We start from the raw sequence: 70,749 nt of genomic DNA on the forward strand, positions 1-70,749 counted from the left end.
AGTTACTCTGAGTGCAGGTTTTTCCGCTTCTAGCTTCCTCCGGTTCCTCCTGAAAATCCCCTCATCGCTGAAGATCTGAGCTGCAGGACGTGCGCGAGGGCCAAAACTACAGCACCGCTGCTACAGCTCATCTAGATGCACAGCAGGACGTCACTGGTGAAAGACTCTGCATGTTGTGTCTCATCACTGATATATACAAAGTGGAGAAATAAACAAATAAAATAAATATCAGTAGTATTAAAAAAAGAAATCAGCTGAAATTACAGTTATCTGCAAAATATTAAAATATTTAAAGCAATAATATCAGATGGTTAGACAGGATAAGCATGAACTTACCATTTAATTAATACAGAAATAAAATCACATTCAAATTGATTACTTTCACTCATGCGTGGGACTTGGTTTAGTGTGACGTGAGTCAGCGGTTCAAAAGCAAATGCACTGTGGACATTTGTCAATGAAAGTAAAAAAAAGGCTAAAAAAACATTTATTCTTTTTGTTACTTTACTAAATGTCAAAAATAACTAAAATAATTAGACAGTGTCAAAAGGAGAAGATCAGCCACAGTCTCATCGTTTGTACATGAACGACTGTGTGGAGCAACGGGTTCACGTGTCCTTATTTCCATGAAAGGCCACTGCGTGCACTCACAGCACAATCTAGACTATCTGCACAGACTGTGCTGAGGATCTGTAAAGCCACATTAACACATAAGAGAGGCTCTGGAGCACCAGTCTTTTCTAATGACTCGATAATCCGACCCAAATGCTGCCTGCTTGCTAATCTCTCCATCAGATTACCAAACTGGGGACGAGCACTGTCTCCGTGTCTCAGCCTGTCTCCCTGCCTGTCTGTCTCCCGGCCTTTATTCTTCTATATACGCTGGCTTCTTATTATTTCCCAGAATGATGAAAAAAAGAAGCCAAGCGTCTCCACTTGCTGCCCTGCGCCGGTCGTCCTCCCACGCAGGACGGGACGGGACGGGACGGGATGGGTGTCCGGCGTGGACACAGACACGCATACAGCAGCGTATGCGTGAAATTCAATGCATGAAATTTATGCTAAATTCCGGCGCTTTCTCGACGACATGGATTTAAAACCAGCGTCCTCGGCATCAAACAGCGAAGCGACGTGTATATTTAAGATATTTAACTTCCGCGTCCGTGCTTTCACTCACACCGTCGTCCTCTCTCCAGGCCTGCAAATGGACGCTGAAGCTGCCTCCACCTTAAAGCTTTAACGTTACGCTGCTTTTCATTGGAACAAATCTAAACTATTTGTTGCACTCGCACCACGTCTGAATCTATATTTACTATAAAACAGGGCTGCTGTGTTCTGCCTGCGAGGCCCTGCAACATGTCTCTTTGATTTTACAGAGCTCACTGGTGTGTGTGCGTGCGTGTTTGTGTGTGTGTGCGTGTGTGCATGCGTGTGTGTGTGTGTGTGTTTGGACTGAGTCGTGCCTCTGCCTTATAGGCTGTAGCTTAAACCGCTGTTGACAGTCTGCAAAACATTTTGACATTTAGCTTTTCACAGAACAACACTTGACGCAGCTAACGCTACGCGAACGTGTCCCTGCTTCATCCCTGTGCAGCTGCCACTTTACTCCCATTCAGTGGCGGCGTCGAGGCGGTTGAAATTCTCCAGGAGAAACAGCAAGTGAAATTCGGGGACATTTTATCCCATCACGGCGCGTGGATCCGCCCGATGCTGAAATAGATATTGTGGCGTATTAGCGAAATGAAGATCAAAGGGTGTGGAGCACAAATGTGTCAAACATGCAAACATTTCACCTACATGGATTTTGGTGATGTCTCACAAATATCACACAACCAGCGGTGGTTGAACTAGTTTGAGTTTTATGGCCATTAAAATATAACATTTTTAAAAGTCATCGCTTGCATAAATGTTTTGTTGAGAGTGGCTGTAAATACTAAATGTAGTGTTCCTTTATAACAATTGCTACATGTAGCACTGCAACATAGGTCTGAACGGTCTGGGAATAATGAACAATGACAGTCAATATGAGCTCAAATACATGATGATCAAAAATATATAGTCGCTCAGAATGCATCCGCTCCGTGGCTGCAGCAGTTGTAGATGCTGACACATTTCAAAATAATGAGAGGGGTTAGGAGCGCGGATATATCGGGATGAGCTGAGGGGCGAAGCCAGGCGTGAGACGGAAAAGAGCAGCGGCGGGTTGGAGGGAGAAAGACGAGCGCTGGAGACGGAGGAAGGAGCGGAGGTTGAGGTGGGCCTCGGTCGATTCAGGGCTGTTAGTGGCGGAGCGTGCGTTCGGGGGGGGGGGGCGTCCATTTCCTGGGATCAGCTGATGGCCGCGGATGATGGAGCGGAGAGGGGTCAAAGGTCAGAGCCTTGCATTGTCAGCGTGGCCCTGCGCTCCCGTGGGGTTCCCTCCCTCCCTCCCTCCCTCCCTCCCTCCCTGCTCTGCGCCTCCTCCTGCGCATTTACATGCATTCATCAACACGGCGAGGCTCGACGGGCGAGAGGACCCTCGGCGCGCGCCGCCGCCTGGAGACCCCCTCACTGCAGCCCACGCGCTCATAGCAAAGCCACGTTTCTGAGCGGAACTGGGAAAAGTGTGTGTGCGTGTGTGTGTGTGTGTGTGTGCGTGTGTGTGTGTGCAGGACTAGACAGGGCCTCCCCCCCTCCCCCAGAATTAGGCCTCCCCTCCTCACCCCCTTGTCCACCCTCCCATTCCCAGCACACCCCCCCTGCACACCTCCCCCACTTTGCCTGTGTAATCCCTGCCAGCTGGCCCCGTTGGCTAATCCCTCTGCACTGATCAGCTGGGCCACGCATCCAGTGCGGGACAGGACAGGGACAGGGGCAGATAGGGGCGGGACGCTGTGTGTGTGTGTGTCTGCATATGTGTGTGTGTGTGTGTGTGTGTGTGAGGTGGGGGGTGGTGTCGACCAGAAAGCATAAATTGAAGCCTGTGCCTTCGCCTCGGCGCAGTGTGTCTGTGTGTGAGCCAGTTGCCTGTTCCTCCTCGTCCGTCCATCCCTTATCTCTCTCCTTCTCCTTCTCCCTTGGATCCTTATACATATATACCTTCCCGGCTTATATATGTATATCTTACATGGCTTGGGCTTTTTCCTCATCCTTTTTTTGTCTTGCTTTTTGGTTTTGTCTTGAGCAGATCCAAATGGAATTTCCTGATGGTGGTGACTGGGTAGAATTTAGCTGAGTTTTTCATTTTTTTTCTTCCTCCCCCCCCGACTGCATGCGTGACACCTGCCTGCCTCCCGTCCCTTCTGCCCCCCTGTCAGCCATCCCACCACCCCCCCGTGTGCCTGCTCCCCCGATCTTCCCGACCCACAAGGACCTTCACAGGATGGAGCTGCACAGTCACAGCTACAACTACAGCAACAACAAAAACAAAACCAGGACCAAGGACCCGAAGAAGGAAATACTCTGCAGCTCCTCTGCTGTTTTTTTTTTTTTGCCTTGTCGTTAGAAAGGATACATTTGATCTGATGTGATCAAACCTTATTCTTCGTATGCTACAGTAGTATTCTGCAGGCACATACAGACGAATGAAGCAGTGGTCGAGACTTCTAGAAAAATATCGATTTTTAACGGTAACAGTTGCAGCTTTTCTGGATCTGAAAGTCTTGCGTAACAGCAGAAAACGCTAAATTCTTCCTATTTCTTTGTTTCCTTGTACATCAGCATTTAACCTGATTATTAATCCGTGCATGTCGTTGCTGCACATATGCAGAGAGTGGAGACTTGTTATTTAGATTCTGTTTCCCAGGCTGTACATGGCTATAGTTGCATGCGCAGAGAGCACACACACACACACACACACACACACGCACACACACACGCACACACACACGCACACACACAGCACAGTGGAGAAGAGATGGAGAGTAGGCGGGAAGAGGGAGGGTAGGGGGGAGATAACGACACAGCTTTACCAACTGTAATGAAGAACTGCTTGGTCTCGTTAAACCGTACCAAGGTCTTAAGCAGCGAGAGCAGCGGCGATGCTGAGGCTGGATGAGGCGCGAGCGGCGCATCGCTGCGTGCGTCCCCGTAAATATCTAGTCGTCATCCTTTGTTTTGCTCTGAGGGGAAGATGGTCTGCAGGAATGGTAGCGATCAGGTAGCTGGGCTGCTTCTGTCTGGTGCAACAAAGGTAGCGTTGCTCGCTCGCTCGCTCGCTCTATCTCACTCCCTGTTTCTCTGTACTCTCCTCTCTCTGTGGTGCTTTTTTTTTAATGATGTGCTGTTTATGTACGTGTATACACTGAATGGTTTATTAGTGTGAATGATGCTTTGACGACCACCAGATGTTTTTTTTTCTTTCCCTCCTCCCACATTTTATTGCTGGAAATCCATTGTTGCACATCCACAAACGCATGCATGCTATACAATCTGCACAACTGGTGCAGCCCCAGTTACCGTGGTTTAAATCACACGTTTTTTTTTTTAATTTTCCTGCATTGTCTCTATAGAAGCTCCTTTATTAAAAACGGAGAATGCACGCTGGTTGAAGGATTAGCATGCGATGCACTTTGACGTGTGAAAGGACCGCATAGCTGCCTCTGAGACCACAAGGGAGGAGAGATCACAGGTGAGGAAGCAGGAACGAGAAAGTCAAACAGGAATGGACGACAAAAAAAAAAAACTTCTGACAACGACAAAGTCACAGCTATTAGCAAATAGAGTGCATGTAAAAATCAGCAGGAGAACAGGACGTGGGAAGCACCCAAGGATGTTTGGGAAGTTTGGGTTTGCGCTCTTTGTGTTCACAGTGGACCTTGATTTAATTTCAATACAATTAAGGCACGCGGTGAATGCCAAGAGAGAAGCCACAGTCTTCGCCCACCTGAGAGAAGCCCACAGAAGTGCCCCCGACAACTGCACCGGCGGAGCCTCGCGACCATCCCATCAGATTAGCGAGCGGCCGCATTAACGGCAGCAGAGCATCCGGAGAGGAATCAGGCAGGAGTTGCAGAGCGAGCGAGCGCGTACACAAGCAGCTAACGCAAAGATAACGCAGGGAGGTGCGCTTGAATCCCAGCGCGGCGCTTAACGAATGTACTGGTCTCCATAATGTCAGGACAGACAGAGCCGGAGGCAGCCTACCGGTGCTGGTGCTGTGGCCAAATGGACAGAGGGATCACACCGGGGGGATTTGCCCTGTGGTGACAGAGGGCCACTTCAAAGGTCTGTGTGATCACGCATGAGCGTGCGCTCTCCCCCGTCTGAAGGGAGGAGGAACATGCAGGGCGAGAATGCAGCAGGAAAATGATGCTGTTGTAGGAGACTAGTGCTTTTATTTAGGTCCGTCATAAAAGACCCCCCCCCCCAACCTGATTTATTTAACTCCACCGGCTCAGTCATCACCTTGAATTACCCATCTGCATTCCATTTAAAACAGCCCTTCCGTCTGCGAGTTGTTTCACAATCACTCCTTTTTCATTTTTCTGTTGTGCACAAATCTCAATAAAGAAGCAATTTCATGCACCAAATTTGTATTCGTGCGGCTGAGTATTTCTTTTTCGAGTAGTAAGACCCCCCCCCCCCAAAAAAAATGAAGACGCCGAGTAATTTAAATAATGAGCCACGTTTCTACCGCCATAATCACAGCGCTGCATCCAGTGATTCCAGCTGTAAATCGCTGTAGGGGATGGAGATGTGAGTTGACCTACATCGCAGACGATGGAGGCGGAAAATACAGAACGAAAAACAATGCCAAAGATTTCCAGCTTCTACTTCCGGCTGTAGCTTCAATTTCATCAAACCCAAAATAGGACATGTATGAATAAAATCACCGTATTGTAAATAAAGGCGTTTCCGGATATTGAGATTAAAATCATAAAAACATGATCAAAGTGCGTTTAATACCCTGCATCTGTGCTGGGCCGGGGTGTCTGTTTGTATATACTTGCTAGGTAGGATTTCATTAGAATCAGAGCGTGCAGAGGGAAAGTGTGCCACATATGTTGAGACAGAGGTCGTCAACTGTTTTGAGGTCCCTGATGTCTGTCTGCGCATTATGCAGGGGGACACTGAGAGGAATGACGCTCACTATGTCAACGGTGCACGACGCGTCACAATGGAGCAGGTGACTGCTCGCAGACCCCCCTCACATTATTCAAACATTCATCACAGTGACAAATTTCTATTTCTAAACAGCCCACATATTTTAGCTGCTGCTGCTGCGGTTTAAATTATAGAGACAAACTGATGGCAGGTGTGAGTTGACAGGCCATTAAAACTGTGTGCGTGCATGTTAAAGATTATAAAATACAGGTTAACATCTAATAAAAGACGTATACTGTGTCACATATGAGGAAAAATTACAAAACATTATTTACAATGAATGTTCCTAAAACTGGCATCTAATCAATCTCCAAGTAAATGTTCGCATTTCCTCATAAAATAAATCAGCCCTGAACTATTTTCCTGTAATGCAGATTTAAAAAAAAAAGATGAATTCGGTTTATTTTTATTTCCAGATTAGCCTGACAAGCTTTAAAAAACACACACACACAGAAAGGGAGAGAAAATCTAATTTAGGCATGTAAATAGAGGTCGGGTCGGCGACATGGTGAAGCGTCACTAATGGAAGAAAGCGATTGATGCTTTATGATAATGAGGAGAAAATAAAGCAGAGCCATGACCTTGCAGTGAATATGGAGTCAGACATAACGCATTTTAACGTGTGCCGTTGTTTCTCTGAATTATTTATTATTATCCCTTAAAACCGTGTTTGAATTACGGGACAGTAAAGTCGGCAAACGGAAACTGTGCGGTCATTAATGTCCACGCGCGTCCTGGGGTGTGCGCGCGCGGTTTGTGTACATGAAACGCACTGTATTAGAGCCGTCATTGGGATGAATCTGTCATTTAGGGCAACTTTTGTCTCCTCGGTGCGTTTAGCTCGATGCGATCTGGAGATGCGCGCGCTGACCTCCTCTTCCTCGCCTTCAACCCCCCCACCCCCCACCCACAACCTCCTCCTCCTCTTTCTCCCCACGGTCCAATTTCCCTTTCTTCTCCTCCATCGCCTCGTTGGCTGGATCTGCCTGTCTTTTACGGCCGCTCATTTGCATCCCACGAAGGTCTAAAGAGCGTCCCCAGAGACGCACCGATAAGGGTCACGGGAGAGGCCCTCGAGGCAGCGTGGATGCCACGCACCCACAGCGCGGAGCCGACACGTGCCGGCGACCCCCCGCCCCCCCCTCTCCCCCTTTTGAACAGCCGACTCTCCCAAAGAGCCATCAAAGGCCGTGCGCTCGGCCGCTGTCGCCTGCGTCGTTGCTGCAGCGTGTGCGTCAGAAGTTGGCGAACGTGTGAAAGCAGCGGCAGGTTAACAGCAAATGCTAAACACCGAGGTATACAACTTTGACTGAAAACTGTGCGTGACTTGAATTCAGCCAATTCCATCATCGGTCCACAGGAACCAATAAACATTAAAAAAAAAAACCATAGCACTAGGCTTTCTGTCGTTCAATACTTACAGTAAACGTGAACCAGTGCTCAGCGTGGTTCAGTTAACTCCGACTGACGGACCCTGCTCTCAGTTTGGCACATGGGCCGTTTTAAATGAGGCTGTGTCGCCCTCTGGCGGCCGCTACGCGCAGCACAACTGAGAAAATGGCGGATTGTTCGGCCAACGGTGGCTAATATATAATTAATAGAACTGCTTAGCCTTCAAATATAAAACTAGGACTAACAAGCACACATTATAAGGACTGTTAGGCGCCGTTTAGAAACCAGCTCTAATGCAACGTTCTACAGAAACAAATTAAAATCCAGTATAACATCAGAGTAAACCAGACCTTACACACAACTAGACAAAACAAACCGGCCAATCATGATGAAAAAAAGCATAAATGGACTTTGTGGATTCTCTTTATTATTCCGCAAATGAAGCCAGTAGTTCTGAGACCTTGCAGCTTTTTTTTAAGTCACCAACAATGACATTCTGAAAGTGGTGGAAGCTAAATTGTGATATAGTATGTATGGTTGATGGAGCATTCAGATGTGGGAAGATGGGACTGAGGCAGACAGTGTGCGTTTGCGAAGCAGAGAGGTAGGAAATGCAGGTAGACTGAGGTCAGGACAGGAAGTGGACTGGTTGAGCATGGTCAGCAGAAAGACATGGAGACCAACGTGGGGGGGAAAGTGCTGCATTACAAAAACAAAATTTCATTACAGTCAAACAAGGGGAATGCACACCAGTTCTGCTCAATATACCACATTTATTACGTTTGAACTGATTAATAGAGAGAGTGGGGGCAAGGCCACTCGCACTGTGTTTAGAAGAAAACGGAGGAAGCAAAAAAAAAACAAACAAAAGAAAGCAGCCAATAGCAACGATGAGTCGACTTGTTCAAGAGGAAAATAAGGTAAATAAAGTCCAATGCAGAATGTTAACAGAGGGCCCCATTTTAGACTAAAATTAGACAGCAAGGCTCATCAACTTAGGATTCCTTCTGCTTACAAACGTACCCCCCCCTTTCCCTACCTCTCCAGAGCCTACCTTCCCCACATACTCCATCCACCACACAAACACAAATCAGAGGGCCATTCTTTAACATCTGCAGTCCTCCAAACACAAAGACGTGGCGCATGTACAAAACAGATTCTGGAGTGAGAGTAGCAGACACCGGACGAGGAGGAAACTCCACTGGGTCCTGTTTGAAAATGTGAGCATCCTCCGAAGTAAGGGGGGGTGGGGGTGGTTAGGGGCTGTGCGTACAAATAAAGAGACAAACCGCCCGTTCCTGACTCTGGGACACTAATAAGCCAACGCTACACATTCCTATTAGATGTGCTTGTGTGACCATTACAGACTTGCTCTTGGACCATAAAAACAGAGGATGAACCTTTCATTTTAAAAAGAACAAAGGACAAAGCAGCATACAAGGGAAAAGCATATGTAGTGGAATGGGGTGGGGCAAAAAATGTTTCACCTAAGGATGCTATTTATTTAGTTGCAGTCCTATGAATAATCGTTTCCTTTTCTTTTTACTACAAGTTCGAAGTAAGTCTTTAAAGTCAAAAGAAATCAAGAAAGTCTTCATTTAGTTTTGTCCTTTGTTAATTCTTCACCCCTATTAGATTTTCTTAGAGATCTGGATGTAATGATGCAATAGGGTGGACAGGGCTTTGGGGCGAGGGGCATTGCAGTCTTTTGACCAAAGCACCGACTGTTACTTGACTCTTCCTTGGCGGTCCTACAACACAAAGACAATGCAAATTATACACAACGGTGTTACACAAAAGGCCTTGTTAAACAGTTAACCCACATACTTCTACTTCTCTATTAAAACCGAATGTGCACATCCGTCCTAGCTTTCGCTTTAGCGGCATATCAGGGCGAATGTTGGCACACATTTACGTGGTGGAAAATCTGTACATTTATTAGTGCTAGTTTTTCATATTCCAAATTATAAAACATAAAGGTTTTTATTTTCAAATAAACTAAGCAGTCTCCATCAGGTATCACAACATGCAAGTGCAGCAAACGGTGACAGATGAAGCAGGTTACCTGAAGCCTGTAATGACTCCTGTTGCTTGGGGTGCTGGGATATGGCTCGCTGCCTTGGACCTCCACCTGTCACACACAGGGGTGAAAACTGAGCAAAACTGCAGTAACGCCAGACCCAACAGACAAGTCAGCGAGCTGTTAAGTGAACAGTCCAGATTTTCTGCAGGTATTGACTAAATCAGAATCTAAAGTTTAATAGCTGCCAACTGCAACTAGCCACGTGTCTGACCTGTAGAACAGGTGTCAGCTTTGGTATCACATTACTTCCAAAGACACATTTAACAGTTTTAGAAAATTGCATTAGATGCTAGATTTCCATTGAAGTTCAGCATTCACGATTAAAAAAAACTGGGGCAGTTGAACGCTACAAAAATAAATGCAGGTGTCTTTTACTGTAAGTGTCAGAAAACAGCAGATAGAGTCTGTATGAATCATACAAACTATACCAGTTTTAAACCAAGTCAGATTGACTGATGTATTGCTATAACCTATTATCTAAGTGAATCCTGTTAACAGTGTCCTTCCACTTGCCTTCGATTACCGTGAACATTGACTAAACATAAAAACCTTTGGTTAAAAACCCAGCAGATAAAAATGTTTGTCGTCATGGACAAAATCGGTGTTTGGCATCTAACAACAAGCAGGCAAGTACCAACATCAAGCAGCATCAGATTCAAATGAAGATAGTTTATTTTGTGCCTTTAGGTTGACACAATAGGCTAAACAGGCTTCATGTTATAGCAATATGTATTACTAGACAAGAGGTTTCAGAGGGAGAGTCACATGGCTGTAGAAGGCTGCACTGTAAAGGCAAGGGACAGAGACTGGTGTGTAGTAAACCAAACAGTTCAAATCAAAGGTATGTCTTTATGTAATAACCTCATAATAAGCACTTAATGGCTCATTCTTCTGTTTTTTAGTTTAAGTAGAACATGGAGGTGAAAACTGAAAACACCACAGTGAACAACTGAAGGATAAAGCATCACAACTTCCAGCTGTACAATCACATAAATTTCTTATTCCAGCTGCAAAAAGTAAAATTGACACAGCCACACGGATTTCATACATTACAGTTCTTTTAAGCACAGATTAACACACAGCCATCATTCATCTGTTGCCACTTTATTCAACAGTAGCTGTTGTTACCTTTTTCACACACTCTTCCTCCTCCTGACGCTTCTCGTAGTGAGAAAAGTCATCAAAGATGGAAGTGGTGTGTTTATATCCAGCGATGATCTTTAGCACCTGCCTGGCCTTGTCCAGCGGTACCTCCTGTGTGTCCCGAGAGTTGGTCACTGGTTTATTTTCGTTGTTCTCCAGTCGAATGTGCCTCAGCTGACTGTTGGGAACGTCCTTAACAAAGATCCAGCGCACGTCAAACCGACCCTTCCACTTGTCCTGTGACCACACACCAGCAGATGTGTTGTAGTCCACGGGTGAGCGCATCTCCGCCACACCACAGAAGTGACCACTCCCATTGACACTGAACAGAAGGTAAAGCGGCCCCTTGGCGCCCAACGAACGGTAAGCTGCATCAAGCCTCTTGTTTCCATGCTCCGTGCTGCACCAAATGTTATACTTGATGGAGCGGTGAATATCATCCTCTGAGTAACTCTTGATGATAAACACCCGGCCCTGCTTAGGATTCCAGTCAAAGTCCTTGGGGTTGTAATTGTTGACCATACGCAACTTCTCCAAGACGGGGTGAGGCTCAGAGGGAACCCCGGGAACCACACTCACGCCAGAGGAGGTGGGTGGTGACTGGCCTGAACCACTTCCACCACTATCCCCAAATCCATTTGCCCTGTTCCGTGGAGGGACCCAACGAGTGGGCTGAGAAGGTTGCTGCTGTTGGCTTGGGGGAGGAGGAGGACCCTGGGACATGGGAGGCTGAAGCATTGGAGCCATACCTGGCTGCCCACTTGGTGGAAGCTGCTGATGTCCCATTTGAACAACAGGCGGTGCGAGCTGTCCGTTGCTGAGGGGCATTTGTGGGTTCCCCGCTGCAGTAGCTCCCAGCTGTGGGGACGCCTGGGTAGGTGGCTGCCCATTGCTGGGAATAGGAGGCACCTGCTGAGGGGTGGCAGCTTTAGGCATGGTACCCTTGTTGTCCCAAGTGCCAATGTCCATGTTGTGTTTAATGGGCGGAGGAGGCAAATTGGCACCAGCCATGCCACCCTTGGTTTTGAGCTTGGGTTGAGGCTTGGCTGGCTTGCTGGCAATGTCTGCCCAAGAGGCAGGTTTGGCAGGGGCGATTGAGACAGGAGGCATGCTAGGAGGTCCTACAGATGACACAGGGCCAAGAGCACCCCCACCAGGCAAGCCAGATCCAATAACCTTAGGAGCCATGTCCCCATTACCACCAGGAGCAGCACCACCAATCTTAAGCCCTGCCATGCCCTGGTCAAGGCTGTTCATACCAGGTGCTTTGTTAAGAGGCTCATTGGCTGCAGGTGCAAAAGGGGACTGTCCATCCATCATGGCACCCCCAAGAGAGCTGGGGGCATAAGCATAACTGCTGCTGTAGCCAGAGCTCTGCGGCGTCCCCGACTGTCCCTGAGAGCTGCTATTTCCCCATGCAGAGAAGTCGATGCCGCTGGGAAAGAAGTTGAAACCGTGCTGGCCCAGGAACGGGTTGCTCCCCAAAGGGCCTGGCTGTCCAAACATAGCATCCGGGAGATAATGGGGCTCTCCATTGCTCAGCTGTCCATAGGAGGCCAGGTAAGGCATAGGAGGGTCCCCACCTGTAGACCAGGCTGCCTCATTGAGGGAATAGGAAAATCCTATGGAGGGGCTGTAGTAGCTGGGCATGTACGAGTCCGACATGGCCGTATAGGCATTGCTCTATACAGGGGAGAAAACAAATGTTAGTGTCAAATTGTAAACAAAAACAGGCTCTTACATTTTTGTTTGGATACTGCATTCTTGTAGATGCCAAAAGTCAAAGCAAAATGAAAGATGAGCAAAGTTGTAAAAGCATCTTATACTGAAACTATTTCTTTAGTACATGCCTTCCTTCTTAAATGCAATCTGTGAATGCACAACACTGAGTTCGTAGTTTCTAAATTATTTAGAGAAAAAGAATGGTGTACTTTTTGAGTATAGGAAAATACAGGCTCCATTCTTTTCTTCTAAAGCCCACTTCACAGGCAGCGTTAGTACACTAGAGGAACACCATTTACCATAAGTTAAGAAACAAATGCAGCATCAAATCCCTGAACTTCTCTCGTGGGCACATGCACAGCTACCTCAGCCAATGGAACAGATGCCTTATTTACCAAAAACACATCTCTTCAGAATAAGCAGTCCAAATTCAAAGTTTAGACCCACATTTTACATTGTAAAAGAAAGACCCCTTCCATATGAAGTGCTTTTTACAGACACACGCTACAAACTTGATTCAAGGATTGCCAAATTGAGAGTGGCTTTCTCAATATGTAACATATTTTGGTTACATAAACTACATCTCAGCCTCATCACCCAGCTCAAACTGCACCATCCATAACAGGTTCATTAACTGAATACATAAAAGCACAATGAATTTATAAATAATTTCTTCTAATTTCTTTTGTCATGGCCTTTTATCAAATTAATTCATTTATGATTAGAATAAAATATAAACTATGTTTTTTGCTGAGAGGCAGCACATGTGGGCAAACAAATACAATCTTACCTGTCTAGCCTGAGTGTTCAGGTAAGGCTCAAACTCATCGTCATTCAAAGTATCCTTTTGGGTCACAGCTCCGTTTTGCACTGAAAGGAAAGTTAACAGACAATATGGCCAGTGAGAGACTAAATACTTCAGTAGTGAGTAGTAATCTGGTAATTTCACATCCGCTTCATCACCACTTGTGACATAACAAAACACACCCCTGCAATTATGCATGAATGTACAAGAGAAGGCTCCAAGCTAAGCTAAGAGATATCACATAATACAACGGCTTTCTAATCTTCTCATTACACAGCGTTAACAGTGACGGGGACCATGCCCAGTGAATCATTACAGCCATTTGCCAGTAGACAGGAGAAACAGTAGACTCAATTGAAAATGCCGGGAACCAGAGTTTGTTTTCCTCATTGAAGTCGTCTTTAGAATACGTAGCGTCCCTCTGTTCGGTGATAAACGTTTGTTTAACGTGTCCTGAAACGCCCCCGAAGTTAAAACAAAGCAAAGTAATCCACGTTACTCAACAATACGGTCTGAACAGCATGGCGACCAACGTGAAAGGGCCCTTCGGGCACATGAAAAGCATGACGGAAGACGCGGTTAACTTAGCAACCGACTGCAGCTAGCACGCTAGCCGTGCGGCTAGCTGCGTGCGGTGCGCAGCGTCTCCATGTTAACGAGCGCCAAGAGTCCCTTTCAACATGACGGACCTGGCTAACATTAGCCCAGTGGCCAGCATGCTAGCAAGGCACCTGTGGCTCAGCCCTGGGAACGGTTTCATAGCGACGTTAATTTGTGAGCAGCAGTGTATTCTCACACTTGTCAGTGCTCTGAGGGGCCTTCCTGGTACTTTCAGGAAAGAGACGCTAGTGTGCATCATGTTGCCATTTAACGCTAGCTAGTCAGGAGGGGGCTAATGCTAACAGAGGGAAGCTTTCTAGAGCCATTTCAGAGATGTTGGGCAAACTCGCTCAGGTGTAAGTTGGCAGATGAGGAAGGTATCAAACGGCGTCGATTCGTTTCGTCACTCCACGGCGAATTAACCTTTAAAATTATGTGTAACCAACACAAGCAGGCCTGTTTGACAACGGGCTAGGAGACAAGCTATCACATCCGCGCACGCAAGATTTTCAAAGCGCCCCGCACGCAAGAAGAACCGCATTCGCTCAAGCCGAGTCGGTGACGACAACGTGAGGGCAGCGATCGCTCTTACCTTTATTAGCTTGGCCTTTCGGTCTCTGGATTGGGTCCAGGTGATTCATGAAGGTTTGATTTACGAGGAGAGAGGAAGGGGAAAAATAGATGAAGCGATATTTCAGCACTCAGTTCCTTTAGCAGGTGGTCAGGCCTACTGCACTATTGAGCCACAGCCGCTGCCTCTGAGCTAAGCTAACCTCGCTAGCCGCCGCGATGCTGACAAATTTGGCCCTCGTAAATGTTCACAAAATCCCCCTGTTTACCTGTTCAAGAAAGCTGCTGGCTGACATGCTTTCCCCCCGGAGCCTGTGTAACTGTATTATCCCCTAAATAAAGGCGGCAGGGTGTAGAATCCGTCTATCTATGGACAGGTTTCAGCCAAGCGCCCCTATCGTTCTACAGAGCCTGGTTTCTACACAATGGCGGGCTGCAGTTTGCTTGACAGACTCCTCAACATGGCTGGGCGGCCCTCGACGACGCGTGATGGCCTTTATGAACTGCTGACACGCGCCCCCTAGTGGCGCGGAGTGGCCAGGTCCAGTTATTGATAACAAAAAATACAGTAAGAACGAAACAGAAGTTAAATTAATGTAGTTTACGATATAATAAATTTAATCATACAAATACAACAAGTCATTTGGTCCTTTCTAAGACTAAATTACAATTACAGCTTAAAATGAATTGTGAATGATGATACATCATATATAATTATTCCTTATGTTTTCACATAAATAGATAGATAGATAGATAGATAGATAGATAGATAGATAGATAGATAGATAGATAGATAGATAGATAGATAGATAGATAGATAGATAGATAGATAGATAGATAGATAGATAGATAGATAGATAGATAGATACAGAAACAGCAAAGAAATTGTGCAGGATTGCAAGGAAAAAGGAGCAAAAAAATATATAAACAACATATGTACATATTTACAGCTCAAAAATAGTGACCAACAACAGTGGTTGATTTGAGCCTGTCAGACCTCTCTACACTGTACAATCTAACAGTGGTGGGGATGAAGGACCTGCGGTAGCGCTCCTTCCTACACTGTGGGTGGATCAGACTGCCACTGAAGGAGCTGCTCAGAGCTCCCACAGTCTGGTGCAGTGGGTGAGAGGAATTGTCCACGATGGATGTCAGCTTTGACAACATCCTACTCTCACCCACCTCCTTCACAGAGTCCAGTGAACATCCCAGGACAGGGTATGAAAGAAATACAAAAGTATAAATATTGTGTAGCAGATATTGGACAGACAAGCTATAATATAGTCCTTAGATATATGTAAGTTTTCACCACTTTTTGGTTCCTAAATATCTTGGATTTGAACCCTTGTGGGTATTTATGCCATTTCATGCCCCTGCCACAAGGTGGACTCCTTGTCACTGCCATGAATTTTTGTTTTAAGAACGGCAGTAAGATCAAGAACTTGTATGTGCTGCACTCATATATTACCATTTAGAATAGTCCTCTAAGTTTTTTATAGTATCTCAACTTAAAACTCTAGTACTCAAACTACAACATTTTGAATCACCTACTTTTGCTATGACGTGATCGAACATTTGTAGCTATTATACTAATACTTTTAGCTGAATGTTACTGGTATTTATTCCTACAAAGCAACTTCTCGAATATAGCTTACTTAACTGCACCCAGTTTATAAAACGCATGCAAACCGCAAACCAGTAGCAGTAACAAGACATTTGACTTGGGAAACAGGCCTAGTACAGTAGCATGGCATGCGTGTATCATATTCTGCCTTTCAACTCATAATCATTTTTGGGTGCTTGACTTTTTTCCCAGGGGCATGTCGACTGTTGCAGACTGGACAGGTGGCATAGCATGGAGAAGACCTGGCTGTTGACCAGCCAATAAAAATAGCTGCGGTCTCCATGATGTCACCGGTAAGTAAATCATAGCGCCTGGTTGTGGAGTGGGAAATGAAATGAGGAACACGTAAGGGCTCCTCCTGATGTTGATCGTTTTATACACATTATACTCATATAAGGAGGAGGAAGGAGGGTGTAAAACATGTATAGGACTGGCTCCTCATGCCAGCCACCAATGACATCTTCAGCCAGTTGCTAGAAGGGGTGAACCAACTAAAGCTGGGGTCTGAGCTCACCTCATACCTGGCATTCTGAAGCCACAACACCATGCTGCCGACGTGGAACCTGATCAGTAGTAAATCTTCCCCGTTTGACCATGTGACATACCAAATTTGTGATTGTGCCCTCTGTCCACCCTCCACATCCCATAATGCCCTTCTAACTGCAGCCCGCGTTGGCGTACCGCGGCAGGAATGTCGGGCAAGAGGGTGTCGATCCCTCATACCCAGATTAATGGTTCTGTGAGCATCTTTCATGTTTGCGCGTGTGCCTTTTGCCTCATGTGCGTGCATGAATCCGGGATTGTGTGTGCATAACTCCGGTGACCCAGCGGCACTGTGGCGGCAGGGCATTCTCCGTAATAGGATGTCAGGAATGTAGCACTTGTCAGCCTCTCAGAGGATGCTGTTAATTCACATTCTGTCCATTTCAGAGGGTTAGCCTTTAATAAACAGCGTGTATTCGTCTAGGTAGACGCTCTCTTTGTGCGTCGCCGTGCTGCACGATTTGAAGAATGCAAATTGCTTCATTATAAAGATATTGAGCTTCTGATGACTGAGTGCAGTTTCTGTTTCTTTCGTTCATTTCAAACAGGGTAGAAAAGAGGACATGGCTTGAAAAGGAGTCAATCCTGTGGCAAAGTTGTGCAAACATGAGTCGGGCCAGGTTCTTTGTCCAGACCAAGGTGTCCCAGGGGCACACGGTCCTGTGTCCAGCTTCTGCTCTATCCTTTGCACCTGGCTCCTCTTAGGATGGAGGCCAGAGGAGAGGCTGACCAGCATGGGTCTAGCGCCGGTGCTGCCTCTCACCAGAGGCTGCATGGGTAATGAAGTAAACCATGTAAAACAAGGCATTTACAAAATCTGATGGGACGGGGCAGAGGGCACAGCAGAACTGAGGGAGGGAAACTGGGCTTCTTTGATTGGGTGCAGAGGGAGCCGGACTCTATAAACCATGTATATCTTTGGTCATTAAAATGTCTGGGCTGACAGGCAGATGGTGCTGGTGCATTGAGCGGTGCATTGATAATCTCCTCTTTCAGCATCTGCTCTGGCTGAATCACGTTGTTGTCACGAGGTTGAACTGACAGGACGGGGTTTTGGCTTTTTGCCTCTTAGCAGAGAGACGGTGATGTTGCACTGACTGAAGCATGATGTCCACCACATGCTTACTACAGGTTCTTACACTCCAGCCATTTCAGGAAAGGCTGTCCAGTTCCCAACAGCTGCAGAAATTAACAAGCTTTGAGCTGTTTCCAGGCAATGACCCCCTTTAAGAGCCTTGAAGTCAGTAGGTCAGTGCCAGTAGAGGCTTCGAACTTAAACTGCAACCGCAATTTCTTTATCAGAGAGAAGCGGAAACCAAGGTAGCCTCAAAACCAGTGAAGCTGTTTAGGAGGAAATGCAGGAAAAGGCTTTGGAACAAAGACGACATTAACTTGCCTAAACCTGCCCAGATTTAAGCTGGGGCTGAAGCAGGATAGAGGTCAAGCTGAGTGATGATGTCACTGCCTCTGACTCTGATGTGATGAGAGAGATATAGTTTCTGAATATATTTCAGCGGATATTTGAGAAATGACATTTTGCACAGTTAACATATATAACATATAACATATATATGTAAGATATATTTTACAGTGTATTACCATTAGTACCATTATAAAAACTAATAAAGCAAGTTTTTTCTGATTTCTTCTGTAATAAATTCATTTGAAACTCAAACAATTTCTATCCCTGCTGTGGGAAATGTGTAGATCCTTTCAAATAAGTGTGATCCTTAAAATGCTGTATTTATAGTGGAATGAGTTCCACACTTGGGTCTTTGGATTGCTGGGCTCCTGGTGGTCTGTGCGCACAATAAGGGAGTTGTTTCGGGAAGAAAATAGCTGCACACTTGTGTGTCCTATCACGCAGGATTTATTGCCAACATTTGCGTGGCGGGACCAACGAGCGGGACCTGCGCACACGCGAGTCTTTGTGTGGGTGCGCGTGTGTGTTTCTCATGACGCCTGACGACTTTGAACAGCTGAGATGTGTGTGTAGGAGCGGACAACGAGGCAGCTGGACGTCTCTGTCTTTGGACGTATACACACACACTCACACACACACACACACACACACACACACACACACACACACACACACACACACACACACACACACACACACACACACACATACGCAGGCGTATGAACAACAGCGGAATCCCGAAGACCGACCCTCCTGGGACCGAGTCAGACTGAGACCTTAATAAAGGTCGTGTTGTTTCAGGAGTAGCTTATACGGTTTCGGGTTCGCTCCACAGAAGCCAACACCATCAGTTTGCTGATCACATATTCCTGATTTGCACTTATAAACACACTCCTTCATATATTTCTTGCATTATGACTTCAAATTAGTTATGTAGTTAAATAAAAAAAAGTTGGTCATTATTAGTTCAATGTAAATGAGTATTTGTCGCACTGAATAAAAACTATTAATGGTGGTGTTGAATAGTGGTCTAAATAAAACCAAGTTGCCATTACTACAGCAACTGGCCCTGCAACATCTCAACCAATGGGAGACTTTGCCCGGCCGGACCTCTTTTAAGATGGGAGGGGCCTAGATGGGCTACAGGGTCACAAGGAGTGATGTAACCTATGTTTATTTTCAGCATATACGCGTAAATGTAGACACACGGACACCTCCACACACACACTCGTACAGACACACACAAACACACACACACACACACAAAGCAACTTTAGACGGTTTCGCACATGATGTTCTGTACATGCAGAGATTTCAACATGCACGGCTGATTTAGATTTGGCCTCCTCCAAGTTTGGTCACTCGATCGCACACACACACACACACACACACACACACACACACACACACACACACACACACACACACACACACACACACACACACACACACACACACACACACACACTCATGATGATGGGGGGGGTGCACAGGGTGATTAAATTGAGAAAAAAGGTGTGCGTGTCACTAGGGAAGACACGTGGGGGGAGCGATAGAGTCAGACAGAGAAATGTAGTCATGGCCATTAATACTAATAGTGGCCTCTCTTCCCTTCCGTCAGCTGCAGCTGTTGATCACGCTGGTGTAACACTGAGCTTTCTAGCATTGCATCACTCTTTTCATCCCTGACTCCACTGCTGCCCTGCATAAATAGATACAGTAGCCCAAATTGTATAAGTCACGCTGAAAAGGTCACGGGCTGAGGGAGACGCGAGCCTTAAACTCCAATTCGTCCAGTTTGGAGCCGTGCAGTTCGCTGGAAGCGTCCGGACGCTTCGCGGCGTCGAAGGATCGCTCTGCAGCGCCGGGCCATAAATCTGGCTTATTGGGGGAGGGGGGGTGCGCAAAAGCGAGAACTAACGTGTTACATGTCGGCTTCATCCGCTGCTATTTACAAGCATGTTGGGTCCATTAGCATGCAAAAAGGCCTGCCCCGAGCCACGCGTGCTATGTGTGATGTATGCATAGCGAGATGCTGCTCGTGTTCTCCGTCTGGAGGACGCAGCTTCCCCAGGAGCTCGTCCAGTAGCATACATCAGAGACATTCCACCTCATCTGACACTCGTCCATGGAATTCAGCAAATTTTCCACACTATTCTCCGAGGCATTCTGAAGTGCCTGTCAAAAAGAGTGGCATGCCCAAACACCAGGCACCTGTAAAGCACCCAAACAGGAGGCGGAGACGTTTTACTGAGAACGTGGTCCAGCACTCGTTCTTTAGGTTTAATGTGGCCAGTGTTAATGTTTAGACTGTATGAGTCTCCATGATGGATTCATGCTCGGACTGTGTGTGTGTGTGTGTGTGTGTGTGTGTGTGTGTGTGTGTGTGTGTGTGTGTGTGTGTGTGAGAACCTCGTTTTGTTTACACTGCTGATTGCTGATCATTTGTCATAGATTTGTCCCGGGGCTCTTTCTCCTCCATGTTGGCATGGCCAGTGTATGCAGCCTATAGCTGACACCTATGTGTCGTTCTGGGAAAACACTAAATGCTTCAGATGACTTGAAGGTTTACTTGGCAACCGATGGCTGTTTTAAGACCATGAAAACACTTTCAGCTCTGACTGAGACCAAAGTTTTGAAGCATCTAAGTCACATTTATATGGTTAAGAGCTTAGTAACTTCAAGTGAATCTCTTTGACCATCAGTTGAACTTTCTATTCATAAAAAGTGTGTTTCCCTTACTTTTTTAAATTTAGAAATTCACACATTTGCCGCCACGGACTTTGATGTGACTTCCATGTTTTATTTTTAACATCAAAGCTAATTTATTCACGCTGCCGCTCGCCGTTGGATGCGCGTTGTGCGGCGGTGGGAGCGTCGACGCTGGTTATGCGGGGGGCGCGGGGGGCTGGCGTGCGTGGGAGGGGTCGACACGGGGATGTGCAGGACAGGACACCCTCGTGCCTGCTCCATAAACCTCACCACATTTTGCTGCCGCAGCTGTTGCGGCGCACGCAGGGAGAGGCGCGCTCTCGCTCCGGTGACTGCGTCCAGTGTGGCACCGGGGCTTTTTCCCCGCTGATTGGCGCAAACCGAGCGCGTTTTTTTTTTCGAGCGGCTGGAGACGGAATGCTGTCGATCGCGGCACGGTCGGTCTGAGCAGAAGAGTGAGGACACCGCTCATTTACCATGAGCTGTTTGGATGTTATGTACCCAGCCTATGGACATTACGCACCGTACGCACCGACGACTCCTGCTTTCATCAATAGCTTACAGGTAGGAAATGTTTCCGGGACACCTTTAATTATCTTGAGGATAAATTGTTAAACCTAATAACTATTAGTCTAGTTTAGCTCCTGTAGTGTGTGCGTAAAATAGAAAAAAATCATCATGGAACTATTATCGTGTTGAATGCTGGTGATGGAATTAGTTGTTTAAACCATTAGTCCTTTGAAAATATATATTAGCAGTTCTGCAAGTTGTGAGTCTAATCAAACGCAGAAGTGCGGCAGTCTCAGCTCCCATGCAAACGCACACCACGCTAACAGGAGCAAACACAAAGACCAGCATGATGGAAATGTCTTGTGCCGAACTCAAGAGCTGATCCCTGCAGCACCTGTCTTCACCCCCCCCCCCCCTAATAACCCCACTCTGACAGGCTCCCACAGGTCTGAGCAGCGCTTCTCACTGCCGGGATTTTATGGACGCTCCCAGGGGCCCCGAGGGGATGTCTGGGGGCCCAGGCACCGCGGGGTCAGCTTCCTCCTCGTCTTCATCCAGCTCTTCGTCCTCCTCCTACACGCCCGCGGCTTCGAGGGCCGAGGAGGGCCCCAAGGAGAAGCAGGAGGCCCCAGAGGCAGAGTATCTGACCTCACGCTGCGTCCTCTTCACCTACTATCAGGGAGATATCAGCAGCATGGTGGACGAGCACTTTTCCAGGGCGCTCAGCTCCTATATGGATGGAGAGGGCAAACGGCGGGCACCAGACCAACAGGGCACAGGTACGCTCCACCATCCAGATAAAACACCATAACAATAAGAGCTACTGACAGCATGCAAACCTACAGGTTGCATGTAGATCTTTTGACATTTTATATTTTATTCTAGTCGAAAAATTGAGCAATTAATGTAAATTGAGTCTGGGTTAAATTGACTCGCGTAAGAAATAAAGTTCTCATCACTTCTATTTCTTTGCGCTGGAGCACAGGTGCTGCAGCGTTCTGTGTGGCGCCTAGCGCTTGCAGCGTCAGCAGGTGATGTGATCAGGTGACGGGACAGAAGGGCCGCCGGTCGTAGCTTTTGTCCCTACAGAGGTCAGCGCTTCGGGGGTTAGAGGTCACAAGGGTCAGGAGCTCTCGGAAGTCAAAGGGGAGTTGTTTCTAGTGGGGATAAAGGTTCGAGGAGAGAGGTTTGAGCATTCGAAGGTTTAGTCTGGAACAAAACCGATGCCTGTGCAGGAAATCAGCATTTTATCCGGCACCAGCGGGTTCTGCTAAACCACCATAGCCTCCAGAAGTGCCTGGATCTCCATGTAGGGCCTCCGACCCGGACCCCGTGCCTCTCCGCTGTCGCTAATAGACTCTTTCCTAGTTCAGTCAGACGTCTTCATTTTGGCACTAACATACACTTCCTGCCTCACAACAGATGCTATGTTTATACATCGCCGTAAGCACACAGCCGCGCCGCCGTATCCCCTTCAAACGTCTCGGCGGCTGCCATTCTTACTCTGGCCCCAGCGCCTGCCCCACAATGGCCGCCGCGCCGCCGCTCAGATTTATATACGCCGCCGACTATGCGACAGGGGCAGAGGGAAACACTAGCCGCCACGGTGCCGCAAGGTGTCTTTTTTCAGAGGAATAGCTAAATATAAAAATATACTGCTAAAACATATAATGGCTCGCTGACATTCTGTCAAGGGCAAAGGAGGGGGGGGGGCAGAGAAAACAACAGGTGGGGGTGCAGGAGACAGAGGAGAAGGGTGGTGGGTGCTAGCATAGGGTCAGAGTTGCGTGTGTGTGTGTGTGTGTGTGCGTGTGTGTGTGTGTGCGTGTGTGTGTGTGTGTGTGTACGCATGCGGTGCTGTGAGACTTTTAGATGTATCGGCCTGACATGAGAGTGAGAGATATCACCACAGCGGGTGATTTAGAGCACTAGGACCACTGGACTCCCTCCAGGTCAGAGCGTCTGCCTTATTTAGAAGTGAAGGATGCACTGCAGCGACGCCTCTCTTTCTACCTTTCTCTCCGTCACCTCTCTCTCGCTCGCTCACTCTCGCTCTCCCTCTGTCTGCAAGAACGTTGTTGTGTTTATTTTCGTGTCTTGTCGGGGCCCGGGCCGTGTGACGCTATGACCCAATGGGGAAGATATCTGGGCTGAGGGCGTAGCAGTCATGTGAGTGGCACCGACGTTTCAGCGGCGCTCGCTCCTCTTACACAGCTCAAACCTTTTCCATTTGTCTGTAAATCAACGGCTTCGCAACTGTACGTGCCCAGGCCTTAATGGGATCGCTGCTCACCCGGCCTCTCCCTCCCCCCCCCCGACAGAGACCCCTTCGCCCAGCAGCCGGCGAAGCTTCCCTCCATCCTTCTGGGACAGTAACTACTCCTCACCTCAAAGTCGCTCCCACTGCGACACAGGAACACCCTCCTATTCCATGGACCCATACGGATCGGGGCTCCACCCAGGTCTGCCTCATCCACATGCGCATCCTCACCCACACACTCATCCTCACTCCCACCCTCACCCTCCAGACAGCTGGGGCTATCCTCAGGCTCAAGCCTACGGGCCTCCGAGGCCTCTTCACGAACTTTATTCCCCCTCAGCTCTGGAGCCTCACTACGGGCCCCTGCTGATGCCCTCAGTGAGGCCACCTCACCTCCCCGCTTTGCCGAGCCACTATGACGTGAGCAAACTGGAGCCCGCCGCGTCGTGGCCCGGCCTGCTTCCACCCGGAGACGTCACGCAGACGCTGGCACTCAACATGGATGCGGGTAAGTTATTGTGAAAGCACGTAAAACCAAGGCAGTGCAGGCCGTGGGCGCCCCCCGGGGTTTTAAGAAGCACCGTAGAACACGGGAGCACATCCACATAGACTTTTAACCCCTACGATAATATATAGATCTGCAACACATGCACAGGTGTCTGCACCTGTGGGGCTGAATGCTCCAGACCCCTCCACTGACACTCACACGTATGCTGAAACGCACACGCATGCACACAATAACTAGTCATTACCGACGGCCCCTGCCCCTTAAAACAGGATGCTTGGCAAAAGTAGGCTCCATGACAACCTGTGTTCTGTTGTTCCCTGTTGTCCTCCTCATTGTTTCCTTGTCCCTTTTTTCCTCAGGCCTCCAGCAGCACAAGAAAGGCAAGGAGCTGTACTGGTTCTAACGAGCCCTTTAGTCACATTGACCAGCCATTACCAGATCCAATTAGTCCCTGGACCTGCTCCGCTATTGAAGCAGCATGTCCCTTTATTCCCCACACACACTCCATCCCCATTTACCCCCACCCCCTTCTCGCCGCTGCCGGCCTCCGCTGCCAGTACACAGCCTCGCTCCAGGTTGACGCGTGTGCACCATGGAGATAAAGCAGAGAGCGAGCGGGCGAGCGAGCAAGAGAGAGAGAGAGAGAGAGAGAGAGAGCGAGGCAGTGCATCACCGTCCGCCGCCTGTGCCGCTGCTCCCCTTCCTCTCCCGACGCAGACTTTGGCAGCGCGCGGGCTCCGGTGACCCGTTTGGACCGAGCAGCGCCGGGCATCGCAGCGGACGTTTTTCGCAGGCAGACAGAGGGATGAACCGAGGGGCGGGGGGATGAGCGCGGGTGGAAAGGGATTCCCTCCAACGTCCCTGCTTATCTCCGTCTCGTGCTCCTTGTTGATACAGCGGTCGTCATCATCCACTTATCTGCGTGTGGCGAATGCAACATGCGGCGGTGATTTGGAGCAGCGTTGACGGCAGTTTATGCGTTTTGATTGTTATTACGCTCTGTCAAATAAAGTGTTTCTATTTATTAGTGTTTATCTGCGTTTCTGCAATGTTTGGTTAGGCCAGTGTTGAACTGAAATTATTGTGGTTCACTTTTATTTGTGTTTTAATAAAAGAAAGGGGAGATGAAGATGATCATATTATACGCTGGTATTATGTGATTAACTCCATCTCTGAAGGAACATTTCATAGAGAATAAAGATTAAAAGCTGTTTCAGTCAGTTTCAGTTGTTTAACGCTGAACAGTCACATCGTGTTTCTAGATGTTTTGAATTTAGACTTTCAAAATATTTTTGAGATGTTTTTCTTGTGTGTCTTTTCTCATTTTTGTGTACAAGAAGATTGTGATGTCAATAAATATTTTTATGGTAAATGGTAAATTGTCCTTTTAAAACTTTTCTAATATACCACAATTACTAACAGTATGTGAGATGCTAATTTAAAGAGAAATGTAGAAATAGTTAAAAGAAATAAACCTATTACCACATAATAAGTACTACTATTAGTTTCAGGAACTGAATCTTTAATTATTTTAATTTATTTCACACTGAGGACAAACCAAACCCAATAACAACAATTTCCTGTACAATTATTTTTCTGAATTTTACAGACTCGATTGTCTGTATATTTCTATATATGTGAATCCAAGAGTCCGTAACAAAAGCAGATGTTGTCTAGAGGACACTGTGCAACCCATCTTATTCAAAGGCCTTCACTTTAATTCTTGCCCACATTCACACTTTGTCACTTATAAAGTGGGAACGAGTGCTGAATGCCAGCAATGTGTAACCACAGAAGACAGAGTCATCCCAGCTATGCGCCAAATGTTCCTCTGTTATTGATCCGATAAACAGATTATGCGTCGAGGAATCCCGGCCGGTCTCACTTTAGCGGCTGTTATGTGTGACCTCCTCGCTACGGAGCAGCCAACTACATTATTGGCTTTAGCCGCGGAAACCTGTAGAGTAATGAAATTAGAAGAGTTTACTGGCGAGGGTTTCCCGGTGCCAAGCATCTCGCTGCCTTTTCTCACAATGCTGCTGGACCTTCACAGTGGATCCTTCAGGATCTGCTCCATTGTTAGAGTGCATCCACAGCTATTGTCACATTATATCACTCACAGTCCACATCTATAAACTCCATATACCATTAATAAGAGCCTTAGTCATCCTGTAATATTAATTTAATTGGCTCAAACATTAGAATCAACGTAATATATATAAGTATGACTCCAGTACCTCAATAATAATCGTTAGCATTCGCTTCAAAACAAAAACAGATAAATTATATTGTATTGAATTGTAATAAATGTACAGTTGTACCTAATAAAGTGGCCAGTGAGTGTAGACGCCAAGCCTGAGGAAATGCCGCCCTCTCCTGGCGGTTTCAGGCATCAACCCTTATTAAACGTAACATGACCGCAAAAGATGTTAAGGTGTGAGTCCAGGAAGGAGCTGCTAAGGTTTCTTTTTAGAGTTTGCTCTAAAATCTTCTATATATTTCTGTAAAATGATGCGGAGAATTCAACGCGATTCCAAGTTGCTGTGTAGGTGATTAGATGTCAACATCAAAAAGTCCCCGACATGACTCTGTTCTGACCCAAGAGTCCTGACTGTAGCTATGACTGACTCACTGCTTACAATAAGGCTGAGCTGGTCCAAGGTTAATTTTAAAGGCTGTGTGCCATGTGACTGGTCGTTTCTGCAAGTCATATGGCAAAAAACGCTGATTCACCTTCACACGTCATCTGTCTGATCATACATTGGTGATTGAGCTAATAACAACAATATTACAAAATTTTCTATTGTATTCTTACAAAATTCCCTCAACATCTGAACTTACCGTATATCATTCACCAATTCAGACAGCACTTTTCCCATAAACAATGACTGTTTTATTCCTCTTCACATGACACACATTACAAAACTGTGTGTTGTTTGTCACACGTTTCAAATGTGGCATTACCAGAATCATAAACAATAAACAAGCGAGATGCAGAAGTGGTGGAGGAAATTACAGGAAACCTTTTTTTTACCTCTGCATTTCAATGGTTTCTGTTTTACTTTGCAGAATGAAATACTTTATCCCAACACACATGTAATCTGCATGTTCTCCATTTGTAAGAACAGGCTTTACTTCGAACACTGGCTTGATGCAGTGGACACAAACCGTGAGCTTTAAACTTGTTATACTTGTACTGTGCTGACTCATAACTCATAATATATAATATAAATCCTGTATGAAAGGAATTTTACAGTGTAACGGGACAACGTACTTCACCTAAATGGGCTAAAATGCACAGAACAATCCATCCCAGCAGTGAGTTAAGGAAGTAAACCTTGTGTACAAACAAGTGTGAAGCGTTTTGCTGAGCTTTCAGTTTCTCCTCATTCCATTTTATGGTCTGATGTATCATCTTCACACGAAAGCCTTGTGACAGTCAGACATCATTCCTAAAATCAGTTAGTCGTGTTTAACAGGTAGTTCATGTGTGAAGAAAATAAAAGGCTTGAAACGCAAATTTAAATAGAACATCCTGAAACTTACAGACAAGTTAAAAACAGGATGTGCGTGTGGAAACAGAAAGGAAATCATGAATGAGAGTCAGTGGAAACCATGATGAATCACAAATTAAATGATATCAAACAAACTGTTTACTGTATTTCACAAATTACTACTTTTGTCACTTAATACCTGAGAAAATCATTAAATTGAATGCACACTTTTCTCACAAGTCAACACACGATAGAAGAAAGTGACGGGATGGTCGGGGAAGGATGCTGGCAAAATAAAACCCGATCAGGTAAACACTGCACGTGGGCGTTTAAGACGTGCCTCCTACACTTCCCAGAAACCCCCACACCTCCACCTGCTGCTGTTCCAGAGCTCACGCGGCCGTTAGAAGCGTGAACTTCAAACCTTTAGTTCTGTTCTTCGAGGCACCTCCATTGTTAAGTGCCTGGAACTAGGACAGTGAAACTAAATGCGGAACTAAGAGACACGTCCTCTTTACGGCCGCATGATTCCTGACCCACAGACATTAACAGGTCACTCCCAACCATCTATATGACTAATCATAACGATTTTTATGGTTTTGCTTTTGTAGAAAAAGGAGTTTCTCAGCAGGATTGCATCATGAGAACTTCTCAATGTTTAACTTACTCTATTTTAGTGCTTGCCTGTGTGTTTCTCTGTGGGTTTACGAGCTGCTGACAGACACCTGACTGGACAAACTGCAACTCATAAGTGGAGTGAGCTACTGTATATAAGGACGGCTGTCTGGCACAGCGCAGCATTGCCTGCGGGTGGTTTTACCTCACACATCACTGCACACGTCTGACGAGGAGGCAGGTGAGCAAGGCACCACAAGAAAGGACACACACACACACACACACACACACACACACACACACACACACACACACACACACACACACACACACACACACACACACACACACACACACACACACACACACACACTTGAGCATAGGTCTGAGGGAAGAGATGAGACAGAGATTCAGAAGAAGCCGGGAAATTAAAGCTCGTAGGACGATGTGGCGTCTGACATCATGACAGAAGACGCTGGTGGAAACGAAGTGAAAGCGCTCAGTCTGAACCCGCGCGTGGTTCCCTTCAAGTCACAGAGTGTCTCTTGCTTCCTCTGCTTGTCTGTCAGTCGGGATGAAACTGCTGCTGATCGCCGCTGCCGCTCTGGCCGTTGCCAGCTGTGCAAGCATCTCTCTGGAAGACCTGGAGTTCCACGCCTGGAAGCTCAAATACGGTGAGACAGAAGTCTGATCAGGTTTCTTTTTTTTGCCAAATACAGGGTGACTTTCATCCATTTGGACACCTTTTACTCTTTAAACTGATTGTTTTCCACTGTTCTCTTGGTGACCTTTCTTTAAACCTTAGGAAAGTCCTACAACTCTCCGTTGGAGGAAGCCAACCGCAGGCAAATCTGGATCACCAACCGACGCCTGGTCCTGGTGCACAACATCATGGCTGATCAGGGCATCAAGTCCTACCGCCTTGGCATGACCTTCTTTGCTGACTTGGTAGGCACAAACCTAAAAACACCTGCGACCAACTTGGCTTACAGTGACTTACACCTTGGTTGAGAACCCTGTGAAGTCATCTTGAGTTTTGACCCCGTCTTCACAGGAAAACGAGGAGTACAAGCGTCTGATTTCCCAGGGCTGCCTGGGCTCCTTCAACGCCTCTCTGCCTCGCAGTGGCTCCGCCTTCCTCCGGCTGCCTGCAGGCAACGACCTGCCCGCCAGCGTGGACTGGAGGCAGAAGGGCTACGTCACCGGCGTCAAGGACCAGAAGCAGTGCGGCTCCTGCTGGGCCTTCAGCGCGGTACGAACCCGCTCGCGCCTTCCGCCTCCGCGCAGGTACCTTTGCAACAAGCGCCTTCCGATGTGAAACCTGCCGATGCTCATTTCAGACGGGCTCGCTGGAGGGTCAGACCTTCAGGAAGACGGGGGAGCTGGTGTCCCTGAGCGAGCAGCAGCTGGTGGACTGCTCTGGGGAGTACGGCAACATGGGCTGCATGGGAGGCCTGATGGACCAGGCCTTCCAGTACATCAAGGCCACCGGGGGAATCGACACAGAAGAATCCTACCCTTATGAAGCCGAGGTGCGTTGGCCTCCCGCTGTGACAAAAATGGGCAATACTGCCATCTTGTGGGCGACAGACAGACAAACAAGTGAAAAGCTGACCCCTCCCCAACCCTTTGTCTCAATCAGGATGGAAAGTGCAGGTACAACGCCGCCAATGTCGGCGCTAAGTGCACCGGCTACGTTGATGTAACTGTAGGTGACGAGGACGCGCTCAAGGAGGCTGTGGCCACCGTCGGGCCCGTGTCCGTAGGCATCGACGCTTCCCAGCCCTCCTTCCAGCTCTATCAATCAGGTAACGCACGCAGACACAAGGAAACATCCTCATGATAAAGTGTTTTGTTGAATTTGTTGAACCGAGGCGTGCGTTTGCAGGTGTGTACAATGAGCTAGACTGCAGCAGCACAGAGCTGGACCACGGCGTCCTGGCTGTGGGCTACGGCACCAGCAACGGACAGGACTACTGGCTGGTCAAGAACAGGTGACCCCCCCTCGGCGCCGCTCACGCTCATTAACATGTTCTCCTGCGAAGGCGGAATCCATTGACATTTAGAGAACATTTTACAAAAAATGTAGTAATGTCACAGTCAGCGGTTTACATGGTGTGATTCATAGACGCTAAAGTAACTCGAAGGAAGTCACCATGACTAAGTTTGACTGTGTTTCGCATACTTCACTAGATATTGTTTATAATATATATGTTTCTGCAGCTGGGGTCTACAATGGGGAGAAGAGGGGTACATCATGATGTCCAGGAACAAGCACAACCAGTGTGGCATCGCTACAGCAGCCAGCTACCCACTGGTCTGAACAGGTGAGGAGGAACCCACAATCCATCTGATTTTACGAGCAACACATTTAAAAGCTATCAAAGCACGGCGACGCTGCACCTGGATGTGTGTGTGTGTGTGTGTGTGTGTGTGTGTGTGTGTGTGAGCTCGGTCTGTTCTTATTGCCCATTAACCGGTTGTTGTTTATGTTTATTGGATTCGCAGGGTCCGGCTCCTTCCTCAGCGCCACCGAGAACAGCCACTCGTAAATTACTTTAATTCCATGAGGAAACCGAGTTATGAAACAAAACGTTCCACCGATGCTGGAATTCTCGGGCCTCTGCGTTCCCTGGGGCACTTTTAATAGAATCACATTTTATGGAGATTGTAAATAAATGTAAAGGAATAAAAGGTTTTACACTGAAATATAAAAGGCCATTTATGCATTTGTGATTTAGCTGCTTTGTGCTGTCTGTCATAAAAGTAATGGGGCTGTGCTGATGTTCCGTGCTTTAAAAATACTGCTTAACATAAACACAATACTAATTATGCTTAGAAGACACAAAGCAACACATTATCTATACATACATAAAATATGGAAAAAGTGTTTTGACCATATCTGAAACTGGCAACGTGCTGTGTTGTTTGGTTTAGGGAAGTTTGGAAAGAAATGTCCATATGGCAAACAAAGTAAAGAAAAGTAGTGAAAAGTAATACTAGGAAAATACTACATTTTGAGGTAAAAGGTTAAAAGTAACAGGGAAAAGTCAACAGACTGCTACAGGAAATGAACCTTTCCTCCATGACTATACATTGGAGATGGACGTGCATGAAGTAGCACCTAAAGCTGTCTGACGAACAACATACTGGCTCCACGCCGATGTGCATTCAAGAGTTCGACCCGTTTTATTTATAGTTATTCAAATGTCTGCGCATCAAACGACTGAGATCTTTGCCCGAAGCGGCAGCATTACCCGCGAACACACTTCATCCCGGGGATTTATGTCGTATTCGGCTCCATTGCTTTTAACAGTTTCCACCGGCATAAATTATTCACTGAAAACAAGCATGTTTGTTATTCACAGAGCCTGATATGAACGGATACCGACACGGATTTTGCCGGCTGCCGTGGCCTTTGGCTCGAAAACCCCAGGCCACAGATAAAAGCGCTGGGCAGAGAACTACTAGTTTAGTGCTGTTTTAATTCACTTGGATAATGTTTCCTCATCTTCGGGCTTTCCTTTCTGTAGCGTCCTGTGGTTTATAATAAAACGGACGAAAGGCAACACATCAGACGGGCACAGTCTGAAATCATACACGTCTGTGGTCAAAGCTCTCGTCTGATGTGAGGAAAAAGCCACTATGGATTTCAGAGAAGCATCTTCGCTGTATTTATTCTGACCTTTTCCGCCATCAGTGTATTTTTGCGGCCTGTCTTCTGCTTTCAAGATCATCCCCCCCCCTCTTGTCACATCCTCCTGTCCTGATACTTGATCCGCCCAATCCTTCATAATCGGTTTCCACATAAACTGTGATTATGAAACAGCAGGAGAAGAGAAATGAAAGCCTTGTATATTTTTCATCCTCATCCTTCAAAACCACCGGTGGAATATTAAAAATGCGTATCGTTTACAATGTGATCCTGGATTGCGAGTCACAAGCAATGACAAGACGTAAAATGAAGCTGAATTTCCTACCAAGCAGCAGCCATAGACACACATGAAGTTACAGTAGTGATATCATGTCCCTGCATATCTCTATTAATATGACGCCTTCTTGTGTCAGTCAGTTCATTCCAGTTGCTGATTTTCTTCATTTTGATCTCTTGTTTTTTGCATAAACATATCACCTGCATCCTCTCAGCTTAATGGTGTTTTTATAAAAAGGATTATTTCACTAATCGTGCCTCTCTGTAGGTTCTAATTAAACCTTGTTTAGCAGGAAGCTATTTCTTTTTCCTCTTCATCCTGCCCTCACAAAGGTGCAGAACTTCTTTGTGCCCCTCAGGGCAACATCAAACCTGCAAACTCTGATTAGCCCCATTTTGAACCCCCCCCCCCAAAAGTGTGTAAAGTAATCCCATCATCCAATCTGTCCTTCCGTCGACAATCACAGTGCTGCCTGAGGGTTACGTGCGTAATCGGACTTAAACACCAATCCTTAATAAGTCATTATTCTTACACCTCTCTTGAGTTTGAGGGCAGTGAGAGTTTTTCCAATCCATAAAGTCAGATATAAATAAATTTACAATGCTTGAAATTGTTTTGTTCATTTGTCATGGGCCATTCAGCCCAACTTCATTTAATTTTACAGCACGCGGTGAAGCTGAAAAACGTCCGGCGCGCTAACAGATGATGCTACAGTCCTGATCTGGCATTAAACACTTCTCACGGTGCCATTTTTTTAAACTTTGACTTTGGTAATAAAAGTCGGCGGCGGGAAAACGATATTTCTTCCGTCCCCCGTGAGGTGGGTGACATCTGTTTTAATCATACACAATAGTTGCCCCAATGTAATTAATGAAATCACATTAAGTGCTTGTAATTTGCCCATTCTAAATGTCACATTAGGTCTGGTTGTGATGATATTTGATGAGAGGTGGAGAAACACTGAGGCGGGGGTACGGAGGGAGGGGGGGGGGGGGGGGGGGGGGGGCAGCGCATTAAGGATTTAATCAGCTTGTGTGACAAAATGTGACCTTGACATCTTACTTTTTCCTTTCTCAGCTGCAGGAGCAGAGAGAGCTGCTGCCAGGTGGAGGCAAACCGGCGCCGCCGCAGTAATTGACAGAGAAATTTAAATTACCTTTTGTCAGGCAAGTCTCATAACAGTCGATGTAGGAGGAGAGAAAAAAAAAAACACATCATGCTTTTTTATCAGCGCTGCAGTGTGACAGTTTTCAGCCAATTATGCCTGAATGATTGTTATCCAGTGACGTCATCGTCATCATCATCCCTCTTGGTTTTGGGAGTATGAACGAGGACATTAGACGGTGGGAAAAGCGGACGCCAGAGAGACAGAGACAAATGGAGACAGGAGGAGGGCGCATAAGAGGTGAGGCAAATTAATTGGTTTTGCTAAATCCCCCTCAAACAGCAGAAGCCAATGCGGTTCCACAAAAGGCCATTACCGGTAATCAATTTAAATCTGTTTTACCCTTCCCAAGGAAACCAATTAGGCAATTTAATTTGGCTTTTTTCTGAATCACAGCATAACCGCGGCGCAAATAGGACGTCCAATTCGCTTCCTGCGGAGAGGAACAAGAGAAAACACAGAGAAGTGTTGCTGGAACAAACAAAGCTATTGATCTGCAGTAGACTAAGAGACTGAGAGTGAGGGTGAGACACGGGAACAATGGGCGGATAATGAATTTATGTCATCTGGATTATGAGCGATCCCGCTGTGTCCATTTAATAGTTATTCAAAAATCAATATGGCTACTTTGAATTTTCCTCTAAATGTGACTATTTTCAGACAGATTATCACCTCCAGAGGGATGTGTGTGTGAGACAGGGCTGTTTTTGCCTGATCTGACACTAGATGGCAGCACTTGACTGCAACTATCTCCTCAGTCCCACGTGTTGGTCTTTGTGTTGTGCAAAGCTGTGGTTCAGAATGAAACGGTTCCATTTGATTCGCACGCCCTTGATCTCGCGCGCACACAAAGAGGAGGCGAAACGTACAGTCATGCGTTCGCACAAACGCACCGCGCAGCATTTCCCTGCACCAATAAACCCATTAATGTATAACAAAGCGCACGCAGTACACTCAGTGTCTGCCTAATCAACAATGTCACCGCACAATTTTAATAGATTGGCTGCTGGGTCGGCATGGAGGAAAGTGTCAGTCAGCCGTGTGAGCCATTACAGCAAACAAACAGTCTCTCCTATGGGGATGGAGACAGGGCCACGTTTCAATGGCACTGTGTGTTATCCATCTCCCATCATGCCTCTGTGCATGTGTGTGTGTGTGTGTGTGCGTGAGGAAATGGGATGTCAACTGGTTTGTCATATAATGGGGAGCATGTGATTGTGACAGACAGGAGTTCTGGATGACCGCACGCGCTACTGGTGCACACACACACACACACACACACACACACACACACACACACACACACACACACACACACACACACACACACACAGGCCTCTGCATCTTCTTCTCTAGTCGTTCCTTCCTTCTCCGCTTTGTTTCCGTCTTCCTCTCCAGCTGCATTTCCTGGTCAGGGCTCCTTTGGCTGCGGTCTGAGGGAGACAAGTGAAGCTAACGTTCGAGCAAAGCAGCTCTGGCAAGGCCAATTACACCCAGACAAAGCACTTTGCATGTTATTGTGTTAGGGATTCATGCTTGATTGACTGAATGGGTTCTAATGAGGCTGGGGAACAACGTGCGGGAAGGGAAGAAACACTTCTGCGTGTTCCCCTGATGGATTGATTCGGTCGCACACAAACGAGCGCGCGCACGCGCGGCTCAAACGTTCCCGGCGTGGAAGGCGCGCGCATGGGAGCGCACTCGCGCGAAAATATATGTAAATCAACACAATCGCAAAACAACAGTTCTGGGTTCACGGCTGCAGAGTGAGCGTGTGCAGTGGGTGGCGGATGAAGAGGGGACGCTCACTGTAGTGCCCCTGCAGATGCTCCTGTGTGAAGGCTCCACTCCCACCGGCTTCCTTTTTATAGTATCACTTCACTGGGTAGAGCCGGCTAGAGCAACAGATGGATCGGCACAGCCTACAGCGGCGGTAGAACAACGTCAGCCGTTATTCTTGTCGGGCCCGCGGAGCAGACGCCGGCTTCATCCCTGCGCCGTGCGCGGCGCTCGGCGTCGGCCTCGTCCGCCTCTCTGTCACAGCGAGCGGACCCGACGAGCCCCGAAGGTAACAGTCGCCTGTGAGAATGTGGACGCCATCACATTGGACCACGTGAAGACGGAAGGTAGTAAACAAGTACACGCCGTAAACCCTAAACTGGCAAACGGGCTCCTTCCGAAGCGGGTTTCCCATAAAACATTAGCAAACAAGCCGGAAAATGACCTCCTATAGTTAAACATCTACATCACACGCCAATTTGAATTGATCTCCATGTATTTTATCTGAGTCACTCTCGCTGCCGTATTGAACACTCGAGGCCCGGAGGGTGTTTCTCGGCCCTTCTTCCCCCTGCTCCTCGCCTTCCTCCCACATCGCTCCCATTCATCATTTCTTGCTGCCCGTCCGCTGCCTTGCTCGACTCCGCGGTCGCCTCCCCTGCCGTCCCGAGGTCAAGGTGAGGGGTCAATTGCCCCGGCGCAGATACATGACTACACATGTATCTGCGCTGGGTTTTATGTTTGTCTTTTATGTTGCCTGACAGGCTCTTCCCACAGGAGTCGGCCTCACATTTCACCCGCGGTAACTAGCTCCTTGTACGCACGTTTGTGCGCGGGTTTTTTTTTTTTGTGTCAGCTCCAGTCCTTCGCCTGCCTCTTCTACCCAACTTTGTTTATTTGCCCTGTTATCTCTCATTCCTTCCTTCCTTGACCCTGTCCTCCCTCTGCCGTCTCTCCTCCATCGATAGCAAGAGCTAATAAGGCAATTAAAGCATAATTAAAGGAGTCCTCGGAGAGAGTGAAGGTCTCCGCCAACTTCATGACGGTGCGAGAGCAATGCGTTCACTTCACATCCTGACCACCACAACAAGGCTGCACCGCGCATCCGGAAGGGCCCGAGGTGCAGTTCACGCAATTTTTCCGCGGACAAAAACCGGCTAGCGCAAAGGTAACCAGCTAATTTGTTCGGCTCCGGGTGTATTTATCCGAGCGGCATCAGCCCACACGTCAGATTTGCCAGCGCACATCAAAGGACCCCGTGTAGCGTGTCAGCCAGGTTACCTCTGCCTGGCACTCGGAATCAAAGTCACGGATTAGCGAGACGCGAGGCAGGGGGAGAGGGCTATCATCCTCTCTTTGGGTGTGAGCTGATTGCCACCGAGGCCTGCGATGGATCTGTGAATTTTTTTAACACATACATTACAAAGCTTCTCTTAACATCCCGATGCATACGATCACTGTGTGCACTTGTAGCCTGAAACAAAATCTTTACCCCTGATTTAGAAGGCACTTACAATGCATTAGCCTTGTGGTAATTACTAGAAACTCAATTAGAAGAACCCACTGAAGACCCAGACCAAACTGGAGGGCTTAAGCTGCAACGCTGGTAAATGGATTTGGAGTTAATTTAGTGAGTCAGAGGGTGAAACAGCCATCAGTGATGTTTTAAGCTGCAGCGAGCGACCTGAGCGCTCAGGCTTCTGCACCGTGGGCTGAGCTCTTCTGGAGTCGGCTCTCAGCCGGCGTTCAGCCTCACGTCGGGTAAATTGTTCTGGGAGCATGTTTGCCCTTGCATGTCCGTGCATGTGGCAGCCCTTGATTCTGTGTTGGTATATTAAGTGTCAGCGATGCTCGGACTGCATTCATGGCTCTTTGTATGTTGTCTCGTGTGCCTGTGGGCATTTACTGGCTAGGACCTTAAGCACTGCTCGCCTGTTTCTATTTGTAGTCTGCGGTTGTGCATGTCTGTTTGTGGCGGCTTTGTCGGACTCAACTGAGACTATGAATACAAATACGGTCATTTGAATGCTTTAAAATAACACATTAGTAGATCATATTTTTTTACTATAATGTGAAGTTGCTCAAACACATCTTATGTTTGTGTCATGTCCCTCAGACCTTTAACTATTGGGACATTTAAAGGAGACTGCTTTTACTGCTCTTCATGCTAAAAATATTGGACCTCAATGCCTCAGTAGTGTCCAGCTTGCTGACGTCTGGCTAAAGCTAGCGGCTAATGGCGCGCTAACCTCGCGCTAACATAATGCTAACAGCCAAAACAGGACAGGACTGGAGGCGGTTCTGTGAGTGGCCTGTTTACCGTTGCCATAGGTACTAATTGAACTACAACACAAATCGTTGGGATTGGCTGAAGTAGCAAGAGACAGTCATGGAAATGTACTAGAATGGCCAAAAAGTGGATTTTGCATGTGCTGGTACCTTTAAGTGGCATCTCCTGTTGGATTATTTACATCGCTAGGTAAATATCTGAGCAGATGGACCCCACCTTCACAAAGCGTGGGTGGTAAAGTCTGCATGTCCCTGTATATACAGTATACACACTTGTGCTCCTATTGGAACCAGCATGTGTGTTGGCGTTTGTGTGGTCTCGTTGGTGCCGCTGTAGGATCCTGTGTGTGTGTGTGTGTGTGTGTGTGTGTGTGTGTGTGTGTGTGTGTGTGTGTGTGTGTGTGTGTGTGTGTGTGTGTGTGTGTGTGTGTGTGTTGTGGGCTGGTAAGTGGGCGTGCATCGTGAGAGCACTGCTGTGCCTCCTTCTTCTGGGCACCAGATGGTGATGAGGCAAGGAGCTCCACCCGACTGTTTCTGACATCATCAGTCAAAGACAAAGTGGGAGAGGGGCCGACGGAGACACAGCGCGTTGTATATATGAGGTTACAGATTTTTTACAATAATAGAATGACCTCACTTCTGGTCAACCGGTAGAAAAAACTCTTCTGAAGTGTTAAAGGAGGCAACAATTCATATCAAGTACAGATAAAAAGAAAGTGTAGCTCCAGTGTCTTTTCTCATAGCCTGTTCTCCAGTATTCCCAGAATCCCTCAGGTCCAAAATTACAACCAGTCTACAGTGAATAGTGGCTCGGCTCATATGTAAAGGTCATCCGTTGCTTTTAATGAGTATCTTTGTTCCTGTTTCATCTCTGGAGTTTGCTAATTGAGCTAGCATCTCCCTCGCTATGTCCCTGGGCTGTACCTGGGTGCTTCCTGGAGTACGAGGGGCCGACGGAGGAGGGCTCCTCGTCTCTTTCCCTCCTCTAACTGTGATGGTGTGGCTCAATGAAGCCTGTGATGGACGCTGTGCCAGACAGAGGCATCCAAGCCCACCGCTTCCCCTTCCCTCGCCGCCTGGTGAGCAGTGCAATGGCCAATCAACTGCTCACACAAAGGAAGAATTAGCATATTCCCTGGCACAAAATCACTCCCTTAATTGCAGCTGGATTGAGCCGCGTTCTCCACTCCGCTCTCTCTCTCTCTCTGCTTTTCTTTGCCCCTCTCCCCATCACCCGCCTCTCCAAGTTCTCTCTATTTTTTTTTTTTTTTTATGTTGTTGTTATTCTTTCACGTTTCATTTTGTCCCGCCTCCAATCGCCCAGCCCTCATCAGGCGGCTATTGTGCGAGCTCCGGATGGGAACGCGGCGACAGCGAGGGAGGACGGGGGCCGCGCGCTGGCGCCGCGCGCTCCCGGAGAACGACTGTCGGCCTCAGATGATGCGCTTATAATCAGCACGGTGAAGCTGTGTGACACATAGAATAACAATATGCTTCCTACAGTACATTTCTGTGGCCTGTAGATGCCTCGACGCCGACATCTGTTTCTTTCAGCTGTGACATGTTTAACTGTCTGATTTCTTTGTTTTACTGCAATAGTTTGATCTCCAGCTTTAATTGTGGTTTACTTTTTGCACCCTGGGTTTTTTATCTCTCTTTTTTGTGTTAATTACAGGCAGCGAGGCCGGACTTAAAACGCTCCTTTAATGTTAGCATTGTTTTACTGAGTGCTCTTTGAACGCTGCTTATCTGCAGGTGCCTCTATGGAGCAGGACTAATAGCGCGTTTGGACTAACACAGACCTAGGTATAATTATGCACAGACCTGCTTCTGTCTGTCTGAATCTCGCATCTCTGCCTCCAAACTCTGCTCACACACACCAATCTTCTGCTGAGACTATCACAGCTTTATCTCTCCTGCCATGCACTGTCACAGGCGTCTGCCTACCTCCGCGGCTGCTTGTAGCTGCTCCCTCCCAGCGCCGCTGTTTTGCGGCGACTGTGTTTATTCTGCCAGTCAAAGACGAGGCGGAGACGGCGTCACTCGCCCCTGTGTTGTGGAGAGAGAGGGAGAGAGAGAGAGAGAGAGCAGCAGCAGTCACATTACAGACAGTAAAGAGTCCCAGGTGGTTTACACAGTTGTGCGTCTGAGATAAGCTGAGGTCTTGACTGTTACGCAGGATTTCCATGCAGCTGGAATACGCAGATGCTGCTTGAGTGAGTCTCGATCCAGCTGATTATGTTTATGGTCAAACGACGAAGCCGCCACAGTCCTTTAAGGTGTTTCGTTTGGATTTTTAAACAATAAATCAGAAAGGGGCTTCATGGAAGTATAAGCTGGTCATACGGATGAAATGCTCGATCAAGGTTGATGTAATTTTGTACTGCAGTACCACTGTGTGTCATGATATAGTGCACTTTCAGGAAAATCAATTGCGACCCTGAGACGAATATCTGGTTTGTGTTAATCCAGCAAATTAAATTCCTGAAAAATATCACATTGATCCGGAGCCGATATAAAAATCTAATATGCCCATAAAGCAGCAAAATTGCAGCATTCCCCAGAAGGGCCCGTTATAACAAGACATATTTGCGAGACGCAATAACAGCCTCACTCTAAACGTTATGGTAAAATCTGTCATCTCATTAGCCGGGCGGCGCGCGCGGACGCATGTACAGCACAGCAGCCGTTAAAGCAACCCGTGTAAAACCCGCCGTAGCGCAAGTTTCCCTCTTCACTCGGCAGATGTTGCCCTGTTGCGTCGAGCTCAAGCGAAACCACTTGTGGCTGGAGCTGCAACAGCGTGGAATGCTGATTTTCTACTCATTTCTTCGCAGTTGGAAACTATTTGTCGTGAGCTGTGAAAACATTCTTCGAGCGCCCACATTTTTCTCGAGGCATTAATATACAACACTGACGAACGCCGTACCTGCTTCACTATATGTTCGGTTTGCTGCCTGGGCACCAAGTTAGTATATGAATGTGATGCACAGACATATGCTGACATCACCCGACGCGTAAACAGACAATTGTGCGCAGTTTGCTTTTTATTGGGGTCCTGAATTATTTTCAAAGCTCGCCTTCAAGCGCGGCCGTGGCAGTTTCCGCGTCTTTGTTCATCCACCGCCTCTTTGATCAATGCAAAGCTCAGAGAAATCCTACACCAATTACTCCAAAACGAACCCGCCACCAGTTGCTTTTTGCTATTAGCACATCAGGTCTGTTGCGATTACAGTGTAACACACGCGGCGAGAAGAGAATTGAATCCCAAGAATCAGTTATTCCAAATGTCTCTCCTCTTGTTTCCACTGACAATTTAGCAGTGTAATACAAAGGTACAGGAATGTGTGGGTATAATAAGAAAGTAATTGTGAAACAGCCTGAGGACATGATTAAAATCTCTGCTGGCTCTAAATCAAAGAGGGTTTCCTTAGAAAAGCCCAACAAACACACAAACATGTAATTTGAATAAAAAACGATCATCTTTACATTTTCGTCCTCATAAAAGTTGGTTTTGCGAAGCCTTGATGACTCTCGCAGATAAATCTTAATAAGCGCCGCTCTGCCTCAACTAAGACCTGCACAAATAGGCTCTTTATTAATAATGCTTGACAGGGTTTCTGGTTGGAAGCTAAGGGCTCATTAGGACACGCTAACTAGTCCCTGGTAGCAGAGACGCGCGGCTGCTGCCGGTCTCTAATAAAGAACAGACTAATGACATTCGCAGACAAAGCTCACGAGCGGCGAGTTCGTGGACATCATCATTTCCAAAGGGGCCAGAGTTTCAAACGTGTGGCGTGAAGCCGGAGTCACTCCTGGGGACGCGCGTCGCATAATGAATGCACACCGTGCAGCTCATTTAAATGTTTGTATGCAGCCTCTGCGCAGGCTGGAGCCGCGGGTTCGACGGTGCTCAGACTCGCGAAGTAACGGCACCTCTTTGTTCCGCTCCGCTTCAAAAGTTGCCGGGCTGACAACCTATTTCTAGGAAAATTTGCACTCCGCTTCAACTTTTGAAATAGGTCCCAGCAGCGCGCTAAATTAGGGAGAGACGGGGAGCGGGATCAAGACGAAGAGCCGGATAGAACGAAGTGGGGGGGTGAAGCTGACCTGACAGGAAGTCTTTGACAGGGACCCGCATGGCAGGTAGCAGAGGTGTAGGACTCTGACTCCGAAACCGGGCGCATAGTCATCCATCACCGCGGCAACTCCACCTGTCAGTGCAGCAAGCTGGGGGACAAAGAGGTGGTGCCGGGGCAGATGGGAAGGGAGAAGGAGGCCCCGAGTCCTCGGTCAGAGACAGGAAGAGGAGAGTGGCCGAGGTGTACGCACTCTCTCTCTCTCTCTCTCTCTCTTGCAAACACACACAAATTGGGGCTAAAGCCTGTGTTGACCGCCGGCCCCCTCCGTGTCCCTCTGTCCACTTCGCAGACCGGCTGTCTGGAAGAAGTTGATATAACACATCCATCATCGCGCTCCTCCCGCCTCGGAGGCCTCCAGCCGGGCTGCGGTGGGGGGAACGCAGGCGTGTGTGTGTGTGTGTGTGTGTGTGTGTGTGTGTGTGTGCGTGTGTGTGTGCGTGTGTGTGTGCGTGTGTGTGTGCGTGTGCGTGTGTGTGTGTGTGTGTGTGTGTGTGTGTGTGTGCGTGCGTGTGTGTGCGCGTGTGTGTGTGTATGCGTGTGTGTGTGTGTGTGTGTGTGTGCGTGCGTTTGGCAGGACGCATAAAAAGCTTTTTGCGCTGGCGTCCTCTGCATGAGTCCGGAGACCGTGCGGAGACAAAGAGAAGGACAAGAGGCTGCGTTTATTCGAGCTTCTCATTTACAGCGGAGCTCCAGTGTTTACATAAGCACCTTATTTTCCGGTGGGCTCGTGGGTTTATTAGCAGCTTTTTAGGCTCATTGTTGTTGGATTGAGGTTGAGCAGATGAAATGCACTGGGTTCGGGTTCAATCCCTCCGGAGCAGCTCTGTCAACCCTGGTTTAAATATTGTGCAACCGAATCAAAGTCAAAGACTTTGTTCGCAAAATACAGTGTCTGAATAATTACATTTCCTTTACAGTATATGCAATAACAACATGGAGCGCGGGTTTAATTTCCCACACTTGCTCCTGTGCCAGATGGGTTTCATGGTGTCAGCCGTGCTGGAGCAGACCACTTCATTTAATTTAGACACTGTAAGTCGCAGTGCTTAGATTCGACGGAAGATTAAAGCGTAACTTGGTTTGGAGTCTCGCAGGGAGGAGGCAATCACCAGCGCGTCTTGTATCTAGTTAAATTCCAGGCAAGGCAGATGTAGTGCAAACTATTATATTGATATTGCTCCATATTAGAACAGTCACATAATCCTCTGTGATGATGACGGATTCTTTAGATGCTGCACTAAAGGAAGCAGCGTCTCTACAGGCCGCAAAACAATATTAACTTCACGACAAGATACAAGATTTTTTTCCTCACTTCTGACATTATAGAGTTATTAATAGGTGCTTCACCCACAGATATAATAATTCTGTGATTTCTTTTATTGTCTCAACGCTGCTGTATCTGAACGGAGAGCTATAAATTAAAAAGGTCAATCCTCTAAATTAAGGCCTTTCATCTGAATTATCTCTGTGAATTTACTGTATCAAGCTACTAATTGGTCTGAAGAATTCCTTGTTATTCCTAGGTCAATAATTGACAGCATCTGTAAGTTAGGTTTATATTAAATAAATGCAATATGGAAATATTACCTGGCAGCGACTCCATGCTCCGCATCAGACATTAAAGAGAGTCTTTTTACTCAACAGACAACCTTGAAATGAGAAGAATCTCTAACTGTGGCCGTTTGTTGCTCGCGTCTGAATAGTGCATGACGGATAGATTATTCAAGACCTACAGTAAGAGAAAGGTCAGGGTGGAGGTCTCGCCATCGATCCAGCTCATCAGCATTGAATGCGCTACACCAGACGAAAAGAGGCGAGGGAATGGGAAAAACATACACAGAGTGGCAAACCTGCAGAAGAAGACACAGCTTTAGAATTGGGCACTAATGCAGCTCTTGGGGGAGCTCCACCACATTATGCAGTAAAGATGTGCTACTTTAGATCACTGTGAAACATCTTTAACAGAACATAATGGTGTGTTTCGGACGTTTTACAAAGCACGTTTGTTTGCAGCTGAAGCAGTAGTCGTCATTCAGGGTTCTGGCTGTGGGCGCAGCCTCTGGGGACCACGCTCCCATTGCATTTTATCATCCACGGGGAACACGCAGCCTAAAAGAAAGTAGGCGCTCACATTTTCGTACTGCAGAGACTTATTAAAATGGGCTCGCACCTCGTCACAGGCCGCGTTTATGAGCACATCTTCAAAACAGAGCGGAGGGGGCCGAGCGCTCGCTCACCTGAGGCCCGTCAGTCCATTAAAGCTCTTAAAACATCAACTCAACAGGCGTCGCCGCGGCCGGCTCCATTACCGGCGGCGTGCGGAGGCTGCGGCGGGATCACAGCAATCGCCTCCTGTTGCTCCTCAGCGCTGAGCGATGCTCCCCGGGGGGGCGGCTGCACGTGGAGAGCGTGTGTGCAGGGAGAGCGCGGCTTTGCCAAGTGTGCGGCGCTTTTGCCTTTGTGCCGGTTCGCGCGCTCGTCTGGCGGCGGCGGCGGCGGCTTCAGAGCTGCAGTAGGTGGCTGCAGCGGGGGGCTGGAGGACGCCAAGAGCTCTCAGGCCGACACAGAAGCACAGCGAGATGACTCTGTGAGAAAAGCCTCCCACCAGATCTCTGCTCTATATCCCACAGTAGCGCTCAGATGAGCAGAATTTAGTAAAAAGTGCATTGCATATAATATAGACTTAATAAAAATAGTTATATAGTTAAAGGGAATCTTTAAATCCCAGACAGTGTCAGTGTCTGTGCTGCAGCTGCCTCCACTCTCCATCGCCCCCCTCTCAACAAAAGCCTTTTCCTTCAAAGCTGCTTCTCTGGGCTTCTGTGGCCGCGAGCGCATGTTTGTGTGGGCACAGGTGTGTCTGTCAGACAGAGGCTGCAGCCATGTAATTACTGTCAGCCACGCTACCTGTGGTTCCGTTAAACAACGGGCTGCATTCACTCATTATTACCCTGCATAGCAAATTATAGTCTTTCTCATGAACCAGTGTAGCCTGAGTAATATTCTCATTTATATGTTCCGTATAAAACGTTATAGGAAGCCATCTGTGATACTGATGCAACTTAACTGAGCATCAGGGCAGATACTGCTTGAAACGAAGAGACGGGAGACTGACAAAGAAGCTAATGAGATTGATTGATTGGTTGCTCTTGTTCCTAATTGCCTTAATGAAGAATTAATATCATCACTATATATTTGTGAGAGTGATTATAATATGCCAACATTCCATGATTGCACCAAAGGAAATCGGAGCGCTAGCAGAGTCTGCTGTCAGTTACCTGCTCCAGACTGACTGGCTGCAAACACAATAGCCTGCATTAGTATGGAGGTCACACGTTTGGTGATGCACAACTAATTAGCCTTGAGCTCAGTGTGGGCACAGCTCCAATTATTAGTCAATGTGCCCTTTTCAGTGCACAACAGTCATTCTCCCGGCTGTCGCGTGAGCGTTGCCTCGTCTTAGCGGCGGTGACAGGTCGGGCGGCGGCGGACCATCGGCTGAGAGGTGATGGATGGCTCTCAAGTGCTCGGCTGAGCAGGAGCGGCTCCAACCTGTAAAGCGGCGAGATTTACGCTGGCGACGCGATCAAATTAAACACACGTAACCATCCAGTCTTAAATAGTGTGGACACAAGTAGTGGTTGGGCATCACATGATGTTAGCTTTGGGTGCAATGAAATATAAATACATGACTGGATGGTATTTGGTCAGGGCTATTTTAGCCCAGATTTGTGCATTGATGGAGCCCAGCATGAAGGAATCAGCATTTTCAGCTTTTTTTGAACGCTATTGAAGTCTGGGCTGCTTTAATAGCAGCTTTTAGCCGGTTTCTATTGTTGCGTCCGGGTTTCTCATCTTCCCTCTCACACTAGCCCAGAGATTCTCTATGGAATTTAGGTGCTAAGTCTGCATAAAGTTTGTCAGCAGACAGAAGCACGCGGGGCTTTAAAGCCTCCCGGTTAAATGGATGTGCTGACTGGGGACTTCACGCGACACAGTGCACCAGCACGGCAGGTGCCGCGGCCACGACGCATCAGCGCCGGTGGGAACTTCACGCCGCGTTCTGTGCCTGGCTGCTGCACAGTCCAGTGTCTGGGACTGATCTGCAGAAGAAATGCAAAATCTTATCATCGAAAAGAACGGCTCAAACCTTTACAGGGTGCACTGTGACGGCGGGAGTAGTTTAGTAGTAGGAGTAATAGTTTAGTTTAATCTTTTTAATTTTTTGAATAAAATGATGACAAACTTGTTGAGATGCACCTACATCTGTAAGGTCAGACGCGGAAGCAACCTGAGCAACCGGTGTGACACGGACCTCTGAGACTTAAAAGCCAAAGGTTTGTTTTTCCTCCCTTTCTCTTTTCCTTCGTAGGTCAGCTCATTCATCTTAAGGCCTGCAGAGACGTCAGAGCAAAGCATGGCTCAATCGATCAGGAAGTCTAACTGCCCTTTGTGCGCTTGTGTGTGTGTATGTGTGTGTTTCCTCATGCGTGCACATAGCAAAGGGCCTGACTGGAGCCTTTTATAACAGGCCACAGGGAGGAGCAGCGTCGGCCTTTGCCTCGTGCTTCGCTTTCTCACCTCCTCCCCTCTACGCGTTGCAGCGAACATCTGTTCTTCTTCGATTGTCTTATTTTCGTATTCATTTGTCAACCTTTCAGTCCTCCTTCCTCCTACAGTAAATCCACTCAATCCCTTGTTTGCTTCACCATTCTTCCTGCTCTATTCACATTTTGACTGACCTCTACGCATAATCTGCCTCATCTCCTCGCCCTCCAGTTCTCCTCCCAGCGTGCGAAACGTGAGACAGTCGACAGCTTTATGACTTTATCTGCTGACCGTTTATCTTTCACTTTCCATGGTGACACCTAATTAGCCAGTTGTCACGAGCAGAGGCCCGTTAGCGGGTTGAGGCGCAGTATTCCGGGGGTTATTTTACCGATAACGGGCATCTGTTGTTGGAGACGCGGTGAGAAGGCCCAAGCGGAGTGAGTGATCGGAGGATTGGAGCGGGAGGGAAGTGAAATAAGAATGACAGAGGGATTAAGGTGTGGAAGGAGTGGGTGGAGGGAGGATGATTGGAAGTCGCCGAAATGGGATCGGAGGACAGATGAGAAGGGATGAGACGGGACAAAGAAGTTCAGGATCCGCAGCGTCACAGTCGAGTTCTCCGAGCGAGATTGTCACCGGTCCCTGAACTGGAGCTAATAAAATACGCCGTCAAACAGATCCCAGCGCAGCTCAACCTTGGAGCGCTGCACTATATGATCCGGGGGTGAGGTGCCAGAATACCGAGTACAGATGAGCGGTATTGACAGAGGATCACTTAGGAAGCTGAAACATGCTAAAATGTTGGCGGCGTGTCTTTGGAGCGTGTGTGTGTGTGTGTGTGTGTACGTGTGTACATGGACATTTGCATGCATGCGAGAAGCCAGCAGCAGCTGCTTCCCACCACTTCTCATTGATAAAGGATGAATGACAGTAATTAGGCGAGCGGAGGTAGCAAATAGCAAGTGTGGGCAGAGAACATACTGTACATGAATTGGATGCTCCATCTGAAAGTGATTGAAGACACTGGACTTGAAGTGTCAGCTACATAAATACACTAATTAGAGAGCGGCGGTGTCAGCCTCGCATTCCCCCTGACGTTCATTAGACACTTAAGTAATAACTCCGCATTCCTGGTCACTCATGCTTCACAGCACCTGAAGAGAAGCTGCAATAGGACCTAATAAGTACAAGGTGGTGATTAGATGGTTTTTAAGGGAATTATATGGCTCTTCTGCCCCAAAAACATCCTGGACAATTAATCTAGTGGTCGTACTGGGAAGAGCTTCCTGGGTCAATATATGATCATTCCACCATCAAAACATGTAAATTATATACAGTCTAAGTGTCTTTGAATGGTAGCTGTGCATAAAAGCTAAGCTTGTTTTCTACTTCAGGGCGTCTGTGAGGATACGAGCGGTGATGGAGCACAACACAGGTAAAAAAGCATTCACCATGTAGGTTTGCAGCGACTGGCCACTCAGATTGACAACCACATGCGATATGGTTATCAAGTACCTAAAAGTAGGTCTTTGTGTGTCCGTACGGAGAGATGCGCCGTTACTACAGAAAAGCACTTCAAAACCGTGGCAGCGCTTCGAGGGCTGTAATCAAATGCCTTCTGAAGGTTTGTGCATTAACCTCTGTCCTTCCAAAGTGAGAGGCTGAAAGACGACGACTCGGCTCTGGGTGGAGGACGCGTGGACTCGTCAGGCTCAGACAAACGCCACCGACAGTGAAGTAGATTACGAAACAGTCAGATCTGCTTCAAAACTTAAAAAAGGGCCTATTGTTAAATGCCTTGAACATAAAAAGCACATAATACACCCCTTCAAAGTGAGCCACAGAGGTTATGTGCATAAAGTCTGTGTCATATCATTTCCCTAACTATTAAAATCAAACATGAAAGCCAAAGGGAAATCGTTGAACTCGGCATAGAATGACAAGAGCCATTAGCACATGTGATACCACAGTATTAGCCCAATCAATGCCAAGCCTACTTCAAGCCCGGCTCACTGTTTCTACTAAAAGGTCTGGATTCCAAGGGGCGATTCTTTTGAAGATAGAAGCCGCAGAACAAGGCCAAAGAGAGATGAGAGCGATTTAATATGAATGAGACAAAATAGACAGAGAAATAGAGACAGGGACGACGGGACGGGGAAAATTGGATGACAAATGCATCTGTGTGTGCAACAGATACACATTTGAGAAGTGCCAGGATAAGGTCGCTGGCTTTTTGTTACTGTTGTCAGAGGAAAATCATTTAATAACGTCATTTCTTACACGTTGTGCGGCAGTAGATGTCTTTGGACGAAGGCCGTTTTCTACACACATATATATTAGTCGCGTGAATCCTCAACCGGGCCGAAACCGGAGCCTCCTCCTCCACCCGTGATTAATTGGACCCTGTTGTCATGCAATCTGGGCATATTTGTTTGAGCTTTTACACCCATTTGAATTTAATTGCGGCGGTAATGGTTATGAACCAGAAAATATACGCTTATCCTTGTTTAATCACCCTGCATATTGTTGCCGAGTCCACAAAGCCGAACTCATAAGAGCTGCAAATAGCGTGTGTGAAAGATTGATAATAATAGCCGGGCCATTAGGAGTTTTGTTTATCGCTTTTAGTTCGCTCTCCGATTCGTGTCCGGGTTCACGGGGAAAAGGCGTCCTGGTGACGAACGCGCACATAAAGCACGCGCGGCGCCGCTTTTCCGCTCAATCCTCTCCTTTTACCTGGAACCCAGGGAGATCCTCACTCCTTCCACGTTGCCCTCCTCCTCCAGCCGCTGCTGTGCCGTTGCTCAGGGAGGTGATGAATATGGATGGAGCCAGCTGCAGAGGTGGGGGAATAGGCCACGGTCCACACACACACTCCACATTGTGCGTCGTGTGGACACGCTGGAGCCTCCTAACGCCTGCGTGGCTTCCTGAGTTCGCAGGAATTTGCTCCGATACGACTTTTCAATAATTTATGCACGTTTGAACTCACGGGTGTTTCGCCTGAGCCGTATTGCTCCTATTCCGGTGCAGCGATCGTTAACCGGGGCCTGTGAGAAACAATGATCCTCAAAGTGAAGCTGTCCCGTGCCCCGCGTATAACTGTGGTCAGATCAAAGGCTCCCGTTTCCTTCGTCCGACAACCTGGTGCCTGCTGCGTCCCGGCCGCCGCGTGTGCAGCAAATCCAGGTAACTCCAGACAGAAAATTACCCCGAGATGTCAGACAATGGCAGCCTGCAGTGGCTGCCATTGTCTGCTCACACCAGTAAAATACTGGTCTGGTGTTAATAACAGAATGAGGGGAGACTAATCGTTTTCCCCCCTGGGTTCTTCCACTGAACACAAAACATAACTGCGCCCTGTATGCGGCGGCTGCTCCCTCTTTTTGCAGATGCAGATCTAATTCACATTAAAACACTTTTCTCCGGAATGACAACTTCAGATGACTGCGCGGTCTTGGCAGGCGCGCGCCGATCGCCTTCCAGCTCAGAAACGAGCCGGGCGATGAGGCAACAGACAGCTCCGGTCCATCAAATCAGCCTGAGAGTTGGTGCAATCGCTGCGTGTCTGCCCCATTGTGCAAATGGCAACTATCACAACTGCAAATTATCCCAGCCCTATAACCCGCTCTGTGAATTCTTCTTCACAATAACTGGAGCTAGAGGAAAAGAGAGAGAGGGGGCTTAGAAAAATGGAAATGTGTTTTTATCACAGAGCCTGTAAATGACTGATTCTGTAGACAGCTTGTTAGTTTCACCGCCTCTCCGTCTTGCTTTTTTGGAGCAATTAAACCAGACAATTGCTCCCCTGGAATTGCCTGTCTGCATGAGGCCCGGCGCCAGCTACTCAGGAGCCAATATCCCTCTCTTGCTTTAAATGCTTCGGGCTTCGCGAGCGCGGCGGCGGCGGCGGCGCGAGTGGCCAAACAGTTGCGCCAAGTTCCCGCCAATCACGGTCACAGTCAATCAAAACCAATTGGCGCCGAGCGAAGACGGCTGCGACGAGGACCCAAAAGTTTTACGAGAACATGATTTGACATCTGTTATTGTTGGGGGGGGGTGAGAGACGGGGGAGAGTTCTGCGCCGCGGACTCACAGCAGGGGGTGTAATTCTCCTGCGCGTATGGATGAAGGGAGGAACCGTTCAGGAGATCATGTCGGGGAGTTTAACCTTTTCTCTGGCTCCAGAACGCTGCTGACGCCCTCGCGCAGACGCATTTCCACTGCTCCCGCGCTTCCGTCTCTACTCTACCTTCTGTTTATTCACTCCTTGTTAGTGTGACTGAGACTGGGAAATGGGGGGAAAAAAAAGAAAAGAAACAACACTTTCTGACAGGAACCCACAATAGCTGTCAGAGGGATTCAGCAGCAAAAACAAAATTCAGCATAGTTTCAAATAGAGAGGGAATAAAAAAAACACATCTTTTGTTGCGGTACCTGACTGGGGTATAGATAAGATATGAAACAGGAGTGATGACAGAACTGGGGTGATTGAAGGCTTGGGAAAATAACATTTCCTGGGAAAGTCCTCAAAGATTTCAGAAACGGCATGTTTCAATTGAACATTAAATACAACATGGAAAAAGGTTTTTAACAAGGTCTATTTTTGCCTTTAATGTAAATTTACACTAACTTTGATTCAGGCACCGACTTCGAAGGCGTCCAGTGGAAAGCGTGCACGCGTTGTACCTCCCCCAGCGCGTTCCTACTCCCAGACTGGGAGAACTCCACAGGAACGCTGCAGGAACGCTACGGGTTCCCCAACCCAGTGTGCTAAAGACCTAAAGACAAGAAATACACACAGGCGACTTCACCGTCATCCTCATCCTCCAAGAAGAAGCATCACCTCCAACACCACATGCATGTGTATTATAGGCTGCGGATTCATGTAAGCAGCGCTTATCTGAGCCGGACAACACAATCTCTGGGAGCTGCGGGGGATGGAGCGGTTTACGAGGCCCCCCAGCAGGTGGAACAGGTGACGGGCAGATGGAGCGGGGCCGACCAGCTGGCCGCCCGCCGCGGGGAGGCCGCTTCCTCCCTCCGCTGGGCCACTAATCCTCCCCCACCGCTTCCAGCCGGGGCCACGACCCTGCGACCCCCGGCGCTCCCGCGCAGGGAAATGTGGCGGCGCCATTGTGGAATGTGTTATTTATAAGGACGCGTGAAGGCCGCGTGGCAGAAGGTGAGCGGATCGCTCCCGGCCGCGAGCCGGACGCTGGGATTTGTGGCAGCGTGAGGTTCCGTTCACCGCGTTCCGGCGCGACAGCCCGCTCTTTTCCGTGCCACCTTCGCGCCACGTTCCTCGTCCCCTCGCGCCATATTGTCGGTGCCGATCCAGTTTATTTCCCTCCCCCGTTTGTGCTTTTTCAAATCGCTCGACGGAGCGCGCCATCTGTGAGGTAAACTTGTCGGAACACGGATTTCAAGCCAAGTTGGATTTGCTTTGTGCTAATACGGTTGTGCGCCCCCCCTCGATTTATAGCTTTGAGGTTCACTCAGGTTTGTTCTCCCCAATAAAACCTCCGGTTCAAATTCCCATTGATTCTACTGGGATGAAGACTCGGTTAATAGCAGCAATGGGGAACAGGAATAAATAAAGAGAAACTAAGAATGAGAACAAGAAGTCTGTACATGATCTACATTCTTGGCTGTTGTGTAACGAAGCATAACAAGAATCCAGACAATTTAAAGCACTTAAAAAATGGCAGTTTAGGGGGGAAATGTTATTCCTGTCGCAGAATATATACTGTACCTGTGTCACGGCAGGCTAATATCTCCAGTGACACGCTGATGCAACTTGGTGCAATTCCAAGCGTTGCCCGGAAAACATGAAACGCTTTCGCAGGACGAATGCAGCCCGGACAAAATCACGTCTTGTGGCAGAAACACGGGGGCTCGGAAATTGTGTGGCCGACGAGGATGCTGACACCAGCGAACGGCGCCTCCCAAGGACACGACTCACAGCAGCCGACGCTTCCAGAGTCGCTGCCACCTTGCTCATCTGCGGGGTTCCACTGGGGCTGTTTTTTCCGTGGTTTTTCACGGTAAATGCTGCAGATTATTGCGGGACAATCATATTCGGATGCACCTGCCACCTCTGTTAAAGCAGCTGACTCAGATTAAAGCACCGGGCTCATCACTAGCTGCGTCGTGGGCTTTTCACTTACAGACTCAAGGCTAAAGACTAAGGCAAGCAGTCAGTGCTAGTCGGCTTTTGAGTCGTAAAGTTAATAGCTGCAAGTGACAGCTGCCGCCGACGACTGACGGCTCCTTAGAAAATTAAAAACCTGCTTTTCTGGCAGAAATCCAAGCCCATTGTTCCCACGGCGGCGGCGGCGGAGCCACGGATCAATCAGCGCGCCAGCAATCATCTCCCTTTAAACAAAGCGCGGCTGAGTGATGTCACGGCGCTCCCAGTAAAGCGCGGAGGGCGGCGGCTCGTCCGTCGAGGTCGAACGGGACTCGCAGGCCGACCAGCGCCGCCAAACCAACCGTGAATGACAGGCCATCAGCGCAGGCCCCAAGACTGACAGATGCATGTGCTAATTTACTGTAGGACGATCACGACGCGCATGCACATTTACGCATCCGCACAAATAAAGACAGTCAGCCGAGAACAGCCACGGGCTCCGTCAGTCCAATGGCAAGCATTCATTAGCTTTTATGTAACTGTCTGTGCCCCTCCTCACGCCAAATGTCCCGCAAATGGCTTCTGGGGGGTTATTATGTGTGTGTCAGCCTGGAATAATCGGAGGGGCTGCACCAACAAAATGTCTTTCGGGTTGTCGTGTAAGAATTTGCAGGAACAGGAACATAAAGCTGCATGTTTCATCCTCGTCGTTTGCTCTTCTCACTCAAACGTATCACGCCACGATCTCTGCTCCGTCCTCATTAGAACCCCTGCCGTCTCTAAACCCAGCGCCTGGAACCTTGTTGACAAAGATGCAATAGATATCTGATCTGTCAGGTGCCGTGAGTCATGAAGTGTGGCGGGAACGACTGTGATGATTTCGATTTTGTTTGTTACTCTTCCAGGGCAGTTGCGGCAAACAGCTGCGCTTTAATTCGGATCTTTGCGTAATGAATCATATAAATGAGCATGACGTTGTCTCCTCTAATGGAGATAATGCTCATCACAGACAGTCTAATGTCTCCTGAGAAAGTATAACCCTCGGAGTGAATTGACTTATCCAGACTGACTGCATCTATAATTCACCAGGAGCCAACACCTCCTCAAGGGCGAGTGTGGGGCCGTACCTTCCAACGACACAGAGAGAAGAACTCAAACAACTCAATTTATGGAGTTCACACGGGCACTGCACTATTCACCTTCAAGGTACGAGGAGTTTGAATGAAAGGGTGCTCAACCATGGCTGCATGCCCCTCTGCCCATAAAAAACTCTATTTTAATTCATAACACAGGCGAACATAAATGCACTTCTATTAAATTGGAAATGGCATCAGGGAAAACACAAAATCACACTTTGCCACGAGCCAAGAGGGAGATTAAGGCAAGTAAGTGAAGAACTCAGCAGGACAATTTAATTGAAATCTCTTAAGGGATTGATGGGTGTATGTGAGCAGACGGTGTGCGTGTGTGTGTGTGTGTGTGTGTTTGTGTGTGTGTGTGTGTGTGTGTGTCTGAGGCGTAATAAGCAAAAGAACGAAATAAATAAAAAAGTAGAAACATCGAAATAACTGCAGGAATGTGATTTTTCACTCAAAAGAAAAAGGTCACCTGGCGTCCTGCAGTATTAATGTGCCACCATCAATGATTGGTTTTCAATCATTCATTAAAACTCACTATGCTCCGAGGCACAAAGCTATGATTAAGGAGCATTTCTTCCCTCTTAGTGTGGCCACGAGCCGTCCTCCCTTCTATGAGCTCACTCGTCCGTTCCGTTTCATTATTTAGCTTCTAATTACGGCACCTGCAGCCCCTTCTACTGTAGCGCCGCGTGGAATCCGCACCCGGAACGCCGCCTTCCCCTTTCCCGTCTCATCTTCATGAGGGCGGCGTTTTGCTGCTATAAATAAAACCGGCCCTCGTGGCGGCGGCGGCGGCGGCCTCAACCGGCTGACGCGCGAGCGGGAAAAAAGGCAAACGGAACTGACAGGAGCAGGCCGACGTTCCCCGCGTCTTTGCTGTGAGCGGTGACATGCTGCTAACATTGTGTCAAACACGCACAGTTGCACACACTACCTGGCTGCAAGATTAGTTTCAGTCTCAGACGATACGTGACGGATACGTGAGGCTGAAGACACTTCTTCTCTGTTTTACTGTCCTGGAGTCTTGAATTGTACATAATTGCACTGGTCTCCGTGCGATTCCTCACTGATTTATATAACGCGCCACCTCTGTATCCTCTCACTTAGTGTGCAATTATTCTGTATTTAAATGCAGCGTCTGCTTTGTCAGTCATCACATCTCCACACGCACCAGACATGTAGGTGGCACCTTGAAAGATCTGTCATTACACCGGCTGCATTTCTATGTTGAAGCCGTTATATAAACTTTAGGTTTGCAGGTTCTGATGTTAAACTTCCTCCTGATGAATTCATTTTTCCCACCGTGCGGCACATCTGCAGCCTGGGCTCTGGGTTGCTGTTTATTTGTTTGCACACGTGGCCTGTTAGCACAGTAATAGAAAAAGCCACAGACCAATGGATCAATTAAATGTGTGTGTGTGTGTGTGTGTGTGTGTGTGTGTGTGTGTGTGTGTGTATGTGTGTGTGTGTGTGTGTGTGTGTGTGTGTGCGCGCGTGTGTGTGTGTGTGTGTGTGTGTGTGTGTGTGTGTGTGTGTGTGTGTGTGTGTGTGCTTCCAGCCTCTGCAGCCACGTATGCCGACAATCTATGAATTGATCCTGCTGTTTCTGCAGGGCACGGAGTTTACCGCCGGGCAGGACGCCAGCTGATCGGAGGGTGTGTGTGTGTGTGTGTGTGTGGGGGGGGGGGGGTGGGGGGTCAGTCCGGACTACGAGCCTGTCACTTTGTGTGGGAACCTAAGCGAGGCAGAAGGTGGGACATGAAGGATTATGGATGCTACAAGGGCAGAAAGGGTGCAACAAGCTCACCGTCGCATCCTTGTGGTGGTGACTTCATCAAAGTGACTGTGATTATTCCTCTGGGGACCATGATTACCCACACAAACAGGCAAATAAACTCAACCTGGATCATTTAGTCTGGAATTAATCAGCGGACTGTGGAATAGAATTACTAATACAACATCTAAGTCATTCATAGCAATAACAGAGCCACGTGCTGTAGGTTTCTCTGAGCACTGTGAGATTAGAAGGAGCCATTTGCGCCGCGGCCACGTCTCTCTACTAATGAACTCACAGAACACCACAGAGGCTCCGACAAAGACTACGGGAAGGGATCCAGCGATTGCGCAGAGGCGTCGGGGTCAAATGTTGTCCACAACTCTCGCTAATGATGCTGCTAAAGCCGCACGGGCGAAAGTGCTGACACAGCAGCCTCACACCTCTCCCTACATCAACCCCCCCCCGCAATTTTTTCGCTCTCCGATTAACTTTGTGCCATTCTTCCGCCCTGAATTCGCAGCAATACACTTCCAATTAAAGCTTAATTATAAGGAACTTCATGAGAGTGAGCAACACTCATGGCACGTTCACACTTCGGCACAGGGCACGGCGGTTCGTGCGTAATGATGATGTACAGTCTAATAGCACACGTCTGCTTCCGTCAAGTCAAGACACTTACAGTATTAGCGTTCAAGTGCTCGTCCAATTAACTCCTCTGATTAATGTGCCAATCAATTGAACTTAATGATTAGTGTTATGAAACAATGTTGCATAACACAGTTAGACCTCGTTCAAACAGCAGGAGCTTCTGATTAGTCAGATAAGTGTGCAACAAGCTGTCAGCGAGCACAGAGCAACATCTAATGAGGAGAAATTGGTTCGCAGGGACGTCTAACACAAAGTGACTGGGCCGAAACCCAACTTTTTCCGGCAAACGATGACCTTGAATGTAACGCGCTAATAGTGCGGCGATGAATCTGCTGTAAATAACAGCGGCTTCGTTCCAATTTAATAATGGCCTCATGGCACAAATTTGGGAGTTTAGCTCAAAAAGAGCCTTTTGACCCAGGATGTGATGGGTGAGAATGAGAACACTGAGTCCAACGTGAGACAACAAAGAATGAAAGAATTTCTGCTGCAGGACACGGGTCTCAACTTCCCCTGGTGCCTATTCAAAGTGAGTCTTGCAGTAAGTAAAAACACGTATCGCAGGTTTTGATGTAGTTGCTGCCGCCACTTGGTGTTTACTTTCCAGGGAACTCTGATTCAGAGAGGCCCACTCCCACAATCTGGTCAGCCTCCGAGTCGTAGCGCAGCAGTGGGGGGTGACAAGCTGTAAGGAACAATCAGCGCTGATTCACCACAGCTCACCTCCCGCCTTGTGCAATTAATTCCCTCACGCTTGTGGGGGAATTGGTGATTTTGTGCCTCGTATGGAACGGCCTTTCTTTCATTCAACAGTAGGCTGAGCCCTTTCATTTTAAAGGGGGAAAAATATAGCCGTGCCATGGTGGTTACTGATATTGCTGCAACAGCAATACAGCAGGAGGCCCGTCTTAAGTCCTTCACAATAAAAGCACCCAACAAATAGTTTTTTTTAAAACGCTCTTTGAGAGAAGCTACGTTTTGTTGCTGTTGTTCATTTGAGGTTACCGGCTGCAATTCCTTCACACACATAATTAAAACGAGGCTTTTAGCTATTGCACATGGCTTCATATCTTTCAGCTGTAACATAATTGCCTCACAGTTACTGTATCATCCTCTTCAGCCAAAAGAGCATGTAATTGTCAAACAAAAGGCAGCCAGTGTTAGACTAGCTAATATTCTACTCCCTGCCTCATGTTTTGTTCAGCCCCGCATTCATCATCCCGATACCATTTCCTCCCCACACACCCCCTCCGACCTCCTCCCATTCTTCCCCTTTGGCTCGGCCCCCGAAAAGTCCCGGCGCTGAGCAGGAAGCGGGTCCCGGTGAGACGGGGGGGGCCCTGCCAGCACACACATGCGCACGTCTGCGCCTCCAATAACACACGGCCCTCTGTGCTCGCACACATCCTCTGCCAGCGATGGCCACCTGCCCAGTCGGCACACACACGTCCACGGCGACGAGCCTTTCGCTCGCTGAATTGATGCCCTTTAGGCGTTGCGCGCAGGGCCGCGGTCCAGCCATGACACCGCTGAGTGATGCATAGGAGCAAAAGCCTCTATTTATATTGTGCGGCGATGGAGGACAGATGTACACTCTTACAATGCAGCGGCGGTCTAAATCAGGGAGACTGCCCCCCCCCCCCTCCCCTCCCCCCCGAGAAATATGACGTCAGCAATCGATTGGAGCTGCAGCAAAAAAAAAAAGCAAGATAGTCTCAAAATGCGACGATGTCTAGTGACAGAAGTGAACATTGCACCCGGTTGGATCGAGGAACCGCACCCCCAGGAGGCGGGAGCACGCGTTGGGTCGCAGTAGATTGAAAGTGGTCAGTCGGCGCTAACATGCGCGCACACACGCGTGCTAATTTCCAATTAAACTCGGTGGAAACTAAAAAAAAAAAGAGCGCCACTTTGAATTAAAAATGACAGCGAAGGCCCGTTTTTAATGGCAAGATTCTGATAATCAGCCGGTGCGAGATTCGCACGCGCGACTTGAAAGTCGACGAAGCCGCCGCCGCCGCCTCTGTCTGCGAGCGGAACCGGGGACGTGCCTCAATTTTACAGCCCTCATTACCTGCAGCACTTTCTATTTTCTGGCGAATGCTAATCATGTATTACGCCAATGAGAAGCCGTTGCAGATACCAAGTCTCAATTTTCATTCAGCACAAAATGTCAAGTTGTTTGTATGTTTCCGAGCCCTGAAATCATCCGCTAATATGACGCTTGCTCTTTGGGAACACGGGGAGATGTGGAAAAAACACGCTGATCACACTTATTCTCAGACAGGCTGCTCTTTGGAGGCAGGCAGGAATTAGAAACCATATCTCACTTTCTCTTTATATCAATTCCTGTCACCCTCTTTTCTGATGTGTGCGTTATTGATTTTGCGCTTTTCCAGTGTGTGTCGGGTTCCGTTGCATTTGCCAAAAGCCGAGCTCAGGAGATTGATAGGGGTTATCGTCTCGAAGCATGTAATTCATCAGCACTTGACAAATCCACGGCTGACACAAACACCATCACCGGCGGTTGCACCTTCGTTGGGCTTTTTTGTGTTTCGCTTTTGATGAAAAGTGTGTGTTGATGTGATGCTGTGTGTGTGTGTTCATATGTGGAGCATAGAGAGGCTGCTTGGGTCTCTATTTGAAAGCGGGGGGGGGATGCTGACAGTACAGGACCGGACAGTATTTATTTACAACCGGGCAAAATAGGTTTGTCCCCGATGACATTTCCATCAATTGCAACATGTACTCGCTTCCTTTCCCACAGAAAATGACTAATCTCAGGAGTTTTCCTGGGGGTTTTGTTCTTGGGAGGTCAAGGTGCCATGTCTACACAACATGTTAGACTTGAGATGAATTCTGTCTTTTTCCCCCTACATGGATTTTTTTTCCTCTCAATCTCTCCCACAAAACAACAATCCCCTCCAATATCAGCTGTTTGCCGTTCAGCTCACGAACTGGACGGGGAGATGAATGAAAAGCAAAAAAAAAAAAAAAGGAAGGGGGGGGCGAGTTTTTATGGATCATCTCGTCGTTTTAAAATGTCACAGATTAAAAAAACAGAAGGCGGCCGCTCCCTGCGTCTCGGTTCAAATGCATAACATTACAAAAGCCAGCGTTTCCTGGAGGAATTAGAGACTGGCATTTTCCCCTGCGCATCTTAAGCGCGTGTGAAAGTTCACTAGCGGTTTCCGTCACCGTGGGCGACATGAGGCGTTTGTGAATCGCGGGCTTTTACGCCACCGCGCGATGGCCATCCTCCATCGGGTCATTGTCATCCTGGAATATGCTCGGCGCCATCTGGGCCCATAACGGCCTCCTACCGCTCTGAACCGCTGGGCCCAGCGGCGCCGACAACAACACGGCCGGCGCTCATTCGGATCCTCCACGTTCGGCAGATGGAAAGGGATGTTTGGCTGCAGCCAACGCGCGCCGCACATTCACAGCTTCTTGCACTAAATCTTTTATCACATCCCTGGAAATGCAGTAAATCACACGTGTGAAGGTGCTGATTTGAGGGTTTCAATTGGTTTTTAAGGCTTGACCTACTTCCTCCGTCCTACAGAGTTTGTCCTCAGCCACTCACAGCCAATTTCTTCTTCATGCACATCGTTGACACGTGAAGAGGAACATCAGACCTCTCGCATAAATATAAATATTACACACACACACACATCTGCTTGTTTATACCCCCCGGAGAGTTGTATTTAACATTGACACCGTCTCCGCTGGTTTTAAGGTAAACTCCAAGCGGATGCGTTCAGGGTCCGCAGGAGTTTCACCGCAGACACAGTTATTGGTGAAAAATCCATTAACTTGTCCAAATCCTGCTGAGGATAAATAAGGACTGCCCAGAAACACCTCGAGTTAGTAAGTGTGTCAAGGTAATTCTCTGTAAGCCACATATTCCCCGCAGATATGCAGATTTGATGTGCTGTAATCATTCCAACATTCTATTCCTCTGAAATTCATTTGTTACGCTCCTTTTTCCACCGCTTTCGCGTGTCGCGTCCTGCCAAAAGCCCGATGTTTCTCCCCCAGCAGTATCTAGGGTATAGTGACTCACTGAGTCATGTCATTAGATAATGGCTTTGGAGGAGTTATTCAAATACGCACGGCTCCTGGACGTAGGACGGAGGCAGGGAGTTGAGCGCTGTTGCTCGGCGGGGACGCCAGGGGACCTCCAGCGCCGCCGCAGAGCCCATCTGCTGCAGATCGAAGCCGCATCACGGAGCCACTGACCCGTGCTGCAGCTGCCGCGTCACAATATTGTTCAGAAAAGTATTCCACCGCAGCCATCTGCACCGCATTGCCAGTGGCACACGAACACGATATTCCCAGTGTATCGCCCATAATAAATGTTGGGTTACCCTCCAGCTAATAGCGGGTCAGGGCTTCGTCGTTTGCGCGGTATTGATCAGATCGGCTCCCTGCTGGGAACAGCGACGCGTGGGCTGAGCAGTCTGGAGGTGCCTTCAGCCAAGGGCCACCTCCTGTATGTTACGCTCTCGGTATCATTAGCGGCCGCTTTAACGACTCCAGTCCAGCGAGAATGAATAAATCACGCTTGAATTATCTTCAGCGCCTCAGCGACGTCGCACAGGTTTGGATGAGGAAATAAACAAGGCGAGAAGAAAGCTGGTCGGACAATTCAATCAGAGCTTTTAGAGAGAAGGCATAACTTTAACACGCTGCGTGTTCAGCCGCCGCCGATGTCCGTAATCATTTACTTGATGAATGTTGATCCAAAGTTGAATAGATCACGAATGCACGCTGAAGCCGACTGCATGTAGCGACACATACGCGCATTAAACATGCAAATGAGCTCGGCTGAAAACAGAGAACGCCGCGTTTATTATTCATTTCAAATCAGCCGTTGTGTGGATCGGCGCCAAATGACGCGTCGTCTGAAATCAGCAGTAAATCAGACCCCGAGCGACAGCGCGAGAGTGACGAAACACAAAAACATGGCGTCCTGAGCCATCGAGCTCCAAAACAGCAGTTTGTTTGGTCAGTTTGTGTGAAGTTTGTGGCACAAGGACGGTTGTTTTCAATCCAAACCAAGGATGAGCTCATGGATCTTCCTTATATTAATACTGTATATGTTTAATACTTTATATATTCAGTTGATGTGCATTCTGCATCAGGACTGACTTCTTCCTATTAAGGACTTGAAATAACAAGCACAATGCACAAATAGGAGCCACCTCTGTCTGCACAGCTACAAACCAGCTGAGTCTTTATCTGAAAGACTGTGTTTCTCACAGTTTGTCCCTCGCTTCATCCCAAAGAAACGTACAGTACGAGGCATCGTCTCTATAACAGATGGACCCGACGCACTGTTTTCAACGCGTTTCTCCGCTCCACTCCGTCTTTTCTCATCCATCCTCTCACTGTCTGCGCTGATGCATACACGTCCTTTGTTCATTCCGCCCTCTGTGCCGCTGTTTCTCTTATTTCAGTGATTGCTGCTGATTGATGCAGACTGGACGCGCACGTGGCCGTGAGTCAAGAGGACACAGAAACTTTCCTCCAGACTTACACCTGCCTTCCGGGCCTTTGTGTGTGTGTGTTTTCATGCTCTCGGAGCCCGTGGCCGCGCCGTATTGACAGGCTAGCCGTGGTGAGGCCCGGCTGAAAGGCTCTCAAGGCTTTTAGTCGCGCCCTCGTTTAGACGCTTTGAAAAGAGGAGCTTGGCCTCTGTGGTTATCGCTGGCACATTGGAGGGAGCAAATATAGATTTTATCCTTCCTATCCTTTCCCCCCCCTTTCTGGTCTATTTATCTTTCTCTGTCTGATTCACTTTCCCTCCCCGCTCGCTCGCCCTGTACCAGCAATAATGACAGCAATTCATATTGAATTTCTCTATTCTGTGAAGGTGATGAGGAAGGCGGCAGGATGCAAACAGTTCAGGAGGCAGTTCATCAAGAACTCAACCCCGCCAGGGAAAGGGGACACGAGGGTGGGCGACCGCCGGAGAGGGGAGAGGAAAAGATGCAAATAGCACGGAATGAGACAGAAGCATTTGTTGGGGTGGAGCCTGAAAGTCAAGGTACAGTAGAAAGAGAACTTGGTGAAACACAGCTTTTCGACTGGGAGTTAAAGGGATGAGGGGGTCAGGGAATCCCAGAGGAGGCGAGGAATGCTCCCGGGATGAAAAAGTGGGATGATCCACTGCACTGAGGCCTCTCAGGCCCCAGAGACCAGTGTGTGTGTGTGTGTCATACCAGGACACACACTTATGTTAAACCATTTCGTATCTTATTGGAGTTGTGCAAACTGTGCCTGTTAGTGCGTTTTCTCCCGAGCCCCGAATTTCCCGATGACGAAGGTGAAGTGAATTAACGCATCTGTTCAATCGCAGCCGGGACGACATCCACATCCTCCTGCAAAAACCGAGGCGCATATAAGGAGCGGGTGAGTAATACGCAACATAAAAATAAAACTGTCAGGGCTAAATGACGTAGGGGGAAAAGGGTGCAGGCAACTAGAGAACGAATGCGGGGAAGTAACAGACAGCGCGCGCCTGAATCCTCCGTCTGAGCATCCTCCCCTCTGAGGCGCATCAATAACTTACACTGGATGGGAAACATTTCCCTCTCCCCTGGTCCTCGTGCATTTTTACTCTGTTTGGTAAACGCTCCACATGTGAGCAAACCAGAACCAAAACCGTATTTGATATTTTTAAATGAGCATTTATCGCGCATAATTTATATCTTGGGATCTCTGCAAGTCAGAGCTCGTGTCTCATTATTGATAGGAAGCGCGTCACGCGAGACGTTGCCCTCTTTTACGCTACGTTCCTGAAACTAAAAGGAGGTGAAAGTTTAATGGGAATTAATTATTCTTCTAAATAAGTTATTGAACCTCCACAAGGACGTGGCTTCTCACCAGTAAATACATCCAGTACCTGTATAAATAAGGATTTAATAAGCTGTATATTTTCTTCCAGCTCATGGTCTCTGAGGTTGTACCATCTATTATTTCACTGCTTTCTCCACGGTGGCGCCGCTGCTGGGTTTGAATGTCTCGTCTGATGACAGTCGGACATGTGGAAGCAGAGCCTTCGCCGCCACCGACCTCCAGCCGACCTGTAGCAGCAACAACCAGCACTGTTATTGCATCTCTCTGCCACCGCAGACATCCTTTCCTTTCCCTGCTCCAACCGCACGCCGCGGCCGCGTCCGCACGCGCTAATGGAAGCCGGAGTCGCAATTAAAGGTAACCTAGCAACGGCCTATGGGAGCGGCCGGCTGAGCGAGGGAGCAGGAGCGATGACGCGGGAGCCAACGCCGCCTCAGCTGTGCCCCGCCGTAACTTGTTAGTGGGTAATTAGGTCAGTTTGTTACATCAAACAGCACAGACGCAGCCCCACAGACCTCAGCATGAAGTCACATTAAAGGGAAGCAGACACACATCTCAGAGCCAGTACATTAGGGGGGCGACATAAACTATTAAAAACTTGAGAGCGTGGTCAGGCGATCACTCACACGTCGCTCTGCAACTACAGGCGAAGCATTATCAACATTCGTGGTTCATTAATATCAACAACACACCTTTCCTGGATGCTGCATTTTAAAAGTGTGTAACTCTGTCTGTAAATTCGCATTCACATAACGTGGGGAAAGAGAAGGAGACAGCAAGAGAGCAACTATATAATAAAGGAGGCAGGAGACATAGGAGGACGGATGGATCTCCAGGCAGGTCATTCCCAGGGGGCAGAGGGCCACTGTGACAACCGCACGCCCACACAAACACACAAGCGGCTTCAAACACAGCCTCCCCTTTTCTTTAAATCCTCCATCCGCCAGCTGCTTTTCAACGGCACCAATTTATTCCCTATAAAAGCAGACGGGCCTCTGAGCCGGCGTCCTCTTCACGCAGTCAGGCTGCGCAGGCCACAGTCAGGACACAAACATAATTCTCAGAGGAGCCCATAAATCAGTCAAGCTGCCTTGATGAGACTCATAACTACTGTATGAATTTATGGTCACTTAAGTTTTTTTCCTTGGACTCAGCGTCTGAGCACTCACCTCCATTCACCCTCTCTCCTTCACTGTGAGCCGTTATAGCGACTTTCACAAAGCGCTTCAGGATAATTAATTAATGGCACAGCACTGTGACGTCCTAAAGTCCTCTTTGAGTGATTACACCGTGTGATCAACTTGGTCTTTAAGTCAGCAGCAGGTTTGAAGGGGCCACAAGGCAGAGCCACGCAGGTGTTTAAGGTCAAAGGTCAAAGGTCACATGTCAGAACTAACAACCCCATTTAAAATTATCCTCATGAAGGCGAATCCTTACCGTTAGAAGCGCTTGTTTACTCAGATCCTCAAGTTACGACCACCATTCAGCTGAAACGTATGCTCCTTCCTTTTGCTCCTTTACTCCAGAATTAAAGGTGATCGCTGATGAAACAATGCCACCGGAGTGGCATTTAATTTACTTTTGATTCAAAAAATAAATTTTATAGCTTTTGATTCATCTTGGATTGTTGATTTTTCTTTTAACTCAGATATCCTCTTGACTAAAAGGTGGAAATGCCTGGACGGGTCCTGAGCACAGCACAGCCCTGTGACCTTTGACCTGTTCCCTGGGTAAAATGAGATAATTAGACACCTTATTATTATTTACTTATTAATTAAGTCCAAACAGCTGCTGTGATGTGGTCTCTGTGTGGGGATGGATGCTACTGCTAAATAGCACCGCTCCACCCAAACGGCTGAATAAAGCAGCACATTATGTGACAATCATAATGGTGGAAATGTGAAGCGAGTAGGCTGCTGGTAAATCCAGGCTTGGCTTACAAGTGGAGAACAGTGGTCTAAACTCTCTGTGAAATGTTGTCAGATTATCCTTACACCCCTTTCTGTCCTACTTGGTCAAAATCCCAACTTCCAGTGTGCTAAAACAAATCCAATTTGGCTGCAAAGATTTACTTGGTCTGCAGGATATTACAGAGCCGGTTACAGCTCGGAACTGCTGCGCACACAGTACGGCGCTCAGTGTTTGTATGGCTGCTGCTTTGAACAAAACCAAGTCACGCGAGGCTATTGTTAAAGAAATGGGCTGACGAATCGCGCCCTGTCATCATTGTGGCGGCGAGTATTACAGCAGATCTTTGTAATCATGGCCAAATGCATATGTTCTCCTCCCATCAGGACCATCATTGTCCCCGCATCACCATCATCTTACCCACGAGTGGCTCCGGCCCTGTTTGTTGTGCAGAGCGCTGCCGTCCGCAGACTTTATGAGTTTGTGGTAATTAAAGCTGGATAGAGCCCTATCACGTAAAGCTGCTTATGTTTAATACAGGCAGCCATGCAGACAGGGCCCGGCGGCACGCGGCCCGGCACAGCGGGGGAACAGCACGGCACACAGCCTTCCCCGCGTAATCCCACCCGATGCAACGGCATGAGAGCCCGGGGGAGGGAGCGGGGGGGAGCGGAGGGGCATTCAGCAAAGTTAAAGAGCACTTTAGGGCGAGAGAGGGCGAGAGAGAGAGAGAGAGAGACCAGTACAGTACAGGGCAGTGCAGAGGACACGGAGGGAGCCGTGGAGAGTGAGAGGGATTTCGTTTTACGGCAGAGAGACTCCATTGTGCGGGCGCTCTGTGGTGTGCGGATCAGAGCCGGCGAAAGCGTCCTCTCGGTTTAAATCTGCCGGCATCTCCAGCCAGACAGAGAGAGAGAGAGAGCGCCGCACGGCCACGCCAGGAATTAACGCTCCCCTCCTCAATTACGGGCTCGCCGGCGTATCCTCCGTCTCTGCTCCGGCTATAAAAAACATAAAGTTCTTAAAAGTGTCTGCGCCACTTACTAATGAGGCATATTCATGAATTAATTTTCATTTATTTGGGATGCCCCACTGAGACCGCAACATAAAATATCTCACAAATATGATTAAAAATAGTAGCTTGAAAGTTCCCAAGAGCTAACTTTATACTGTGATGCTACGTTCTGCTTCCTCGCTGAAATTAGTTTAATAAATCATTTATTGACATTTAATAGGTCGATGTAAAGTAGTTGTGGATGTTATTAAGTAGCAATAAATGGTTTCAGAAGGTAAGTGACCAAATCTTCCATGAGTTTATGGGAGATGTGATAAAAAGGCCACATAGAGGCTTGATGGAAAAACCCAGAACAACCGCTTTATTAGATATGTTTGATCATTAATTGTTGATTTAAGAAGCCTTGAGGATATAAAAGGCCTGAGTTGCTGCTCATTAGCCCGTTATAATTTATTTTTTTCTGGAGCCGTAACAAGGTATTGGTATAACGCTGAATGTTTCAGCTGTGTCCTTGTTTCATGTGCTTTTTATATATTACAGAGTTACACTGCAGTTTAATTAAAAAAGGTTTTAAAAGGTAAAAGCGCATTTTTTGCTCATTTTTGTTCGAGGAGGAGACTGAACCTCGCAGTTTGTCGTGTGCATGTCAAGGAAAGGCACAAATCAACATTTTGTCTCGCGTTCGTTTGCCTGATGATAATTACAGACTTGAATTCATTCTTTAGCCACTTGTGACGCCGCCGTCAATCCGACCCCAAGCGTAGCGTTCTATCGACGCGCGTGCGGGCGCGCGGGCAATCAGCCAAATGAATTCGCCATTAGCCGAGCGAAAAAGTTTCCGGATCAGAAACAAAGAGGGTGTTTGTGAGGCTGGCGTTTTCCAGTGGGCTTCAACTGAGCAAAGCGGCGTTAATCAGCGGATGAGGGGAGCAGCACCTGATCGTTACCGTAGCAGCGGGTAATTGCGGCCCCCGCGAACCCGCTCGACGCGCTGATTGAGACATTGTTCTGTGCTGTGAGAGGCCTCTGATGTGACCCGTGAGACGCGCCGCACAGATAAAAGCAACGGGGTCACAGCTACGTCACCGAGGACGTATAAAAGTTGGAACGTGAGCGGCTCCAGACCAACAGGTGCTCACTCCCTCCCTGGTTAAACAAGGACCGGCCTTTACTCTGCATTGCTAAGCTCTTAGTGCTCCTCCGTGCGCATTTATATAACGGATTCCTGAGTGGTGGAGAGGGAGCTGTCCGGCTCACATTACTGAATGGGAGGCACACACTGCTGTAATTTCACAGCCCTAATGTGGCATCAAATTAGCCTTTCAGATCAATGCCTAATCTAACCTCAACCCAGAAGACGATCTGAGTGATCCAGCTTGGAAGGAGGCTGCCAAATCCCCCAGCATCCTCGGTGGTGGCGCCGTGACGACACTTTAATAAGCCGTAAGCTCCTCTTGTGATTTAAGACAACCTGAAATATAACACTAATTCCCCTGATGAAAGGAATGTTATTTCTATAAATGTGACACGTGTAACACAAGATGGGGCTTGGGAGGCGAGGAAGAGGCTGCATGTGGGGGATGAAGATCAGGGTTTGCTTTCTGTCTAATGCACATATTTGCCGAAGTGACTTCAGCCAGTGTCTTTTGACTGACCTGCGAAAAAAGGGGAGAATGGTTTCAGTGTGATATCCCTTCCCACTTTTTCTCAAGATGTTTGATCTCCGAGCTCAGAGGAGGGTATTAGACTTCACAAAAGCAAGCCGCTGATACCCCAGGGATCAATACACCCAGGCTGGTCAATTCATTAGAGCCGTACGGTGATTAATTAGGTTGTCCTGCCCATCGGAAGCTGGAAATGACAGAGGACGTTAAAGGGAGGGGGGGGTGAGAGGAGCGAAAAAGAGCCGGCTCGGCCCGACGCGTCTGCTGCGGAGCCCTGAAACGTGAAGCTCGCCGGCGATGCGTGCTTCACAGTTTTCCATCTGTCTTCACCCCCCTGTCTGCTCTGTCCTTGGAGTCAGGGCTGTTCATTAGAGGATGAGCAGGAAGCTGGATACCGCAGTGTGAAACCGGCAGAGATGCTAATCCTGACAGGTTAGTCATTAAGAAGCCCTTAGAGAGGAGAACGAGGCAGAGCGAGGGGGGGGGGGGGGGGGGGGGGGGGGGGGGCGAGAGCAGGAGCAGGGAGAATGACAGAAGGCTGGGAGCCTCGTCATTAATCCTGGTCAGACACGGTGTCAGGCACAGCAACGTTTGACCCCCTGCCGCTCACTGATTGGCTGTTTCTCTTCCTGCTTCATCCACAGAGTGTGCATTTCAAAGGAGCACTTTAAGACGCCGCTGACCCGAGCAGTCGCGACCTTTGACCTCTTGGGAACTCCCTAAATACTTTCTGAGGCTCTCCTGGACTGTAACTGAGTGTAAGGACACGTGTGTGTGTGTGTGTGTGTGTGTGTGTGTGTGTGTGTGTGTGTGTGTGTGTGTGTGTGTGTGTGTGTGCGTGTGTGTTGAGGCTATTGTCACAGTGAGGTCCAGTGGTGCTGATGCGAGGATGGCAGGCATCATTCTGTCTCAGAGGCGCCTGGTTCAGTCGTGGTCCAACTGTCAGGCAGACGGACCCACGGTCAGTGTGGGGAGCAGAATGTATGACATCTATCAAAATGACACCAATTTCCTTATCTGTATTCATGAAAGGCCATTTTGTGACTGTGTCACCAGGTGAGCGTGGCCTTATTATTTTCTAATATAAATAACACAGCCACACACACGCTCCAGTGATATTACAGGCACATGCTTCTTTATGTAAATGCGCATTTAGAGCCTTAAGAAAATGAGTAAAGTCCTAGTCGTAGTCAGCCAAACATATTCTTAGGATGAATTAAAGGCATTAACGTGTCTGTGATGGGTGCAGGAGGAACTGGACCACAGATGGAGGACGCACCTTTGGTCTCCGCTTCCCTCCGTCGACGCCACTGTATTTGCTCCTGTGAGATTCCCTTCAGCGCGTCGCCGGTTTTGTGCGAGCACAAAGGTGCGACAGTCAATGCTAACGCATTACCATAAAGCTGAAGGGATTCAAATTATAGCTCCTTTGAAGCCTTCGAACATAAATTGGGCAAAATTACAAGTGGTGCGGGTGGCTGTCGCCGAGGCTGATGCCTACATAATTACAGTGCGCTGCCTTCCTTGCCAGGAAAAGCAGGCTCTGATGAATCTGCCCTGATTGCCAGCATTTAGCAGCATCGTCCCGGCTGCACGCGTGCGGGCTGCGTGACAGGTAGCTGTTAATCCTTTCGCTCCTCGCGGCCCCTGTCCCGTCCCGGTCTCCGGACGCGTCGCAGGTCCCGTCCCGTCGCCTCCCGGGCGCCGATGGAGCCGTCAGCCTCGGAGCTGCTGCGTTTCCATCAGCGGCTCTTCAATTAGTCGGGCTTTTACGCCGCTCCGCCGCCGCAACAATGGGCCCAGGTGTCAAGGTTTATGAGATAATGGGACCATACAGCAAACAAACAATGCAGGCAGGTAAGACTATGCCTGTAATCCCAAACACACACACACACACACACACACACACACACACACACACACACACACACACACACACACACACACACACACACACACACACACCTAATTACTAGTATCCTTTGTGAGATTTTTTCCTCTTTAGCCGTCAACACAGCACACTTCCTGCAAATGACAAATAAGCATTTTTTTTTTCCAATTACACTGATGCATCACAAGATTATTGTCTCACACCAGAGATATTACCTCCATTTGGCCTTGAAAAAAACTTGTTAGATGAGCATAATTATATATTTTCACACTGACAAGTGATACATCGCAGTCTGCATTCGGTGACAGTCGGCATCCGAGGCTCGTGTAATGATATCAAGCAGCATTACTGCAGGATGAGGGAGAAGAGAGTGAGCAAAGAAAGAAGTCCATAATCCACCAGTGGGACACGGAAGCCTGTGGAATCCGGTATTCCCTTCCATCGAGGCCCTGCGGTCTCATTTTAGATAATCAGTATTTCACAAATAGGACTTCTTTTGCCTCTGTGGAAATGGCTCCTCAGATGATGGCTTCACAATGACACAGGATGGAGCTTTCTGTGCTGGGAGAATAGTTTAAATAATAAAAGCACATGGGGCTTCATGAATAGAGTATTATGGGGCTCTGAATGGAAGCTTTTTTTTTCCCGGCTGCCTTTGCCTTCGCTTCCCATGCCAACGCCAAAAAGCACTCTGCCCACTGTCCAGCTCTTCCCTCAGGAAATGCAAAGAGACAGATGGAGCGAGAGAGAGAGAGAGCGAGAGAGAGAGAGAGAGAGCGAGAGAGAGCGAGAGAGAGAGAGAGAGAGCGAGAGAGAGAGAGAGAGAGAGAGACTAAGGGAGCAGGCACCAAAACCAAAACAACTAAAGCTCATATGATTTAGAGGTTTGAGCCCATTATCTGATTTGTGCAATACAATGAAAACCAGCAGATTTGTAATTTTCTCAACAACCCATTTATTTAAAAAATGATAACATTGAAGTGATGTTTTACAGGTGCATCAAAAAACCCAATTAGGTGTCACATCGCTCAACACCTTCACATTACAGCCATGAAACAGAAAGAACCGGATGAGGAGGAGAGAGAATGGTGACGTCACACAGAAGGAACTGGACGCTTAGAGAATATCAGAAAGCAAACGCAAGCAGGACCTCCTGCGTTTCATGAGCACCTGTTACACAGAATCAACCTCCACTCCAGTAAGTAGGTGGATCAGACCCGGTGTCTTTGTCATACACAGAACACGGCGCCGGCGTGTCCGCTCTCACCCGTACGAGCGCGTGCGTCCGGCCGAAGGTCTGACAGGTCGCAGACGGCCCCGAGGTCGCTCCCACGGCTGCTGCTCCTCCTGCAGCAGAGGAACCCGCCCCATCGCACCCCGTCCCCCAGTTCACGCACCACCACCTGGCGCTCTGACAGCGGCGGATGCCCGTCGCGGCCCCCCTGTCAGACGCTGTAGGACCCCCCCCTTCTCCGCCCGAAGCGCCGCTGAATGCTCGACTTCCATTTATTCATGCGGCGGCGCTGCTCTCCCCTCACTCTCGAGTAAGTTTCAAAATACACCGCATGTCTGGAACACAGAGCGAGCTGCCTGTGTACAGGAGCTGTCAGGAGCCTGTCATGTTGGGCCGCTCTGCATACACACTGTGTCATGAATTCATGAGCCTGAAGTAGAGAGCCCTGTAAGTGTGTGTGTGTGTGTGTATTATACTATCAAGGTTTTACCTTCCTTATGAACCTTCATCAGCATCGTCATCATTGTCAC

General features: G+C 48.1%; 3 protein-coding genes and 1 long non-coding RNA gene across 6 annotated transcripts; 2 read left to right on the top strand and 2 right to left on the bottom strand.

Annotated features, from left to right (window-relative positions):
• Positions 1 to 7,881: 7,881 nt before the first annotated feature.
• On the bottom strand, positions 7,882 to 14,881 carry ythdf2 (YTH N6-methyladenosine RNA binding protein F2). 2 transcript variants are annotated; one of them, XM_029139619.3, is made up of 6 exons: positions 14,669 to 14,881; positions 14,422 to 14,446; positions 13,215 to 13,294; positions 10,688 to 12,385; positions 9,542 to 9,607; positions 7,882 to 9,227 (listed from the first exon to the last, which is right to left on the bottom strand). In XM_029139619.3, the coding sequence occupies exons 1-6, from the start codon at positions 14,693 to 14,695 to the stop codon at positions 9,204 to 9,206; spliced, it is 1,920 nt and encodes a 639-aa protein (XP_028995452.1). In that variant the 5' UTR covers positions 14,696 to 14,881; the 3' UTR covers positions 7,882 to 9,203. The 2 variants fall into 2 exon arrangements, with proteins under 2 accessions (XP_028995452.1, XP_040925150.1); XM_041069216.2 differs by lacking the exons at positions 14,422 to 14,446; positions 14,669 to 14,881 and adding an exon at positions 13,546 to 13,570.
• A 6,078-nt stretch (positions 14,882 to 20,959) lies between these two features.
• vgll2b (vestigial-like family member 2b) lies at positions 20,960 to 25,358 on the top strand. 2 transcript variants are annotated; one of them, XM_029139694.2, is made up of 5 exons: positions 20,960 to 21,265; positions 21,648 to 21,990; positions 23,533 to 23,673; positions 23,812 to 23,979; positions 24,339 to 25,358. In XM_029139694.2, exons 1-5 carry the CDS (start codon positions 21,179 to 21,181, stop codon positions 24,380 to 24,382), a joined length of 783 nt encoding a protein of 260 aa, XP_028995527.1. In that variant the 5' UTR covers positions 20,960 to 21,178; the 3' UTR covers positions 24,383 to 25,358. The 2 variants fall into 2 exon arrangements, with proteins under 2 accessions (XP_028995527.1, XP_028995526.1); XM_029139693.2 differs by having other exon boundaries at positions 23,533 to 23,979.
• Positions 25,359 to 28,136: 2,778 nt separating this feature from the next.
• On the top strand, positions 28,137 to 30,804 carry ctsl.1 (cathepsin L.1). The gene is made up of 9 exons (XM_029139687.3): positions 28,137 to 28,329; positions 28,658 to 28,762; positions 28,894 to 29,036; positions 29,143 to 29,340; positions 29,429 to 29,620; positions 29,731 to 29,896; positions 29,977 to 30,082; positions 30,312 to 30,415; positions 30,597 to 30,804. Exons 2-8 carry the CDS (start codon positions 28,663 to 28,665, stop codon positions 30,409 to 30,411), a joined length of 1,005 nt encoding a protein of 334 aa, XP_028995520.1. The 5' UTR covers positions 28,137 to 28,329; positions 28,658 to 28,662; the 3' UTR covers positions 30,412 to 30,415; positions 30,597 to 30,804.
• A 2,201-nt stretch (positions 30,805 to 33,005) lies between these two features.
• LOC129603604 (uncharacterized) lies at positions 33,006 to 41,886 on the bottom strand. Its single transcript, XR_008693675.1, has 3 exons — positions 41,364 to 41,886; positions 39,201 to 39,302; positions 33,006 to 34,618 (listed from the first exon to the last, which is right to left on the bottom strand). It is a non-coding gene; the product is annotated as an uncharacterized LOC129603604 (long non-coding RNA).
• Between the last annotated feature and the right edge of the window lie 28,863 nt (positions 41,887 to 70,749).

This window comes from Betta splendens, chromosome 22 (genome assembly GCF_900634795.4).
Source record: "Betta splendens chromosome 22, fBetSpl5.4, whole genome shotgun sequence".
NCBI classification, from domain to species: domain Eukaryota; kingdom Metazoa; phylum Chordata; class Actinopteri; order Anabantiformes; family Osphronemidae; genus Betta; species Betta splendens.

Excerpts from the sequence above, each read along its gene's own strand:
- ctsl.1 (XM_029139687.3), top strand. The coding sequence starts at position 28,663 with ATGAAACTGCTGCTGATCGCCGCTGCCGCTCTGGCCGTTGCCAGCTGT. Across the intron at positions 28,763-28,893 it reads CGCCTGGAAGCTCAAATACG|GAAAGTCCTACAACTCTCCG; the intron begins GTGAGACAGAAG and ends TTTAAACCTTAG. Across the intron at positions 29,037-29,142 it reads TGACCTTCTTTGCTGACTTG|GAAAACGAGGAGTACAAGCG; the intron begins GTAGGCACAAAC and ends CCGTCTTCACAG.
- ythdf2 (XM_029139619.3), bottom strand. The coding sequence starts at position 14,695 with ATGTCAGCCAGCAGCTTTCTTGAACAG. Across the intron at positions 14,447-14,668 it reads CCAGCAGCTTTCTTGAACAG|AGACCGAAAGGCCAAGCTAA; the intron begins GTAAACAGGGGG and ends GACCCAATCCAG. Across the intron at positions 9,228-9,541 it reads GGAGTCATTACAGGCTTCAG|GACCGCCAAGGAAGAGTCAA; the intron begins GTAACCTGCTTC and ends TTTGTGTTGTAG.
- vgll2b (XM_029139693.2), top strand. The coding sequence starts at position 21,179 with ATGAGCTGTTTGGATGTTATGTACCCAGCCTATGGACATTACGCACCG. Across the intron at positions 21,991-23,532 it reads ACCAGACCAACAGGGCACAG|AGACCCCTTCGCCCAGCAGC; the intron begins GTACGCTCCACC and ends CCCCCCCGACAG. Across the intron at positions 23,980-24,338 it reads GGCACTCAACATGGATGCGG|GCCTCCAGCAGCACAAGAAA; the intron begins GTAAGTTATTGT and ends TTTTTTCCTCAG.